Genomic DNA, 60,496 nt, shown 5'->3' on the forward strand with positions numbered 1-60,496 from the left:
AAGTCAGTAGCCTAGCTTGACATGAGGTGCTGAGCACGCGAATGGGTTACAATCACGGGTTCAGTCATTCAGTATTAAGCAGCTAATGACATATAGAGGATGGGCACTATAAGACTGCTAGCTGCCGGAAAACATGCAATAAACTTCCGATGATAGAACATGTAGTGGCCCGCACAGCCTCCAGGTATTGGACTATCTCGTAAATTTAGCGATTTACTAATGGACTTTTTGACAGGACTTTTGGTGCGAAAGCATCAAATGGCCGACAGAGTGAAATCATCATCATCATGAGCCTGGTTGCGCCCACTGCAGGGCAATGGCCTCTCCCATGCTTCTCCAACAACCACGGTCATGTGACAGAGCGAAAGAACAAGCGGAAAACGGCAGCTAGATTCTCACTGGCTGCGACGCCACGTCACTAACGCGCCTCGCGGTAGGAAAGTGGGCGAATGAGAATGTCTGCTGCCACGGTGTCACAGTAGGTGTCGCGTGAGGGGAGAGCCACAGCAAGGCCATGTGACCCGCGCTCTCGCTCTTCGAAGCGTTACCACGGGTTGCTTCTCCGCGCAACCTCTTACTTGCATCCTAACGACGCTTCAGTAATAGTTATAAGGAAGTAAATGTAGATAAGAACAGAATAAATTCGAAAGAAAAAAAGTTTGGTGGTAGTGAGTTTTGAATGCACGACGCACTGTGGTAAACCATTGCCTCCTAGATAGCAGGCCTGTGCTCACTGCTTTATGAGGTCTTGGTACTCGGACCGAAGTTTGCCTTGCCAAGCAGGGCGTACGGAAAGTGGCGACGTCATAATCTCCGCGTCTCAACGCGCTCCCTTGCCAGTGAGGAGTTCATAACTCGATGGACCGCTCATCCGCGTTCAAGTGTATATTAATGTTTTCCCATTCATAACTCGCAAGAAGTGCTTAGGCGTGTTAGGATTGTTTTATATCACTGCAGAAGAGCTGAACTGTAGTAAGACTATCGCTTGAGCTGTAGTAAAATTATCATAGTGCCCATAATTTTTCAGTCATGCTTGCGTATTAGTATTACAGCGGGATTACCTTCATCGTACAACTCCGTTGCCAAGATACAAGACCTATGGAGTGTGCTTGGCACACTGGTGCGAAGACAGACACATACGTTCATACAAAAAATACATAAGAGAAACCTGGTTCTATTGTCTACTGGAGCTGCAAGTTTGGCGGTTGAGCCAGCATAGGAATGACGGGCCCGTTAAGCCATTATTCTAATCTTTATTTCTCTAGCTACAAATCCCTTCGGAAGTTTTGAATAGTGGTTATTTTTTGAGCAAAACATGTTGTTATCGTGCAAAACTTAAACGTAAATTCTGAGGTTTTAACTGCCGCAGAAACAATGTGACTCTGAGGCACATCATAGTGGAGGACTCCAGAATAATATTGACCACCAGGGGATGCTTAATTTACCACGCATGCATGGCAAACGGACATTTTTTTGAATTTTACCCCAGTTGAAAACGTGGCCACACCGGCGTGTATGTTAACCCACAACTTCGTGTTTAACAGCGCAATGGTATAGCGTCTAAGCCATCACGGTGGCTGTTATGAGTGGTACAATTTGTAAGTACTGTTCGAGCGCGCAAGCCTAATTGCGTGCTTGTGTTTACTAAACTATGAATTCTTCACAAGTGCTGAGAACTGAGCGAGCTGGCTTCTAGTGTAAGAGTTCCTCGGAAACTAAAAACACAATGCGTTTTTTAATAATGTCAAAAGCATGCTAGAAGCCGCAACGCTTGAAACGCCGTGTACCACCCATCGTTCGCCTGGTGGCCGAACGATCGCGGCGCCAGAGTTAGTGGAAGAAAATTTCAGCGAATTCTAATGCCGAACAGATTGGTACCGAACGCACTCCGTCAATGACAAAGAACAGTTACGATCGAAAAACTGTGTGAATTAAACGCTGGTCTCCGCGGAATTACCCAACGAAGCAAGAAATGATACCTAAGTATCCTCATCGCAACAAATATTCAAAAGAAACAAACAACAAAAACTTCCATTCGTAACATCACGTTCCGTCACGCGAGCGCTTTGCGGTATATGAAAATTCTTGCGGCTGTGCCCGGTGTTGGCAGTGGGTTGCGTTTCTCCGCTACCTGGGTTGACTGTTGCCAGAAGCTTTCCTCGTCGAAGGCCGCTGTGGGTCTTTAGTTAAGGTGCGCTGAATTGTAGTCTTTCTTCTTGTAAATGCTTATTTCAATGTACTCTACCTGAAGGGCTGTGTTCGGAAAGAAGGAGACGTTTTTATTAAATAATTCGCGCAGTGAACGGCACACATGCACACCACTATTCTTATAACAATGTGTGACCACTGCTTCCACGGTATTCTAGTATGGTTCCTAAATTAAATAGTCAAAATTTCCGTTCGCATTTTGCGTATCAAAGAAAATGTATCTGAAAGATCAAATCGAGCTTGACTTTCCAGCATTAGCCTGTGTAGATAAGGAATGCTTATCAAGTGTAATAAATATATTAACTGGTGCTCACAACAGCAAACACTGTTTCTTCAGAGATCATGCAGTCAGCTGTTGTTGTTTGTGGCATTTTGTGGCATAGATCACTGCAAGACATTTGGTTTGAAACATGGTGCACTCCCATGTTGCTTGTGAAATGTGCAGCTTGTGTTAAAAAGAACTCATGGGAAAATCAACTAAAAGAACGATTTTTTTGTTTTACCGGATAATAAAACTGAGTACTTATTTTGCAATTATGTTTTGTTTTCAGCGTGCTATCGCACAAACTTTTGACACAGTACTATTGTTGTTTTACAGATTTTCGCACTTGTTGGATACGCGGTGTGTGGTAAGTAAAATCCGAGATTACTGAAGCTATATTATTATTGTGAGACAAACGAAGGTGCTCACAGTAGCAGTGTGGTGCACAGCTTTCCCCTCTTCTATAGAATTGCCAAGGTACCAATAATAACAATAAAAAAAGGCAGCGACCGTTTGTCTGTACTGAATATACTCATGCTAATTTACTATAACTATTCAACTAGCATGCTACACTGTGTGAAGAACTGAGCCTCACTTTTACATGTCATGTTTTGGCAAACTTAACTTTTTAGACATTGTGTTTTCACCACGCTGCTTATCTATATTTTGATTGGAGAAGCTAAAGAAGAACAGAATATATTGAATAATGGCATACACAACAATTACGCATTTCATAGTTTCAGATATTCATAAACCATCATTTGTTGAAAAATTAACTCGTTCTTGAGCTCGACGAGATATTGCGTATGGGCTTAAGCACGTACAAAAAATTATACAGAAGTGCCGCAATTCGTCATTCCTCCGAGCTTGTTCCTGCATCGTTCAAAAAGAAAAAGAAACGAAGGTTACCACGACATGGTTCTTGCGAACTTTATGAAGGTCACATATGTTAACATTGTTTGAAGGCGTCTCTACTCCAATGTAACTTGGTTTCGTTCCACATAATAAACCACAGGTTCACTTTGTAGTTGAGCGTAATGAAACCTGTCGTGAGTCGGGCCGCTAGCAAATAGTCCGTGATCATTTTTGTGCGCAGATTCATTTGGTTGCGCTGAACCACGTTATGGCTGTGCCCGAAATTCCGTACTTCGTGCATATCCACTTTCAAGCGATCATTGCTGAAAATAATATTTTTGTTAGGTTGTTGATTTAGGCAAGTTGGAATCGGGGATTTGTCTATGTGCTGCATGTTTTTGTCCCCGTGTGTGCATGATACGCTGAAAGGTACCATATGCTCAATACCATTTGTTCCACGAGGTTGCTTGTTTTTGTTTTATGCGACGCAGCTTCTACACGGGAGACAGACTGTCAGCGACGTCGCCGCAACGAGCAGGGTGCCACGCGGAACCTGACTGGCCTCCTCGTCCCGGAATGCGACGAGCACGGAAACTACAAAGCAATCCAGTGCTTCGGTGAAGCTGTCAGAGGAAGGCCCTTCTGCGCATGCTACGACAACGAGTTCGGACAGATCAAGGGCCCTTCCAGGAGCCTGAGGTCGTGCAACTGCGTTAGAGACCACCACGAGTGGCAGCAGAGATCACGTAAGCAAACACATCGGGGGCGTTGAGTAACTTAGTTACATTACTAAAAGTTGTAATACTATTGCTGCTGTTTTCTATATTGATTACATGATAGCATAGGCGCAAACACTTCTGAAGGTAAGAATTGTGCATTCCGCCACGAAGAAAATTTTGTCACATGCCTGCCGTCTTTTAGAGAAGGCAGTTTTTTTTTTGCGAGAGTACATTATGACTCCAAGTAGGAGCAACACTTATCACAGGAACCTCGTCGGCTATAATCATATCTGTCGTGATGTCATGACAGTGAGCCAGATGCAACAATCAGATTTTTGTGCCTGAAGCAGTATGTTCTTTCAGTACTGTAGAAATCCTTGGCAAGGAGAGCAGCAATTAGAAGTCGAACAAAGCTTCATTTTTTTCCTTTTGAATTAACTGTTCTGCCTAGATGCATACTGATATGCATGTATACTGTATTGCCGAACTGCCGCGCTCTCAAATGAGAGTCGCAGTATTTAAAATAAATAAATAAAAATAACAAAGCTTCCTGTAGTTGCTACTCGAAGGCCTTTCATGTGCTTTTCTACTCTAATAATGAACGAAACCGCGGGACCTATGACACTACGAAGCGTATCTTCATAATTAAGATCCTTATTTTATATATCTACTTATTTCATCTGAACATGAATTTTAAACATTAATAGAGACAGAATTTATTTGAAAGAACGCAGAGAAGTCTGCGTGACCAAGCGCGTTCTAGCCTGCTGCGCTGCATATGGGGTGGGGGAACAAGAACATAAAGGCGTGATGAGGGACGATGATGACATAGAAAGAGGGATGCCCAGAACGGTGAAACCAAGTTCAACATTCTCATGATAAGCAACATGAAATTTTTTCCATGAAGCCACTGCCGGATTCCGTATCTTGTCTGTAGTCACTAGTTCAAGTGAACACTCAGATAAAGACGCTAAGACCAAGCTGGTGTATGGGGCGCCCCTGCGTGAAGAGCACAGGCTCCAAGCAAATGTTTTACAACATGTAAAGAGCCGCGTTAAGCCGCTCCAGTACTGCGAGCACCTGCAGCATACTTTTATGAGCCGGATTTTGGAGGCCAAAGAGAATCACACGCACTGACTCTACCAGGTGCGGCTGCATTTGCTGAATGCTTTCCCTGTCATTATATCCATATATTTGCATGTCCGTTGTGGCGCTTGCCTTATTGGTTTCGTGGCGCCTGCCTTACTTGTATCGTGTCGAAGAGGACCACCATGGCGCGCTTTCATGGCAGAGGGTCTAGATGGAAGCAAATTCCATTCAGCCAGTGGAGGCGAATATTCGCCTCGTGCTCTCACCGACCATGAATTCGCTGTAGGTGTAGTTACTAGTTTCTGGTACTCTATACGTATATACTGTGCCACTAGCGCCAAAGGTAGCCGGAAGTATGAGATAAATTGTACATTTATAGTTAAAATGAGGTGAAAGCAAATCATTAGATGGAAACTCAAGGACAGGACTTCAAGTTTATGTCCTTTAGCATATCATCTAAAGAGCATTGTTGAATTCGCAGGTTCACAAAAGGGACCAGAGCCACGATGCGATGCCACCTCGGGAGAATACAACGCAGTGCAGTGCGACGTCGGTGAGCACTGGTGCGTCGATAGGGACACCGGCAGACAGGAGGGTGAGAGGCAGCCCGGAGGCTGCTCTAGTGACCTGTCCGCCATCTCTTGCGGAGTCGGCGGAACGCACCACGGTCACGGTGACTCTCACGGCAGCTCTTCCCACCATGGCGGCTCGGGCCATCACGACAGCTCTGGGTCTTCTAGTCACGGTACCTCCAGCCACCACGGTGGATCTGGTTCATCTCAGCAGGGAAGCTCGGACCACCACAGCGGCGGCTCGTCTCATTCGGATCATAACTAATGCATTTAAACGGGTTGCGGCCCAACTTCTAGAAACAAAAGAAAGAAAAGCCTCATTGCTGCCACACAGTATTCTGTTTACTAAGAATGGCTGTTATTCGGAATAAACCAAAGAAGCCAGTAGTTGCTGTCTCATTCCTCGCCGGTCAACTACTAAGCATTTATCGTCCATTCGTAAGAATATCGCTATAGTTATGCCTGGTTTATATGAATGAGATGTATTTCTCCATAAAGATTAGTGTTGTGGGTTAGTCAAGATATGCTGCAACTATGTATGTGTCAAAAAACGACTACATTGGTCAACAGCACCAGCCACGCCAGCATGGCACTTTAACTACTACTCACAGGAGGTAAAGAGTCAAGCCCTTGACTCTTTACGTTACTACGTTACTAAATATTTATCGCTTGTAGAAGTTAGCAACAGCTACGAAATTCAAACAACAAAAGCTACCATACTACCTACCTGTTCAACAAAAGCTACCTAAATTCTGGACCTTGTTTAATCCATATTGCACTATCACAAAGAACATGAAATGTATTGAACAGTAAATATTCGGCGTAATGAAAGCAGATGATATTTTTGTGAGACAATAATAGTTTCATGGAAGAAAGTTCTAGCTCTTTGACAGAAAAACTAGTTTTATAAAAATAAACTAAGCACACATCACATAATTGCATAATTCTCCTCTCGTCCTGTGCGGATGTGTCTAGATCTAGAACTAGCTTTCCTCGCGTGATTTCCTATATTTAGGCACACAACATATCCAACCCTTCCTCGTGCTAACAAACTGCTTCTTGACACTTTATGAGGAATGTTGGCTACCGGCTACAAACAAGGCTTTATATTTTCTTCCTGAGTTTCGATAATAATTGCGTAGTTTAATGCTAAATGTCTTCAGCAAGCACTCAATGACAGGTAGCAAGCGTTATGATTTAGTTTATAACAGAAACACAGGACGAGGAAGAAGAAGTACGCTACGCGGCTGGGTTTCTTATGACAGCAGAGGAGGCAGGGAGATGGAAGGTCAGCGGCTGCAGCAGTGCACAAACGTGATGTGGACGAAATAAAATTTGCTATTGCGCTCAGTATGACGTACAACACGGGAGAGCTTTGTGATTTGTCCTCCGCTTCTGTGAAATTCAGTTACCTCGCCTGGCCTCCATGCGGGGATCATTGGCCCCTGCTCTTTCTTGGGATGTGAGGTAGCTGCAGGACAGGGGTGCCACCCCTGGCATTCGGCAAACCTGTTTATTGTGGAATAAAGCCAGGCTACTCTTCGCTCTGAACCTGTCAAAACGTGTATTACTTGTCTCCGCTAAACCAAGATCCCCGCAAGTGGTGACCCAGAACATTTAGGGTTTTTGTTTCGAACACTGCTATGGACGACACTGTTCCTACTCTTGCTGACAGCGAAGACGTCACGATTACGTCCCCTGTCATTACCGCAGAGCTTCGGCTTCCTAGCTTTTGACACAAGAATCCTCGAGTTTGGTTTTTACAAGTAGAGGCCCGTTTTCAACTCCGGTGCATCACCTCAAAGACAGCAAGGTGCCGGCACGTCGTCGCCGAGCTACCCTCCCGCATCACCGATGCCATAGACGACTTGCTAGCGGGTACGGCTCCAGCCACAGCGTACGACGACCTAAAACGCACAGTCCTGCAGCGTCTCGAGCCATGGTAACAGAGTAGGCTTCAACAGCTCCTCTCCAAGGAACTCGGAGACCAACGACCGTCAGAACTCCTGCCCCAGTTGCGTCAGCTGCTGCGTGGCCACTCCGCAAACGAGAGCCAGCTTCCAATTTTGCGCGAGCTGTTCTTGTAGTGCCTCCCACAGTCCGCACGCATGGTGCCCGCGGGTTCCGGCGAGACGAGTCTCGATTGTCTAGCTGCAATCGCTGACCGCGTATGCGACTGCTCATCTGCGGCACATTTACCTATCGCCGCTGCGAGTGTATCAGATCCACGATACCGACTCTCGCGCCTTGAGGAAACAGCCTTACCAGTGCACTGGAGAAGCTGACGACGGTTGGCAATACGGGCGACCAACTACGGCGCAGCCATTAGCCTTCAGAGTCTCTCAGCGCACATACTCGCCGCTGTAGTTGTGTTGGTTCAGAAGCGTTTGGGTGCGAGCTAGTTGGTACGGATCATTCAAATTTAAAACAGCGCCAAAAAAGACGGAGAAGGGAGGACACAGGACGAGCGCTCGTCTTGTGTCCTCCCTTCTCCGTCTTTTTTGGCGCTGTTTTAAACATGAAAGTTGTGCTGGTACCACCGTCGCTTTTGCAAACAAGCAAATCGCTGCATCGATCCCTGTTCGCAGACGGGAAACGCAACGGCCAGTTGCTAACGGTGGCATGAGACATCGGCTCTCGCGCAAGCCACCTATTCTTCGTAGTAGGCCGCATCACGGGCACCCGCATCTTCGTCGAGACCGGAGCTTAGCTGTCTATCGTTGCTGCCACTGCCGCAGATCGTTAACGCAGCAAGTCCACACCCACGGCCATGCGGTGAAGAACAATGCCATCGCGTCGTATGGGCTCCGGTGAATAACGATAGACATCGGACACCGGCGCTTGCACAGAGGGGTATTTCTTATCGCACCGACGTCAGCATTGCGATAACTGGGAGCGGGTTTTCTCAGCCATTTCAACATAGATGTGAGTGTGCGCGGTCGGTGCTTAATGGATAACGTCATATCCCTCGCTGTACTTGGCCTGCAATCCAACTTTACCTCATCTAGCATTCGCACGTTTCAGGCGGTCTCAACCTACGAAAAGGTACTTGCTGAGTATCCGCTACTCGCGAAGCCCCGAAACGATGCGTTGCCCGTGAAACACAAGGCGAGACACCATATCACCACCAGCGGCCCACCTGCCGCGACATGGCCGTGGAGGCTAGCTGGACGGAGGTTGGAAGTCGCCTGTCGTAGGTTCGAACACATGCTTCAGTTCGACGTTATTCGTCCTTCGTCCAGCAATTTGTCTTCTTCTGTCCATCTGGTTCCAAAGCAGGACAGTGGCGACTGGTGGCCTTGCAATGATTACCGAGCTTTGAAAGCCATCAGTACTCCAGATCAATATACCCTGCCCTACATACATGACTTCGACGCTCGTCTCGGAGAAATCAAAACATACAGCAAAATCGATTTGATGAGTGCATACCACCAAAATCCTGTCGAACCCAGCGACATTCCGCAGATAGCAATCAGTAGTCCATTTGGCCTGTTTGAGTTTCTGCGTATGCCTCACAGTTTGAAGAATGCGGCTCGAACTTGCCGCACGAGGTTACGCGTGGACTCCCGTTCATTTTCGTCTGCCTTGACGACATTCTTATTGCAAGTTGCACAGACGAAGCGCACAAAGAGCATCTTCGCCTTCTATTTCAGGGGCCTGATGAACACGGATATGTCCTAAAGCTCCAAAAATGTATTTTTGGTGTTGAAGCCCTGGATTTTCTCGGCCATCGCATTTCACCCTAACGCATCAAGCCTCTGGAATTATTGGTGCGCGCAATCGAGGACTTCCTCCCTCCAAACTCCTTCCGAAAGTTGCTCGAGTTTCTGGGGCTCATAAATTTTCACATGCGCTTCATACCAACCTGTGCACAAGTTCTTCACCCGCTTACCGACCTGCTGCGTCGTAACTCCAAAAAACTGCCTACGTTCCACTGGTCTATGGAGGACGAGCACTATTTCCAGGAAGGCAAAGCCCGGTTGGCTACTACAGTGTTGCTGATTCATCCGTCACCTGGCGCTTCAATTCGGCTTATGGTGGACGCGTCGAACACGGCAGTGGATGCAGTATTACTGCAGCTCGATGGCAGATTGGAGGCCGCTGGGTTACTTCGAAAAGCCCCTCGAACCCAGAAAACTCGCTTCAGCGTCTTCGGAAAGGACATGTTGGCCATCCATTGCGCCGTCAAGCATTTTCGTTTTGTGCTTGAAGGCTATAGCGTCTAACTTCTAATCGACCAAAAGCCGTTAACCTTCCTTTCCAAGAACAACAGTTCCTCGTACTCACAACGTGAGCTTCGGCAACTTTCATTTATCTCCGAATTTTCTGCGGACACCCGCCATATCTCTGGGACCAAAAATCAGGCTGCTGACGCACTGTCAGGGATCGGGCGCTGTCCCTACTGGCCGTCTGGATTTCCAAGCTCTAGCCTCCGCCCAACAAAACTACCCCGAGCTGCACAAAATGCCAAAAAAGGCTTGCTGCTCCAGCTTGCGGAGGTGCCGCTTCTCTACAAAACAACATTCATCACGTGCTACAGATCGCAGGAACCCCCTCGACAGTTCATGCTCCATCAGTTTCGGCGGCCAATATTCGATTCACTGCACGGGTTAAGCCATCCCGGAATCTGAGCGACACAGAGGCTTATCACAGTGCGCTTCGTCTACCAGGGATCAACAAAGATGTTCGAAGCTCGGCAAAGTGCTGCCAAGCCTGTCAAGCCGTGAAAGTGACCCGGCACACGCGTTCAGTGGTGCTGCCGTTTCGACCACCAGAGAACCGTCTCCCTTACGTGCATTCAGAGTTGGCGGGGCCCCTTCCGCCCTGCCAAGGTCTCAGGTACCTTTTCATGTGTGTCGACCGGCACTCAAGGTGGCCTGAGACGACGCCTCTACAAGACATCATGGCCAAAACAATGGCGGAACCGTTTGTTAGTATGTGGGTGTCGTGGTACGATTGCCTGTTGCGCATAACTACTGACCGAGGCCACCAGTTCCAATGCTCGTTTTTTTCTTCCATGGCGAGACTGCTTGGCACGCACCTGCATAACACCACGGCTTACCACCCACAGAGCAGTGCATCGTCGAGCGTGTCCACCGACAACGGGAGGCTTCATTGAGAGCCACTATCGACAGATATCACTGGCTGGAAATGCAACCCCTAGTATTAATGGGGCTGCGAACAACAATCAAGGATGGCCTCGGAGTCAGCGCTGCTGATATGCGCTATGGATCAGCAAATCACATTCCAGAGCAGTTTTTCGGGACCTAAGAAGGCACTCCGCCAGCGGCGGCGCAGTACTTAGAGAGGCTACACTCATGACTCCACCACCTTCCACCTACACCCCTACGTATCGCCCAGGGGAGCCTGTGTTTAGTTTTTCCACAATGGAAAAAACAGCGCACCTCTTTCCCCGGTGTGACTCTATCAAGCCACCGTTGATTCCTTCCTATGAAGGCCCCTTTCGTGTGAGTTCGGGTTCAGAGAAAACCTTGAAGATTGACGTACGCAGCAAAGAACAGTGTCGTGCGACTGCCTGAAACCTGCCTATCTTGAACATTAACGCTTCGTTACTCCCGCCATTCACATCTACACACGGCAAAGTCTTACAGTAACCTTGGAGAGATCTTTTTATTCCTTTTATTAGCACAAGCACATTATTCACTAAAAAAGGGAGTCGCGCATCACTGGCTGCCCCTTTCTTGACCTTTCTAACAATTATCTTGATATGTCTTGGATGAGTTTTCAGCGTATTTGTTGTATTCTTGCAGACATTGATTTGCTGATGTGTCGGGGTCATTTGTGCTCACCATCAGAAAGTAGTGCTCTTCAACTGAAATAAACAAATAAAAGCTTTTTGCTAAATGTTTCTTTTTCCCAAAACTATCAATATTTGCCTAACAAACAGCACTTAAATAAAGCAGTTAGTAACAAACACTCCCTAAAATCCTCAAAACACTTTACGGCAATGACAGGTCGAATAACTAACTCAGTTATTTATATATTTTGTTATCATTAAAAATATTTTTTTTCATATTATATTACTTATTAGGAGTGGCAGAATATGCTGAGTTTTGAATACGAATCGAATATTGCACGTTAACAATTCGTGTCTGTAATCAAAACGAAACCCTTCGATATTTTCGAACTCTTTACAAAAAATATTTCGCAACCACCCATAGTTAAATTAGTTTGTCTCTTTTCAGCACTAAACAAAGCAACAAACCATCGCAAGCTATGAGATGTCAAACAGCGACAACTGTTTATAAAACAATGCACATAGAGCAAGGCTTTGCAATTTTCGTTCATAGCTTCGCGTTAGAAACCCACATGACAACCTTGATTTTCGCTTTTAATCTGCATAGTGTTTCACAGCGGAGCTGTATATAGGGTGTGACAGTTAGCTTTAGCCAGAGTTTAAAAACATGCGATTGCCACGTAGGTCGACAGAACAACGGTAATGCTGTTTGCCGTCACTTGGAGACATACAAACTATTTTTTTTCATTCCGCCTATTTAAATAATTAGCAATAATAATTAATGAAATACTAAAATATTAAAATTAGATTAAAAGTGTCCATGAGAAAATTCTAGAGCGACATGAAAAACTCCCTATGCAGCTTTATGTTACTCAATACGTGCTACATAAAACTGCTTTCCTGAGCTTGAAATATGCCGCAAATGCACGCAAAATTGCCGCGCGACTGGTCGCTCGAGGCAGTTTGCGTGTTTTATCAAAGTGCTGCTTTATCAAAAATACTCCGGAGCAAATTGTATGACAATTGGTGGCTATGATGAGTGTAAAATCACGTTGTGTTTCATGTGTTTTTCATAATTACGTTGATCACAGTGAAGTTGCAAATATAGTGAAATTCCCGTTTGCTCTCATACACAGCCTTCTAAGGGACCCAATGTTTGGCCGCTAGTCCTTCCAAGATTCATTCAGCCAATTAAGTAGAAAGTATGCTCAATTGCAAATTACAAACAAACGTGTTTTGTTTCGTGCACTTCTTTGACTGCACCCCACTCAACGCATATCATCGCTCGCGTCGAGGCTCGGTTAAACGATCACCTGCGTCATATGCACATTGTTACCACCCGTGGGCGTTGTTTGTTGTGGTTACGTCGTATTCGCTAGGCGACCTTATCGGCAGTTTCCACGGAGCTCTTGTATGGGCTGCAAGCGTGTTGAGCGTAGTATACATACATACATACATACATACATACATACATACATACATACATACATACATACATACATACATACATACATACATACAGGCATGTATGCATGCATGCATACTTGCATACATACATACATACATACATACTTGCATACATACATACATACATACTTGCATACATACATACATACATACATACATACATACATGCGTCGATTAAGACAAGCCGCAACACAGCTTCGCTGCTCGTACTTCTTCATAGAATGGAAGGGCTGATGAATTTTCGGGATGTGTTGTCATGTAGCATTTTTACATTTTACGCAAAACCTGTGATGCTGTCAATGCAACGAGAAATTTACGCGTGTTGAAGGTGCGTAATTAATTCAGCAATTGTTCCAACAGAAATGGCCTTTTTTTCTCTCTAACCACTCATTTGCTATTTCTGGGTAGCTGTATTCATATATCATCCAGCTGTTCTCGCATGGCTTATGGGCAACAAAGCTTTAAATTTGTGGAGAGCTTTTTTTTAGTTTTTAATATTTTTACAGACTTGTGCATAAACTTGATATTTTGTTAATGAGAGTTAGTTGTCGGTTGAGTACCATACAGTTTAACTGTGACAACAAACTATCGAGAAATTAATATTCCTACTGTATCAACTATGAGTTTGAATATTCTGTCATTATATTTCTATTCGTATTCAATTCCCAATTAAAAATGTTCATAATCGCCTGTTGTAGTACTTATTTCTGGCGAAACACTGCAAGTTGACACCACTTAGCATTCGCACAAAACATACTTTTCATATGTGACTGAATAAGAGATGCTTTCATGACATCTATTTTACTAAATAGTAAGGGTAATTAGACATTATTCATGCATATATTGAAGTTATTTTATATATTTGAATAAAAGTCTGGATGTTCAATATATTATCACTATTGTTGCGGAGAAGTGGGGCATAGTGGGATTATGAACAAAGACGACGATTTGGCGAAAGAGCATGTGGCTCTTTAAGGCAGCCGCCTTGGGCATCAAGCGTTGCTGCAATATGCAAATACTTGTAAATACACTTTCGCTTAAATATTTCTGCCCCGTGGTATTTTGGTGGATTTGCGCTTAGTTAGTCGGGTGATATGCGGTGGATAGTTTTTCACGCGGAACGGGAACGAAGAAGACATTCGAAACTGCGGTACAAGAAGCTGCGGCCGCAATCAGTCAGCAGCAGTCTCGGCGGGCCGTGATGTAGAATGACGTCATACAGAAGGAAATCCGGAACGGCTGTTCGCAGCTTATCGGCAATGCTCGCGTGATAGCGTAACACGTCGTATAGCCTGACGCAAGAATATTTATTATGTGCCTACTCCAATATGGGAAATTAGCACCGTTTCCAATGTTTCTACATCTTGCGTGGCCTAGAACGGCGTTATAACATGGGATAGATTCCTCCTTTTAAACAAATGAGGAACGTAAGCTGACTGGTAATATTTTATATTTATTATTTACAAATCAGGAATTCATATCGACTACAGTCACTGATAAATTTAAAAACTGGCCTGGTGAAATGCACATGGCAAAATTTGCTGCAAATAACAAAATAAAATCAATAATTGCATTCGACGAATTCTCGCGCAGGCGCATGAAAAATTTTGACAGACTTTTGTTCACAAGTAGTAGATAACTAGCCACGCACAAATAGTTTGAACAGCGCGAAAATGAAAAAAAAAGAATAAAATGGGAAGGAAGACGTTGCTACACATTTTTACTATTCTATTTGAAAGTAAGTTTGCCTGATCTTTAGAGCAAACGAAACCATGCTTTCGAAAAGAACAGCAAGACTTCGCAATTCTTCTGCAAAGGCCGTGCTCTTAAAAGACTGGCTAGCTGCCTCCTCCAAAATTTCTGTTGCTACAATGCAATGACCTGATTTATTCAGTCAATGTTCTGAAGATTTTCTCGTTTCTGTTCTCTGGTTAGTTGGTCTCTCGTTGCTCAAAGGGATCAATGTTTGAGTTGCAAGGACGTCCAACTTCTGTAAAGCTTCATCAACGCCTTTCTGGCCTTTGTTGAACCATAGTGCGGCCATAGAAGTGGCTATGTCTACACTTGAACTGGAAGCATCCTCTGCTTTTAGACACACCAACCAAATCTTGCTCTTGAGAGACAGTCACACTTTGACGTTTGCTCTCTATAAAGCGAAACAACCTTCTGCTTTTCAGCTTCTCTTTTGTAGAAAGCATAGCCTTTGCCCCGGCAACACCTAGAGCTGGAGAACGGGTTCGTGATTACTCAGTCAGATCCACTATTCGCTTGTAGCTATACATGGAAAATCCATCACGTAGGCAATAATTTTTAATGTAAGCCTGAAAAGTAGAACATGAAGGAAAAAAGCAGAAGCAAGTCAAGAGCTAGCATGGTTGGAGTATCAGTAAAGTTCAGGAGTACTTTACTTTGTGATACGCTTAGGATTTTGCCGATAAAAATAAAGTGTTCAAGTGTGGTTTCGCAATGAAAACTTAATAAAGGAAAAAGAAGATGTTCAACCCAAATCACTCCTTCGATCCAATAACTCGCCTGACTAGATTATCCTACTCACAGCTGCCGCCTTTTTTCGATCTCTGTCATAGTGGACGTGAGATTGTTTACGTGGATCTCCTGAGCAGCTCCTTGTGACAACTATATATATCGTAACGATGGCTCATTTCTTTAGTGGTGTGTGATTGCGGTGTAGAATATGTCGACCAACAGCAGCAGTGTCTAAACGCTTCCCGCAAGATGACGCTAAAGGCTGGGCACAGCGTGTCAGCCAAAGTGAACCACCCTGATGGCCCATGTACTTTTGTGTTCGCCTCGAGATCGCGCAGGACAAGCAACCAGTGATCTAGCTGTCTTTTCAGCGTAGATAAGCCTTGTTTCATGCGTCCAAAACAAAAATCTTGTGAAAGCAGAAAATACTGATTGACTGCGCGTTTATTTCTTTTTTACTTTTTGCCATGATTGCTCTGATTATAAACATGCCGCACCATAACAAACAAGGCTATGGTCCCAGAGCATTGACGCTCAAAAATTAAGACGCTGTTACGCCAGTGCTGGCATCGAAATTCAGGCCCGTACTTGGGGTTGGTTGCACACCCGAAACAGACGCGGCCGTTTACGATGAAAATAACTAAACGTAGGATCCCGAATTTGCGCGACCTGGTGACTTATTCGGTGGCAGCGCACTTGCTCAAATGCTTGTTCATTCATACGTGTCGCTGCAATTGCTGCACTGAAGTTTGTAGCAACGTTGGAGGCTTTATATTATGTAGTTTTTAATGATGTGCAAAGGGTCACTCTCAAGCATGTGCAAATACAAATACTGCTGAATTACCGCCAGACGACTTTGTTCTTTGAGTTTTTTATTTACATTTATAAGTTCCGAAGTTCAATTACCATCCTCACTAAATATACAATAGACGAAAAGCAAAAAGTTACACCATTCGCTCTGTGGAGACACCGACAATCTCTTTTGTTAACATCTTCCTGTAGCGCACCGAAATTTGGAAAGTCATAAGGACACTAATTATGAATGTAGAAGTGATGAATCGAATTTATTGAAATTTCAAGACGTGCTAATCAGTAAAAGAAAAACAGAGTCATACTGAACAAAACAGTTAATACGGGATGCATGTGCGAACCACAAATTTTATATACCACGGTGCGCGCGTTAGCCCCTTCTTTAATATAGATATAGAAGTAGTGAACCAAATTTAGGTTGTATGAAGTCATGCTAATCACTACCATAAACAAATATACTAAACACAGCATTTAAACATCATGCGTATGCCAAAACGTGTTTTTCTTACCCGGGCATCCCCTGTAGCACTATTTTGATAGTGTACATGTAGACGTGGTGAACTGAATATGTGTAGCATAAAGTTGCGTTATGAAATAGTTAGCGTGCACAATCGACAAGGACACAGTGAAGGGGTACGCACGAGCACTCGTGTGTCCCCCTTCACTGTGTCCGTGTCAATAGTGTGCGGTAAACATTTCGCTATGAATTCGTACCAGCTCTCCAAACTATCAGTTCTGCTGCATAAAGTTGCGTTAATCAGTAACACAAATGAAGAAAACTATAGCTGAACTCCTTTTACTATAACTGTCGGCGGTATTGTGAATAGAAATTTAGCAATACAGCAATAGATCATATTCCTCCAGTAACATTTAGTTGACACGTGTAGTGGTAACACTGAGACTTTCGTTTCTTCGCCTATATGCCATATACTCCGATATCGTCCCACTTTGCAATGGCACCAGCTTGCCACGGTCACCCATCTGCATGGACGTCGACGGCGATGTCGACGGACGATGACGGCGACAGTATGACGCTGACGCTGTGATGATTAAATGGAGAATGAATGGTATTGATCAAACAACAAAGGCGTGTAACCACAACGACCGGACGACAATCAGATGTAGATTCTTGAATTATGACGATGGAATAACTACGACAATGTGACGATAAGGGCATGACGACAATGAGATGACGACAAAGTGTTGACAACAACCAGGTGAGGAAGTGGGTATGACGCCGATGGCATGACAAAGACAGTGTGACGGCAGCGGTATGATAGCGAATCCTTGACAGCGTATATGTGACGATGACGCAATGACAACGATGGCACGACAACGGCGGCATAATCACGATTAATTTAGGACAATATGATTACGATAGAATGAAGAATAAGGATTTAGGTCAGTGGAACGCCGAAAGTTGTATGACGATGACGGCATGTCGACAATTGGATGACGCTACTGAAGTAATGATGATAGTGAAACGACAGTGTGACGACGCTGCAATGACGACCACGGTATGACGACGACGGCATGAAGAGGATTGGCGGTCGATTTTACATTGAGGACGATGGAACGACTGCGACGGCATCCTGACGAATGGATGAGAACGAATACACGACAACTGTATGACGACAATGGCAAGACAACAGCATTAGGACATTGGGATGACAAGTGTATGATCGAAAAGGTGTGACGATGACTCTATCACGAAACCTGCAGACTACGATGGCGTAACGACGGTAGCATCAAGATAGTCGCATAACAAAACTGGAGCGTCACTCATACCACGACCACGACGTTATGAAAAGAACTAGAGTAATAAGCGGGAATGACGACGATGGCACGACCAAGATGACATGCTAACGATGGTATGAAAAAGGCTGCATGTTATCTTAATGGGACGGCGACGGTATGATCGCGACGGTAATATCACGGCTGAATGACGGCAGCATTGTTACGATAAAATGACGAACAAGGAATTACGTCAGTAGGTCGACGAAAGTTGTATGACCACGACGGCATGATGACCATAGGATGACGCTACTGAAGTGATGACTAGGAGAAACGACAGCGTTCTGACAAAGGCATTACAACGGTATGATGACGTCGGCACGACGAGAGTCGGATGTCGACGTGACAAAGACGGCAATGGAATGACCACAATGGCATCCCGATAAAAATATTACAGCGAATACGTGGCAACTTTTTGGCGGTCATGCAGTGGCGACGATGCCAAGAAAACGGCATGACGACGGTATTTTTATCACAATGGCGGGACGATGAATATTATATATATATATATATATATATATATATATATATATATATATATATATATATATATATATATATATATAGGTACGTGTGTGTGTGTGTGTGTGTGTGTGCATTGGATAACACAGCTAAGGCGGAGTGCGTAGGCTTAATTTGCATTCTTAAGTATTATGTATCAGTGTGCGCAAGTAAGTTCCAATTTTATAGATTACGCATACACGTTACCAACTGAATTTCTTCACTATATCAAGCGGCACTAAACAACGATGCAAACGACTGTACTGAACAAAGCAGCTGAGATGTTATGAACATGCCAACTACATGTTCATAGATACCAGGACGCATGTTTTGGGACCATTTTTAAATTGTTGGCAGCGTTCATCCGCTCCAGCCAGTGCACAGTTTTTTTTTTCACAAAATGGAGGTACTTTTTACTGCAGGAATTTAACCATCAATTCTGTTTTCGCGGGTTATCCTAAAATTCTTCCTAAACAGCGATTCCCGAAAATTGCTTCAACATGTCGAATTCATAGGCGATTCTGTCGCGAATGTGTCTGTCAATAACGCAAGCAGTCGTTGTGCTGCCAAGAGCAGTTTGAACGGTTACTCAATGTCGCTTTCAAGGCACCTGTTGGGTGGTCATGTGCATCGCCACGCTGACATGCTGTATTTTACCACGAAATGTAGAATTGTGTCAAAGTTGTCTCTTTTCTCCAACATCGTCTTACACCTTATATAAAGTTTTGTGCAGCTAACGCTAGCCAGCCTTAAAAAAATAAACTCGAAGCATTTCGCAGGCCAGCCTCGGGCAAAATTGCCAAAAAATTTGCACTAATTATTATATGACCCGTTCGCACGGGGTATTTTCGGCGTAAGTTTTCAGTATAGAGAAATACTATTTGTGGGAAAGTGTTTGAAATTGTATTACGAAACAGTCTGGCAAGCCGTATTTAGATTATTACTTGTTACATCAAAATTATTTTCTGTTATAAAGAGAATCTGCCAAAGAGATAAAATCATGTGTTGGAATTTCTGGAATTCTACCATACCAGTGGTGTCAAATGGGTCACGTCAGAACGAATAACGGTTTTAAGCAAGTCTGTCTAACCATGAGTAATAAGGCTGTTTATAGTGGTTGATGTCAAAACAGCTTTAATTTTGTTTTGAATTTTTGATAAAAAGATGCTCACCATATATGTCCTCCCCCTGGTGCAGTACGATAAGTATAGCTTTCGAAAACACTGACAATTCTTAAAACACAGGAGAAAAACCTGTTTGCCGTCTACGCAGATATGTTGCCCATTTTAATTTTCATAATGAATGAACTAAAATCCGGAGATTCATTTAAATAGTTATTGATTGTATTGTATATTGTCAAACTGTAAATTACCAGTTTGTTTTGTTTTGTAATGAGCCGTGTCATACACATACAGTAACATTTGATATGCTGCGACGTACGGTTAACATCGCGGTACGTTTCAAGGGAATGTTTACTGAAGATTGCATTAACAAAGAATGTTGTATTATCTACGTGCCCAATAAAAAGCAATCGCTAAATACACAACACTAAATAAAGAACATCTACTAGGGCTTTGAAGAGACGTATCTGTACTTACGTTTGTCTTCGTATTTTTCTACGAAAACGAAAAATAATTTTACTTTCTTCAGTGTCACACTTCAACTTCTTTTCTTTTGTAATAATTGCAAAGAACGAAAGTAGAAGCTGCACTTTTGGAATGAATACCAAAATAAGAGTTAAACTTTCATATTCAAGAAGCTTTACCACCGCCATTCTTATGAAGCCCGTTTTTCCATGTACTTGCTCATAAAGGGTGCATGTCTCCGCCCCGTTGTCAGAGTAAACGCCGCACGCAACAGCCGCGTCTGATGAGGGATGAGCTTTGCGTCGATTCTCACTCTCTTAAGTTCGCCATCGTATAAGCGAAAATTAAAAATTGGAGCATGATATCTCGCAGCACAGACACACTAGAATAATTCTGCCAGCTGACACTGTGTGGAAACACCACAGCCTCTAACTTTTCAATACAAGCATACCCACTTACTGCAGTCAACAAAAATTACTCAACTTTCGTTAACTGGGCTGCTGACAGCGACAATTATCATCTGACTTTGTGTCCCCCTGGCCACGTAACTTATTTGCACAGCTGGCCTTCGCGTGCCTCCCAATGCCTAACTGTAAGAAAACCATACAACCTAATTTGGACACTCTGTATATATAGGTGAGCAAAAATAAATAGATTGTTCAATGAACCGACAGCGCTGTGGAACTCGTCAATTCCGTGGACGTACCGAAGATAAGTACGTACTTCACACTAAATATATAACAGGTAGGTACAGCTTTTATTAACAAGGTTGTAATTGTATTTAAAGAGATGTTTTGCGCGCTCATGAGCTACAATACTGTCGCAGTGTTACTCGCGGAAAGCTGTGTATGTGACAAATGTCAGATTTCTTGAGCCAGAAATGAGATGCATGGCAGGCAACGGTGGCTTCAGCAGGCTGTCCTGATTGTGTGGTCGAATGCTCTAGGGTTCCATAAGCCACTTCGGCCGTGCTAGAGTACCGCATGGTATTCCTGCATTGCTACACAAGATATGGCAGCGCGCTGCGCTTTCTGGTTGCATCTATATTTTTTTCGTGCAGTTGGCTCTGAATGGATTCAGAAGTACGTAAGACCTAACTTAAGTAGCAGCTAAGGCTGTCAAACAGCCTGTCGCCAATTTCGCACTACAGCACTTAACGCTGCCTTCGTGGCACCAACGCCCGAGTGTCCAAATATCTTCGATGTATCCGGCCCTGGGAAGCAAGTTCCCGTTCACGGACACATGGTTTGCGGTCAGCACGCTGCGTATGCCAGCACACCGCATCAAACTCAACACAATTTGTGGCAGAGTGTCCTGGCCCGCGAACTTCCCATGCGGGTTATGATCTTCACGATGGTGGCGGGCACCACTCTGCCGGCAGTATGCAAAATATACGTATATAGTCAGTGACCGTATAGTTTATTTGGAGCAAATGAAAATTAGGAACCTAATGTGGTTTGATTCCCACGAGAAAGAAGTAGAAGTAATGGCAGACGTTAACGGTTTTTATGTGCGTATTTTTATTTGTAATATTAGAACATTAATTTTAACGTACAGTGCTCAGCGATTGGAAAGCCTTAGCAACACTCGGAACGCCTGGGTTCCGGTGCTCTTGCTCTCTGATTGCTGGGCACCCCAAGCCCACAAATTTTTATATATGGCGAAAGTCAGAGCCAAGACTACGCATCAGTCTCCCAGTGCTCTCCGCCGGCGTAAAAAGCGCCGCCTGCAATGTTGTCCAAGTACCACCTGTCATAAATGTATCTCAAGGTGCAAGGATACGTTGCATAATAATTAGGTTTCGTTGAAATGCTTGATACATAGTAATATTATGCTTGCTTGATAGATTAATAATAATTATATTAGAGACCCGCAACAAATACATTTTTGGACGAACTATGTTACGCCGAAGTTGTGCAACAAACATTAGCAAATAATATGTACTCACTTTTTTCTTCTTCATTCAAAGACTCTAGACAAAAAAAAAATAAAAACAAACCATAAATTGAAACTCTGAAAATGTTGTATTGAATGCACAATGCATAGCTTTAGATCATCATTCACACCAAATGCCAAAGAATATAGTAATATAGTAATATATAGGACACAATTTTCAGACAACGCCGAAATGTATCGTGGCGTCATTTTGAAAAAAGAACTTGACGAGAGAACAAAAAGAGACAAACGCACAAACGCCGACACGCATATCTACAGGGTGTTTATGTGAAATATATAAAAAAAATTGTGAAACTGCATGCGGCGGACAGCACAATTCTAGTCCACGAGCTGCTCTACTCAAAGGGGTGGACATAACTTGCACAAATAATTGAAATGCCTAATCGGTTTATTAACAAACATTAACGAATTAGGTTTTAGCTAATTATCCTATGGCGTATATTATTTACAAATTCTAGCGGGTTAGAGTGCAAGGCATATCCACTTGAAAATAATTGTTTGAATGACACCATTTACGCGATATGAGACGTCAAACTTGCAGTAAAAATTTACTGTTGTTTCACTTACTTTCTTAACAAAACGTCGTATTATGCATTGACGCACGAAAGTAACTGGAACGCCAATTAATTTCTGTTCAGGAATTATTTCGAAACTAGGGTCATCCTGAGTATTGATCCCAAGGGAATTCGCCTTGTCAACTCCCTGGCTAGAATTTGTAAATTGAAATATCTGGCAGAAGGTAGTTAGTCAAATAGTTAATTAGCGAATTTCGTTAATTACTGAAGTATGTATTTCAATTTTTTTTTGTGCAAGTAATGCCCGTTCCTTCGAGTAGACACGCTCATGGGCTGGAATTGGGCTATCTTCCACTGCGAATACAATTAAAAATCCAGCATGCAATGAAGCCACGGAAAGCACAAAGGTAATTGCTTTATAGTTGCAATTTGAAACGTAAAAGATATTGAAGAAAAGGGGAAAATGAAAGTGAACGAAAAGTCAAGTTGCCGCCGATATGGCCATACCCACATGCTTCGTCTTGCTCGTGTTATGTAGTACCAATATTACTACAGCGATGGCTGTGTAACCGTCCCCTAACTGCGGTATTTATCTATACAGTACAAGATCTCGCCGAGGGTGTGTTAACCAGGGCAGCTCGAAGCCATGGTGGATAGATACAGGATACAATTTTCTATACCTTACCTTTATCAGGGCACTTCACGCACTTTCCGCGCGGTGTCTATCGATGAATGTTTTTCTATAGCTTTCTTTCGATGAATCTTCGTATATAACCATTTTCACGCTTAGCTAGGTAAATGGCTAATGCGTGGTCAAATGGTTAGAACATCGGGCTTCCGTGCTGCGGAAGCAGCGTTCAAAACCAAACGTGAGATCAACCTCAGTACCTTGTTATGTGGCATTGTATGCACAAATACCGCTTTTCACGAATCTTCTTTCAAACCGACATGGATTGCTGTAGACGCAAGATGGAGAGCAACGCGATGCGTTAGCCGGCTGCGCCACAAATTCACTGGGTATGTTCAGCTTTTCAATGGACTTCTTTTGCGCCAAGTATTTAGCAAGTTGTGTCATGATAAATGTATAATAAAGTGTAGAGTATCAAAAAAAGCAGCGGCAGCATCACAAATAAGCTACATGTATTCCTAAAAACTAAGTATTAATCTATATTGAAGTGCTTCTTCCCTTGGGATATGCTACTTGGAAGGTTGTCAACATTTCACGTCCAACAAATAATATAGCTTCCGGTGCCAATATACATTGTAAGGCTTTGTTAAATTCTTATAAGTGCTTCTCTATTGACACGCTTTGTCGATGCCATAATTGAATAACGATAACGTGTGTTGTATAAAACTATATTTCAGGCTATTTTGGCGGTTTTATAAAGATGTGTCAGCTAAAAGCAGGGTGCCCAGTGGGAATGTGGGTTAAGCGCCAACAGGACATGGAAGTGCGAGTATCCGGTGATGCCATGGCGCGACGCATTTCAGACTAACTTCACGTTAGACAGAGCAACCTCTCAGTCAAGCAGGCCCGATGAAACATACACAGAGCAAGATTGTTAAAGTGCGATTGAGGCACTTAGTCAGACCGTTGCTTTAGAGTGATATGAAGTGGTCATCTCGTGCTCCTTAGAGTACGGGTCGATGACTCGATAATAAATAGGTGCGATACCGGTCCGTGAGCAAATGACAAGAAACCCCGCGGCCAAAACGAACAATGTGTTAGAGAAACTTTACAACTACAGCACCAGTCGTGGTTGAGCGTTCTAAAGAGAGCATACCTTGTCGTATAATCACTGACCATGGCGACCCACCTTTTTGCCAGATGCAGATTCAGGAATAAGGTGAAGAAGACCCAAATCAATGCGAAAGAATGGTTAGGTCGCTATGAAAAGCTGCCAAAAGAGTCAAGAAGAGTGCGCGGCCGCTTGCTCCCAAAGTTGGCATTCCTTGCAAGGAGCAGTATAACTATAAACGGGTAGGGTGAGATCACGCCAGAACAAGTGGTGCTGGAGCCAATCATACGCGCGGGATTCGCCGAGTTACTAAGGGGTTCTCTCGTCAGGAGACCGGTGTGCGACTCTCGAACACAGATTTTTGGTCACATAAGTCATGTATCTTCATTGTTGCGCATTAAAAATAATGCTATTGGTATTGTTGTACCGGCTCCTTATGACAGTCATATTACCCGTTATTCACTGATTTATAGCTCCTCTCACTAAATTAGGCTATCTAGTAGAACCATGCCGTTGTTATTACACCCTACGAAATATGCATACTTTTGCCGTCGGCACAAACAGCCTCAATAAAAAGAACACTGCTACGTTTCTTTCAGAAATAAATTTATTAGTTCCAGAATCACACAGCGACTACGAGAAACTGTTGCTTTGACTGGTGTGAAAATATGGAATAGTTTACCGGCTGAAGTAAAGTCTTCAGCAAAATTGTCCTTGTGCCAACCTTTATTTTAATGCCCGTGTCCCGTGCATTGGGGGTGCGTTAATGATCCCCGGGTGGTGGAAAATATTCCGGAGTCCCTCCCTGCGGCGTGCCTCATAATCAAATCGTAGTTTTGGCATGTAAAACCACATAATGTGATTCATTTCAGCTCTGCATTTCGAACTTCTTTGCACGTTCAAAAACTGTATTTATTTTTCGCCTCTATACTGCAGTGACTCAAAACATACATTTGTTATGTCAAGATGTGTTAGGTTTTACGGCTTCAACATTGTGTAGCGTCTGTTGATAAGCACAAGTTCCAGGCGGTTCATGAACGACCGCAAGGAACCGTAATGGTGTTGCTCATCTCTAATTTAAAGGAGCGAATTTACATAGAAAACGCTAGAGCAAACATCAATGCCTGAAGAATAAAGCTTTTTCGACAGGGTAGCGAGATAAGCAGTCATCGTCCCCGAGAAGACACGGCTAATTGAGCCTACCGAGAAACGTATTTCAATACGTTCAATAGGAGTGGAGCTGTGGGTAATCAACGTACGCCGTTCATCACTTCTACGGTGACTACACTCCCTTTAACGCGACAGCGTTAAGGAGCTCGTGTCGCAGGAAAGCCGGTATCGTCGGCGTCCAAATTACAGTGTGCGTCATTCAAACCCTCGTGTCTAGGCGACGCGGCTCCCTTTCCGCTCACAGCGCGATTCCTAGGTGCAGCGTCCGATGCGGGATGCCTCTGACGTGATTGCTGCGCCGTACCGCGTCTGGTGGGAAAGCGTCCCCTGCGATGTGTGCCATGCTGCTGGCGAGGAGTCATGCGTCTGCGTGGTGCTTCCAGGCGAGATAGAGGGCGATCCCATCAAGGTTCCAGCCCCATGATCGCATCCGCCTTCATGGCGCGTCGCGGCCCGGCTGTCCGTGCCGATCGCGACGTTTGGCTTGCGTATGTCCTTTCTCCCTCCGAGACACCGAGACTACGAGACACCGGAGCTGTAAATTAGGGTCCAGGATATGATGGCGTGCACTTGTGAACTCGGATAAATTCCATTGAGCTAATGTGAGGTCACGCGCAAGTGCGGAAAGTTTTTTCGGAGTGTCGGCTCTCGAAAGAGGAATGGCAACGCAGTTGACGCTGTCATGTGCAGATGGGGCTGCTGCGTCTTCTCAATCATCGCCAAGTATGCCACAGTGACTACACAACGAGTGATATATTATACCGTATCCTTGGTCAACTATGCGATGGTGGACTTCTCTGATCTCTGCGACGAGCTGCTCATGTGATCCATGACACAGTGCTGAGAGTGCACTCTGCAGGGATGCCTTGGAATCACACAAGACTGACCATGCATGGGGTGGTTCCTCCTGAATGAAATGAAAAGCCGCACGCAGGGCTACCGGTTCAGCAGCTGTCATTGGTGATACTTGTGACATTAGAACTAGAAGTGACATATTGATATTAGAAGTGAATATTTCTCTTGTAAGTTCACACTAGCATTGCACGCGCCCTATATATGCTATTTGCAATGGTAAAAAGGCTCGCAGAGGCCCATTAAACCAAGTTTTTCAAACAAGTGAGCTGTAAATTATAGTAGTTGTAGACACTCTTTCTTCAAAAAACATATTTTATGTTTGCTACGCCCAAAAAAGAAATACTCCTGCAGTTTCTTTGCTGACAGAACTACATAATGTTTACCTTCAGCAATATTTTAAAATTTCGTATAAATCAGGGGAGAACACAAAATTGCATATAAGGAGAATATGTTTGGTTAATATACGGAATATTTAGGAGCAATTGCCGGCTGGGTTTATTTCTTATGAAGGAGGGATGAAGGCACGGTATCACGTTTTGCAACAGCGTATTTTCTTTGTTTATGTAGGATCAAAGCTAAAGTTTTATGCGAATATTGTAGGCAGAAGTTGACACTGTGTTAGATCTTGAGTATCTACAATGTAAACTATAATCGATGTTATAAATAATTTTACGGCAATCTTCAGTGACAAATCTTTAATCTACGAAAACAGATTGTCATAAACCTACAGTTTTAAATCTAAATACATTGGTAAATGAATATTATAGATAGAAATCAGAATCACAATAATACGTACTGACCATAACTAGGCATTTGACGTGTCCTCTCTAGAGAAATGAGAAAAAAATAATATTAGGTCATGTTACTATTTTCTAAGAACTAATAAGCTTCACTGCTGAAATTGTTGCACTTTCAAAATCATTGATTATTTTGAACTTTGATAAGGCAGCAATGATTTAAGCTATATTTTTTTTTCTCCGAAATAACAACGAGGCTAGTGTATGCACACACCAACATGCAAACGTAAACAAACACACGAGCAGGCGCCCTTGAGGAGGAGGTTAAGGAAAAAGCAAACATTATGGCCTGAACTGTGATTTTATTATTTATCTGCATCACGTTACAGCTGCCGCAAATAAAAAAAAGTAGCAGCTTTTCGCCCCAAGGGAGTGCGATCAACAGATATAAGAGGTTACAAGCGTATGGTAAAAAATGAACAAAACAAATAAAAACAGTTAAAGTTAGCTAAATGTTCAATGATAGTTTGCAGGTAGCACTTATCCGTAAAAAAGCACGTCATAGCATGATATGATTTCATAATGGTAAAGATGCTGAGTTTTGTGTCTAGGCAGACCAGTGACTTCTAGATAACTAGACCAGTGACCAGTGACTGGAGCTGGCAGACCGTGGCTGTTGCACTCCTGGCGACGCCTGCGCCAAATCACCTGTAGGGTGTTGGTAGCACTTGTTGAGCTCTTGACACAATTGCGCACGGTTAGATCGCCTCTGAAATCTGGGAACAATGATTGCACTTGAGGGTTGTCCGCATCGAACAATGCCTGTTGCGAGCGCTCTTTGGTCAAATTTAGTGCGTCAAAGAGGTACCGTTGGTGTGAAACTCAGCTCCTTTCCGATAGCTTGAAATATGTCTTATCTGAAAGACGTGCTCGTTTAATGAAATTTATGAGGGACTGTTCCACGCGAGAACATGAGATGGTGGAGTGAGCAAGAAAGCCGGCATCTGTAACATTCAAACGGCACCTAACTTCCCATTGGCTGCGATACGACGACTCGTGTGCGCCTCCACGGTGCAGAGCGGGCGAAATGGACCACCTGTTGCCGTAATGGCGTGCCAGGTTTTACGTGAGAGGGGGGGGGGGGCGTCGCCGCGACGCCACGTCACCTTCTCTCTTGCAAACGCGTGTTATTCGCGCGTTCCTTGTCCGCGCAAGCTCTCGCCTACATTATAAGTTAGCCTCAGTAATCTCCATAAAGAAATTATAGTATATAATGACAGAATAAATTCCAAAGCAAGAGCGTTGGCGCTGGTGAGTTTCGAACTTACGACCTCACGCTAGGCAGCTTCTAGCGAGTTTATAAGAAGCAAAGCTCGTTTCGAGTAGACACGATCTGGCTACAGGCAAGTTCCAATGGCGAAAGTTGATAGCCCGAAGTCAGGATTTATCACTTCAGATGGAGTGACGTTGCAATGAACTTTGTAGCCCGTCTGCTCATACGAACGAATCAAGCGCATGCTCTTGCGGGGTATAAAGTGGCACACATGTCTTTGTTACCCTGATGACATCGTTGCCTTCCCTCCTGGTTTGACCACGCCCCTCCTCCACCTAAAAAGTGCTCACATGCCTGACAAACGCTGGCCTACGAATAAACCTTAAAAAGTACCACTTGGCAGAGCGGAGACTGACTATATTAGAAGATGTGGTGTCGAAGGATGGAATGCTCCTTGAGCTTGCGAAGTTTCGTGGCGTCACAAAATTTCTTAAGCCCACGAACATGCGCGAACGTCGAACTTTCTTCAGCGTCTAGTGCTATCTCTGATGATTTGTTTAGTAACGCAGTGAATGGGCCTAGCCATTCGACGTTCATGATTGTATTGCGCTTAGTGTTACACTGACACAAAGAAAAACCAAGAACGAACATCAATGAATAACAAATGAACGTACATGGCGCAAACTACGAACTCGTTCAATACCGTTAGAGAACGCGCTTATATACATAGCCAGGGGGGGGGGAAGGAGGAGGAGGGGAAATGTAAGATGCGTCAAGGTGATGACATGTAATAATGCGGTGGGTCGGACCAGCGGCGTTCACTTGCACCCGTTGGCCGTGGCAAGGTCGACCTCAGTTTTTGTGAGCATGATAGACGGAGTGCATATGCACGTTCCTTGGCTTTTGCTATCGCAAGTGCTTCCCATATTTCTCGCTCTGTTTTCGCTTTGCTGTGCCAATGACTTTGGTGCCATGTAGTTGCGGAGAGCATTTATACAGTTTGCAGTGGGCAGCCAAGGTTCTTCACACTGCCAGAAGTTGGTACGTGTATTTGTGCTTCCGTACTCAGTCGCTTAGACAGCGTCCGGCCTGCCTAATATACGCTTTCGGCAAGTAAGTTGGATGCAGTAAGCCAGACAACTAGCGCATTCCATAAATTTATTCACGTCTTCAGTGTGGCAGATTGTAGCACTTATTTTCTCTTTGGATCCTGCATTAACCCTCTTGCACATGCCATTTAGTTTTTTGAGGAGCACAAAACAGTATGCGAAAGTCATGGTGTTCGGCTGTCTTTTTTTTCTCTGTGACAGTTCATGCCTGTAAGCCAACATGACTCCTTTCTTTTTTGGTTTTGTTGTGCGGGAGAGCACCGATTTGCAAGTCAGTCGCCCAAAGAACAGTAGGTATACCCCAAACGAACGGTGGTGCGAATCTGGGATGACATGAGGCCGGAAATCAGGACGAAGAGGAAGAGGCAGAAAACACCGGCAAAAGAAAAAGAACCATAGCGATGCCCGTAAAAGTTACATATCCGCAAATCTCAGGGACTACGTTTGGAAGCGTGGCCCATAGTGGACAGGTGCAGTTCACTTATAGTGCGGTTTTGTGGCCTAGCGCATAAGGAATTCTCAGGTGGTCGCCCATTATACTTTGTATTGTTAGTTCTACAAAACGAAAAATAAAACTGCTTACCATAGGAAAGAAAGTCGATATACTTAACCACCCCGCAGGATAATCCGTCACTTCGAAACAACAGCTGCTGAATGAAAAAATGTTCATAGCCTGTGTCTGAAAGTCAAGGGGATTCAAAATATGTATTCAACATAGAGTAAGAGGCAAGCTAACGAAACAATTATTTATTTCTTTAGTTCAGACATATTTTCGATAAATGTACGGTTGCCTGAGAGATTGGCATGCGTAACACAGAATATGCGAGCCAGTAACGCAAATAAAATTACAACGCAACTACTCTCAATTTCATAACATATACATATCCTATTGTTCTTACATATTTACAAAGATATCCAAATATAACCCGATGTTTATAACAAAGGATACATTGGAATCAGAAAGTAATTTTCGTTATTAGTAATGACCACTTCAGAATTTGTGGCGAATAACGTATGGAAGGAAAAGCTTTTGTATTATGGTCAAGAAAGTGCAGTTTTGCCCGTATTCTGATGCAATGAGGCCATAACTTGCGCAAAGTTATATGTTGTGGTCCTGTGTTGCTACTTTAGTATCGGCTTCCTAGTCTGTACATGTATGTGTGTACGAGGATTGTTCACTGTCTTTCCCTTTTTTCTTCATAGCATGGCAATTGTTTCAATTACTTCAAGGAAGTGCATTATTGCATTCTTTTTGTTCAATCAATTTTCTGTGTATTAGAAACTACAAAAACACCATTACATGCCCGCTTCCGTAGTGTGACAGGTATCAACAGTTACCGGATACAAAATATAGAAGTAGAGAATTTCGCGTGGCCAAAAAAAAATACTGTTCTGGTCACTGTTCCCGGCTGACAGTGATTTAGTGCTTTAAGGTTCTAATGCTGTTGCATTGGTGGAGCTGCTCTTACTCCTATTGGGACCCGTGCACCCAGTCTGGAAGCTGAACCTTTTATCACTGCTCCATTTCCCCGTTTCAACCAGTGCCTGCCTAGGCTTCAGTTCCCAATTCATTACCATTCCAACTCCCATCAGCATGAAGTTTTTTTTCACTCTCTCATTCAGATACAGAACTAATCTTTACACGTCGGTAGTGTGGGAACCAGTGACGAAAAGACAACTAAATACCTGACAGTGTGTATAACCTTACCTTAACTACCAAACTGCAAAACGCTCCTCTCCATGGGCTAATGCATTCTTCCAAAAATACCGACTAATGTACTTGTTTATCTCTCTCCAGTGGCCGCTTTTCACCAGCTAGAAAATGACAAACCATTACACTCGGCGCAGAACGCGCATGCACGGATCGGAAGTTTCCCCAATGTTATCGTCAGTTCTATTTGTTGGCTCGTTGTCACTGAACCTAGTGGCATCTTATTATATGCGGGACGCAAACTGTCCAGTACTCTCAGGAATAAACGCGGGCACCAGCGATTAAGCTGAAACTTTCGTTGAGCGACGTCTAAAAATCGACGTTATCAACCCGCAGATAAAATATTCAACGATCGCTAACTGTGCTCGTCGGTATGTTGGTGCTTTGATTATTAGATTTTTTACGAGCACAAGATAGCCCAATAAGGAGTTACTCTCGGCAGTGACAGTTTTCTAACTTTGTTATTCAACGTCACTACAGCATATGAACTGTTGGAGGTACTTTTGCGCTCATGCAACGGATGCCCTCGCAAAGCCGTGATCCAAGCCCGAACACCGAAGACAACACCAACTTCGAACCCTACTATGGAGCTAGTCTCAGGCCTCAAAACCTGGCCCGTAGTTCACACTTCTACTCATAACAACCAGAAGGGCGAACACCAACTGGAGAACCATGACGACAGACTCGGCATCGTTAGCAGTCATCGTGCTTTGCACACCCCAATGAGCCATAGAATTTCTGTGAATCATCACTTGAAGACCATGAAAGCTGGCTGGAGACATGCAAGAGGACCGCGACGTTCAACAACTGGAGCGCGAAGACAAATTGCGCCATATCTTCCTTTTTTTTGATCACGCTGCTCGGACGTGGTTTGAGAACATAGAGACTACTACAGCGACGTGGGACTACTTCCTGAGAACTTCTTGAAGACCTTCACGATTTCCCTTCGCAAGTAAAGGAGTTCTCTTGGTAACTCGACTACAACTACGAATGAGAGCATCACGATCTTCAAGGAGATGACTCGCCTCGTCCGCCACGCCAGGTCCTAGATGACTAAAAAAATTCAACGCCCTTCATTCTGTGAACAATGATGACTCGCGAAGCTGTGAATGCGGGCCCCTTAATTAATGGCGAACTGCACCTCCGCTACGGGTCGACGTGGTATTGCAGTATCTTCGGGATCGGCATACCTATGGGGAATGCTTAACGCCTGCTTCACCTTCGCCGCGGGTCAGCTCTGCATTGCACTATTTTTGCGACCTGCCCAAGTATGGGGAGTTCTTATCCCTTGTTTCACTTCCGCTGCGGGTCGGCCCGGTATTGCGTTATCTTATGGATCGGCCCACATATGATGTCTGCTTAACTCCTGTTTCACATCCGCCGCGGGTAGGCCCGGTGTTGCACCATATTCGGGATCCGCCGATGCATGGGGAGCATTTTATTGTATGTCTGGAGCCGCTGCTCGTACGCGCCTGTGTTTTAGCGCTGTGATTTCTTGGTTAGTGGCATTCTCGCCCTACTGATGTCATTGCCTAATTAGTGACCTCATGCAGTTTGAGCTGCGCAATTTCCAAGTCAACCTTTACCCCCTTTCCCCTAATTAAACATGCCAGCTGTTGTATGTGCTTTCGCCTGAGTATAAAACACGGGGAACTTCTTTGGTGCCGTTGGGTGTGACCGATTCTTGCCCAACCCGCAAATTTGGTGCACATCTCACAACATTGGCAAGGCGGTACTACTGCGCCTCTTAAGAGTGCCGCGATTGTTGAACAATTCAGCGGTGATTTAGTGGTAAACGCCAGATAAACGGCTTAGCATTAGGTCGAACCTCTGGTGCTCTCGGCTCCATGACATGAATCGCGTTCACCGCATTGGAAGGCGTTGTTAAAAGCCCCACACGGCACATGGCCGGCCTCGTCAATGAGCGAAGTGCGACTGACGATGGTCCGGACTACCGTACGTGCACATATGCGCACACACACACACACATTATCTATCTATCTATCTATCTATCTATATATATATATATATATATATATATATATACATATAAACGAGACGAAAGGGGGTTAACCGAGGGGCCCGATTTTTATTAGTCATATCATAAGAAGCCAACAAACACTGACACCAAGGACAACATAGGTGTAATTACTTGCGCTTAATAAATGAAATAGAGAAACGATAATTAATGGAAATTAAAGTGGATGAAAAAACAACTTGCCGCAGATGGGAACCGAACCCACAACCTTCGCATTTCGCCTGCGATGCTCTACCATTGAGCTACCGCGGCGCCGTTTTCCTATCCACTTTCTTGGGTATTTGTGTGTCCGAGTAGAACCCTGGGAGCGTTAGCCAGCGCCACCATTCAGAGACCTTGGCGGCGGACGTGGAACGTCCTTATTTCCGCAGGCGCCATGAAAACGTGATCTTTTCGGGTGAAGGCAACTGGTCAATAAACTCACATATGCTACCTGAAGGCATCAATGTTGCCGGATTCGAGACCCTCGTTATGTAATAAACGAGAAGAAAGGGGGTTAACCGAGGGGCCCGAGTTTTTATTTGTCAAATCATAAGAAGCCAACAAACACTGACACCAAGGACAACATAGGGGAAATTACTTGTGCTTAATAAATGAAGCAGAGAAACGATAAGTTAGTGGAAATTAAAGTGGATGAAAAAACAACTTGCCGCAGATGGGAACCGAACCCCCCAACCTTCGCGTTTCGTGTGGTTGTGGGTTCGGTCCCCACCTGCGGCAAGTTACCTCTGGTGGTAACGCTATAACTGTTTTTTTTTGTTGCGGTTGCGTTGCCCCGCGGTGCTGTGTGTTCTCTCTACGGCAGCATGCGTGCTCATTACTCCTTGCTCGTGGCTCTCAAGCACGCTGCGCTTGCTCTCCTGCTATCCTGGTTGCTCGCAGAGCTCACACTGCGTTTGCTCCTTCTCTTTCAACGCGCCATTACGTTGCGCCGCGTGCACTCTCTCAGCTCGTGGCGATCGCACTGCACAAGCTGTGTTTGTTGTCGCTGGTGGCGCTGGCGCCACGCACTTTCTGGTTTTGCTGGTGGCATTCCCGCTGACCATGCTATCGCAGTCGTTGCTCGTGGAGCTCGCGCTGCACGTGTTTTCTCTGTGTCTGGTTTCTCGGGTTAAACAGGAGCTCTTCGACTAATTGGGAAATGACAATCTCTATCACGCCTATTTGAAGTACTGAGTATGTGCAGTACAGTTTGTGTTGCTCTTCAGTAAACATCGTTTTTACAGACTTCGGTCGAAAAGTAATTTGGAGTAGTTGTGTTACGCTCTTCAAAAAACGACGTCGCTACGGTTAACTAGGTATGTGTCGCTCTGCAATGAAAATAGAGTAATTCTTAATATTTGCGCGGCATACAGCAAAATAAAACACGTGAAATGCATTTACTTTGCGACAGCACTGGTTTATTGCGCAAGGAGTGCACGAAGAAGCGCGAGAGAGGACCCCCACTCCATACAGGTTTCGGCGTTGGCAAAGGTCGTGCGTCACGACATTTCGTCAATCATAATCGCGCTATCGTCGACATTCGTCATGAAATCGGTTCTGACAATTGATTGTTTTTACATATAAGTTACAAGCTTGCTGCTTCACAGAAAACATGGGACATAAAGTGACCGTTTACTTACTTCAAGTCTGATAAGGTGCAGACTCAAATGACTGAGAAATACAGTTGATATGAGAGGAACTCGGATTATAATTTTGTACGTATGCTCCGTGTGTGACAACTGTGTCCAGCAACTATAGCGTGGTACCAGACCTATTAGTATTCGTGAACTCTACAAAGTGATTTAGTCGTACAAATAACCGGTAAACCGGATAAGTGCCCCTTCTCAAGAAACAACTTGCAAAGTAGGTTTCTTAAGATTGCTTTCATTAAAGTTCTGAATATACATTACTCACCTTCCTTAGTGAACGACATTGAATTCATGGTTGCGGAGCTGGTTGAAAATGTCCATGTATTACGGCCCAAATCGACCCTGGAATATTGAGAACCCGGGGTGATCCACGAGAAAAAAGAGTGGATGTTCTGCTCTCTTACATTTGGCCGTCTAATTTATACGTCTGAGCAAGCGTGACAGTTTTCTCGCTAATGGTTTCACGTTCTTCTTTCTTGCATGCAAGGCCACTTTGATCACTCATTTGGTAATACCACATAGCAGCATTGTCTGTCCAAAACTGCAAAAAATATGGAAATTAAATTTTTACCTTGTCAAAGTATTCTCATAATTTTGTAAAGTACACTTGTGGAAAATATTTTAAGATAATTTGTAGTGCTAGCCCGTGAGCGTTCTGGCTGTATTTATGATACAGTGTCAATGTAGCACCAACAACAAAACCTTTAATTATAAATTCTCTATGACGCCACACTTCGCGTTGGAGAGTAGTTTTGAGCGTTAAAAGATGTGTATTGTTTGTAGAGCCTGACTGGGTAAAAAATGCACTTTTATCTTTGCCATATTATTTCTATATGCTGCGATACATATTTACAAATCTAAACCGTCCTGCCATATTACACTGGTAAAATTTCCAAAGAACCTATCTCACGATGACTGCCGACTGTTACTAATTGAGCTTTGAATCAACATAGCCACACAACGCATTGACACCGAGAATCTAGTCAGGAATGAGGTGTGTACTGCAGCGTACATGCTCTTTCGCGTTTCCTTAACAACAATCGATGCCATCAAGCGGCTCCAAGCCCACTCGTGAACTCCGAAGTGCATGGTGCAACGGCGCTTGCCAACGCAGAGAAACGCGTCATGCGGCAACTAGGCTCCTCTATCTCGTTTGTTTCTGATCACACTGCGCCATCTCGGGGCGCTGACGAGAACTTCGTGCATGTCTTTTGGAGACAGAAAGCATGGCATGCCGGTGCCTGCGAAAGCTGAGAATAGATCCTTTGCTTGTTGCTCATCCAGTGCCACATAATCAGTGACCCAAGCTGGTGAAAAGTTTATTGGAGAGTGGTATGTACGCAGTGCATTTGTGGGAACGCCTGCTAAAGCGTCCGGTTGCTCTCCTTGAGGAACACTTGCGATGCGGCTCGATTCCGCCCATCATCAAAAGAATGTGGGTAATCTTTTGCACCATTGTAGACGGGAGAGCATTTTCCCAGTGGCGCCTACCTATTGACCAATGTTAGCGTCATAGACATCAGTTGAAGAGCGATACACGCCTACTGGCAGATACCCAGTAAACCCGAGGTGGCATCACAACAAGCAAGCCATTGGGCTACCACGGCGGATAGCTCGGAAATTCATAACGCTCGCTACGTTAGCTCAGATAAGTTTTTCTCGGCAATCGCTCAAACGACTTTGGTGCGATTTGTTACATGTCAAATAAAATACATAAATTCTGCCGTTTCAAGTGACAAAACCACAGTGTGATTACTAGGCATGCCCCAGTGGGAGACTCCGTAATATTTGCGACCGCCTTTGGTTTCTTAATGTGCTCCAAATGCACAGCACCTGGGCGCTTTTCCATTTTCCTCACGTCAAAATGCGCCCATCTCGGCCGAGATTTCATCACAAGGCCCCGGGCTTACCAGCGCAACAATTTAGCCATTGTACGCGACTACGGTGGTTTATCGCAAATTGCAAACCTCGTAGAAACAGCAAATTATCTAGTTATTCCTCGCTGTTATTAGAAGTCTTGAAAATTTGAAAGTGTCAAGTGCTCAACTCTGCGACACAGCAGTAAAAGGTGTCGCAGTTCTGTAAACTTCGTCTGATGACACATCTGAAGCGGACAAAATGGATGCACCATGCACGACATTGAAATACCCCGCTAACTAGCGAATAGAATCTTTACAATACCGTTGTAAACGCTGTGAGAAGTTCACGTGGGCTGTAAATTTATCCATGTATCAAATTTGTGCATGTATCAAATTAGGCATGTATCAATTTATGCATGTAACCAATACAGCTTTTATAACTACAATATCGCTTTTGGGGCAGAGTTACAATTTAGTAAACTTCGTGATTTTACACTTTCTTTAAGATATTCCACGTAAGTATAGAAAAAGTTAACTCAAAACGAGGCTGCAATGCGCTGCAAATAAACGTTGCAGTATTAAAATTTATTGAAATGTGTGCTATATTATGTGGTGCGTTCTTAAGATCGCCGTGTTGTTATTGAAAATAATCCGGCAGAACGAACGCCTCTGAACAGCATTCAAGATATGCTACTTGCCCACCAAAGCGCCCATTATAATTTATATCACCCGTTTTAGCTGCCGCTTGTGAACGTATAAGTATTCAATGGTAAAAATCAATAAAATTAACGCTTTTGTGTCCCAACTTCGTATCACAAGACTTTTAAGAGCGCAGTAAAATAACAATTGCTCTGCTTGCGATAATACCATGGTTTATTACTTTATTGACCACCTGAAAGCGCATGCGTGATGAAGCTAAATGTGCCCGTTTAGGCAAGATGCAAAAAACCGCCCAATAACGCGCTGGTGTGAAGGTTTAACCGGCAGCCTGCACCGTGAGACAAACGCCGGTTATGACAGCCGGCAAAAAGTCTGTCAGGCAGAAAGTCGCGTCACTGCGTGCGGTTTTCTGCGAGCCAAACATACCTTTGAGCTCGCCTGTCCATCAGTCTTAAGCTTGCGCACACATTAAATATTGCACAGCTGCTCTGCGTATGCGCACGTTTTCTGCTATCCACCGCGCTAGCTTAGTCGCAATTGCGTTCCGCTGCTGATGCTGGCTTGACGTTGCGAGGAAGACCGCGGCTGTGGCCGCCGGATTTCGATAGGAGCGAAGTGTGAAAACAATCATGTATGGAGAGAGAGAGGAAAGGCAGGGGGGTCAACCAGACGACCGTCCGGTTTGCTACTCTACATTGGGGTAAGGGAAAGGGGGAATAGAAACAGGAAAGCGGGATAGAGGGAACACTGTCTGTGCACGCAGCAAAGTGCGTGGAAATCAGTCAACTCAAAGCAAGTGCTCCGTCGATACGTTAGGCTGCCGTCAGCCTTGGTGGTACATAGCTGGTGATGCACGTTGAAGTCACCAGTGAAGACCAAGTATTCGGTGGGCGTAAGCAATACGTTGCAGTGCATGGTAGTATATTTTTAAGCTAAACCCCAGCCGTTCCGACTTCAGTGCGAATATAATGATGTGGGTGTGCCATGACGCTTACTCAAGAGTTGCTAGTACTGAATTGAGAGCATCCAGCATTTGCATTGCACTTCGCGCTGACGGAGTGTGCAGGTTACTTAAGGGCATCCGAAAGGTATTCATCAGAGACCGGAGCATCATAACCACTTGCCGGTCTTCTTCGGGCAATTTGGCAGGAACCGGAGCTCTTCAGTCTACAGCCGTGCGCAGCTGTGTCACTTGACGTGGCTCCGGCTACGGCTGTGGCATCGGCTGCGGTATCGCTTCCGGCTGTGGCATCGGCTGTGGCATCGGCTGTGGCATCGGCTGCGGTATCGCTTCCGGCTGTGGCATCGGCTGTGGCATCGGCTGTGGCATCGGCTGCGGTATCGCTTCCGGCTGTGGCATCGGCTGCGGTATCGCTTCCGGCTGTGGCATCGGCTGCGGCATCAGCTGTGGTTTCGGTTGTGACTTCCGCTGTTGTTCTGGCTTTGGCTGTTGCTTTAGTAGTGAGGACCAAGTCGTATTGTTCTCCGCCATCGCCTAGTCAGATTTAGATTGAATTGCCCCAGGCCTATGGGGCAGATTAGGAGGTTGTCGGATGGGGCGTACTCTTCACAGAGGCATCAGCGTTCTTTGAAGTCCGGCGGCGTCGGGAGCGTCGCTTTCTAACAGCCGCAACAGCTTCCCGGCGAGACGAATGGTCTCTTGCCATCTGCTTCAAGATCGCCTGGAGCTCGTCGTTAAGAAAGGCAGGTGGTTAAAATTACTCTGGAGTCTCAACTAAAGGCACGCATCATAAAGAGAACGAGGTTCTGGTACGTAAAGCCCCAGAATTTATTTCTTTATGTTTCCTGTTTCCTCAGTCAACGTAGATAAAGGCCTTGAGTCATGTATACCTAGGCTCACAAACACTTTGTCACTCGAGTCTAGCCCTATTTTTTATCTTTGCTTCATGTTGTTTCTTCGTGAAGTACATATAGAGAACGCATGGCATGGGTTGTAAAGGCGGCGTAACGTCATATGTGCGGCTAACAGTGACGCGCAACTTTCTGGATGGCAAAATGAGAGACCGAAAGAAATGAACTGCATTAAACATTATATTACAGAATTTTACGTAATTTTATATTACAAAACCATGGCATGAATACGAATCATGCCGTAGTGGAGGACTTCTTATATATTTTGACGACCTGAGATGCTTTAATGTGCACCCAATGCATTGTACACGGGCGCTTTCGCATTTTACCCCATCTAAATGCTGCAGCTGTAGCCGCAATTTCATGCAGCGACCCTTTGCTTAGCAGCATAAAACCGAAGCCACTAAACCACAACGGCAGGTAAAGGAAATACATGTATGTATTATTTAAGTGCTGGCTCCGTGGCCACTTGGGGCTCTAGATATGTAACAACCCTATAAAGCCGACGAAACGCCCGAAATTTCCGTTTTGTATGCCGTTATATTTTTATAATGGTCAGCACAGATAGGATCTAGGGCTTTTGCTAAATGTTTACTGGCGGTTGTTACAAACTGCAACCCAGGACCATGAAGTTAGTGCGGGCCTAGCGGCCAACAACTTGGCGACCAGGGATGCGCAGACGGCACACAATCAAGACAGTCGACGTAATGACAAATAGGAACTTTTATTTAAATTGCTAGGGAGCTGTGTGGTTTGCAAGCTGCGTGACGGACAACGACACAAACGCTATGAACTGTTGCTGAAGTCAAAAGTTCTTTGGCGGGGGCGTCATTTAGAGCCCCTTCGGAACGCTCTCTCCCAGGACTACGCAGGCGTGAACGCTCGATAACGGAAGTCAGTTGAGCGGATTTTTTAGCCATGACTGGCGCAGCAAATGGAGAGGCACTGACGCGGACACACGCACACACAGACACTGCCGGCGCCTCCCCCACCGAGGAGAAGGAGATGAGCGTGCGCGTACAAAACTTAACCGTCTCACTAGCTGAACCGAGGCAGAACTGGCGGTCACACGCAGATATCACGGGGTTGCGCACGCCGATGTGAAGGAGGCTTCAAGGCGCTCGAAAAGGCTAACGCCATTTGGCCGTTTCGGCGTCCTTGGTATATTTTAGCGGTCGCTTTTACTACTATGCCTTCATAGTAGTAAAATTCAGAGCAATCTATGCTTTCCTAAGTCCAAAACACGTTGCAAACAAGAACAATCGCTAGCAATTTCAACGGTTCAGCTTCTCGAGGTGGCCAAAAAAAAAAAAAGAAACGCGCCAAGCGTCTCAAGGCAGTGGCTTGCCCGCGATGAGTTCATAAGGAAGTTATATGTCGCTTGTCAATGCATGCGTCCCTGACGTAATGGTTTCATTATCGGGCGTCTTTGATAGAGGGCCTGTGTTCGAACCCTGCCATCGGACAATCTTACCAATGTTTATTTAATTGGTTATTACGCAGTACATTCTTGAAAATGACGAGTTTAAAAGTCACGAAGCCGTTTGAAGACAGATGGACGAAGTTTAGACAAATCCATGTAGTACAGTTCCCATAATTTCCTTGCAGGCTCAACCGCGCTCCTTGCAGCTCCCGTAGACACTAGCGCCAGAGTGCTTTCTAGTAATTATTGTATATAACTTTGCTGTGCGGACCTACTGAAACGTCGGAGAGTCTTCAAGGAAACGGAGTGTGTTTGTAAGCAAACAGAACGTAGCCATGATTCCAAGAGGTTAACTTCATGACAACATATACAGCCTCTCTCTTTCCTTGTGCAGCATCCACATTAGATATTTCTTCCCTTTTTTTCTTTCGTTTAACGATGTCAGGCACGGCGTCATGTTTACATTACAATAGTCATTTCTGATTTTTTACAGTTGTTTTTCTCTTTTCTTGCGCAATGGATTAACGGTCTCGCTTTCTTGTTTCTGCAGTTTGGTTAATGCTGTTGCCTGCCACTAACAACACAATTGGTCATAGATAACGGCACTCGGCAAAATAAGCATACACAAATTCGAGAGAAGGACATGATGCATACAATAAGAATCGTGTAATACTATTTATGGTCGCAAAAGTTCATTTCGCGGCGGGAAAGCTTCTTCTACGTTGCAAACTGTGGCCGCACGATGGCACCACTGCCCCTGAACGAACACTCAACAAGCGGCGCAACAGTTCGATGGTGCAATGGTTGACGGTTTGTCGTGACTTTTCGCGCTCTGTCTGGCTTTTACCGAATGCGAATGAGCACTAATGATTCTCAGGCACTTAAACATTCCGAAGGACTATTGTGCACTGCACTGTCGATGCGGCTTCAGAGATCGGCGGAATAAAAGGAGACCAGAAGCGTGCTTTCTCACTCTCCAAACATTCGCGTTTCTGAAAATTTCCATCCAGAAAGCATCACCCGGGGTAATAGTTTTCTCTTTCAGATTTATTTGAGGATTCCGTAATCGAATACAACTGATGCATATCTATGCTATCCCGTTTGCTACCTACAAAATATGAAACAATTGTGCCTCTGTGCTTAAAATAAAGTACCTAAGTCCATGAGTTACCTGATGCCTGATACAGTGATGATGCAGTAACTTGAGCACATTGTAGTATCATTCAGAAAGGCAAAGTACACAAGCGAGTGCCCTGTAAACATTAATATAACAACTTCTGTATAGCTTGTGTCATGCAGCACACCATTTTATAAACAGATGCCTTAACACCGCCAATACGTGGTCACAAGAAATCCCATGAGTGCTCTGCAATACTATATTTTAAACAGCCTTGTTCACATATTCCTTCTTCGCAAGTAAGGAAAAGGCCAGAATGTGACATAGCTGCAAAACTGACCGCGAAACAACGAGTGTTCTTGCAATGGGGCCTGCTCATACTAGGCCTGTATGACACTGGTGCCGGAAAGACACTGAAGTGACAACAATGGGCTGACTATACTAGTCGCCAGATCATGTCAGTGAGATATATTTTGTCGCACAGGACAACAACGTGACCGACGACAGCGAGTCATCATGTTGTGTAACAACATTGCACCAACAGCGCCATTGCAACAGCAACTGCGTACCACATATAGTTAGCCTGGCTCAAAATGAGTGTAAACATGCTCTTGATGTTGAAATTATTCGTTGTCAATTCTTTTTAGTCACCCACATTGATATTAATTCAGTCCTGTTCGGCGGTTGTCAGGCTTAGTAGACCCGTCGAGCTCGTGTACCCCCTATGGGCGTACCTGATTTAAAGCAGTTATCACAAGGCAAACTATTCTTATAGGTCAGTTCTAATCATAGCTATTTGAAATGTGGCATGATGGGCACGCATTAAGTAGTGACACGGCACAATGCCAAAATCGCCATGTTGCGGTGTCTAATTGCCGCTGAATAACACAGCTTGCTCAGAGGGAAGCACGAGAAATGAGCCCTGTTGCAAGCACACATCATTCATATTCACGCGGTATATGGGTGCTTTCATTGTTTTCTAATCGCATAACTACGCCATTTATCGTCAGATGGGTCGCGCTGCATTATTGCTTGACCTATACAAGATGTCACGGTATTGCTACTTTGGCACATTTGTTCACCTCTTGGCATGCGGATAACTAGTGACGCCATGCAAATATCTTGTGAGCCTCACTCAGTAATTAGATATGAGCGCACAGCAGGCGTTGAAGTTGCTGTGAGAAAGCTACGTGTTCTTTAATTGTGCGCTTATTCTGCAGATCGTTAAAGCAATATTTCATCGACCAAACTGCATACGTAATGAAGAGCAAAGAAGCGAGAGCCAGCTACCATAATCAGCAGCGTAACCTCCGGTTTCATTGTCGCCGAATTCAAGAATGCGCCTCGAGGTCGCGGACATTCATATCAGCTCGGCTCAATTAGTATCATGGGATGTTTCGCATATGCGGAAATATGCAGGTTTGCCAATATAAACCCACTATTTCCCGTCAGCCTTGCGCGCCTTATACACTGTGCTTTAGTCAACCTAGCAAATGTGGTCGTGCCTGCCACTGCAAACAAGTGCTCCGCTAGGGTTAACCGGTATTGAAACGCGCAAAAGTTGGGCTGTATTGCTACTTGCCTCGAATATTCATAATGTGTCTTTCATAATATGTAACAATAAACGAAAGGGAGCAGACGTGTAGAAGTCAGCGCCGAAAATTTCTAAACAGCCGCGTCGCCGTGTGGGTAGTGCCATTGCAGTGTGACAACTAATTTGTCAGGGTTTTTGCTGTCTCCTGTTGACATGGCCTGTCGGCACAGCACAACTGTCATGGGAAGTGGGCAGAGGAAAATCCGGGTTTGGCCCTCAAGTGTTATAGGAGATTAACCCTTATAAACCATTCGAACCTCCTAAAGGAAGCCAAAGGTACCGGTGGGTATATGGCCATCCTCTTCTTAGCTGTCGCTTCTATAGCGGCAATCAGCAAATAGTAAATTTGGGCGGAAGCATCGGGTCTTGAAAAGAATTGCGACAAAACTGATCTCACGATGACTATCAACGGTAATGCGTTAGCACTGAATCAACACAATGACATAACGTATTGCCGCCGTCGAAACGAGTTATAAATGAGGCGTGTACCACAGCGGTAGCTCTCTTTTGCACTTCCAAAAGGACACTCAGCGCCATCTGACGAAACTGCCGCGAAGCCTAGGCATGGTCTCCGAAATGCGTGGCGCGCTAGTGCGTGCGCATGTTGAAGAAAATTGGCCGGTGATTACGGTACTATCAAATTCGAAATTTAAGTGCTGCTTTATACGTGTCTTCATTTCGCGATATATTCAGATCGCACCGGTCATTGCACCGACTGGCCGAGCTGCAGCGTGATATATATATATATATATATATATATATATATAACACCTGCATATAGACAATCCATGCCCAATGCCTGCATATACGCAGTATCCCAACTATCAAGCACTAATATTTAAAGTGTGTAGCTGGACACAAAAAAATGTAATTTTCTTCGTCCTCACTTGAGTATACTCAGATTATTTTTGCATTCCAGCTAATTGCATAACTGCTGTTAATTATTTATTCGTCTTCTCAAATATTATAGTTAAATGACGTGTGTCAATGGGAAATTGTAGAGCAGCATGAAAAACTCCCGATACAGCTCGCTGTTGCTCAGTGCGCGCTACATGAAAGTTTGTTTCCGAGCGTGAAAGAAACCAGCGAATACACGAGGGCTTCTTTTTCTGAAATTGCCTGAAAGTTCCCGAGATGATCTGAAAGGGCCTCGAATGGACACTCGTGCGGCAATTTTGCGTGTATTCGCGGACTCCTTTAATGGTCAGAAAAACACTTTTACGTAGCCCGTATTTAGCAATAGAAAGCTGCATCGGGAGTTCTGTGTGTTGCTCTACAATTTAATCTTTAACATTTTTCAACTACTTACAATACTTGAGAAGTTGATGCATTAAATAATGCTGATTATGTAATTAGACGGAATGAAACAATCATCTAAGTATATCGGAGCGGCGGCAAACAGCATTACCTTGGTTCTGTTTAGCTATGTTGCATTAGTATACTTTAAAATCTGGATGCATGATCACTGGCGCACCCTGTAGATCAGCCACACCAGTTGCCGCTTCCCGACAACTGCAGCTTACGCAACCGTAATCTTTTTCCAGAAAACATTTGCGGCGAACACCATGCGCGAAGGTGAGCTTTTTAACGAGATGACGTTCAGGGCGCTGTGTCACATAAAATCTGATGTTGGCGTCGGACCGCTTGGAGAAAAATGTTTGCGAACCACAAAAACGCAGGCCCTCCGCGTTGCGCAGAGGCGTTACTGAACTATTAGAATTTCTCAAAGCAAAATACATAAGAAAAATCACAAAGAAGCACTTAAAAACAACCTACAGGCATGATGGCCTCGGAATTTAACTTGAATAGACCAGAAAACACCAGAGTGTTAAGGGGAAATTGAAACACAAACACCTTTTGCGACCAGCGCGGCCCACTCGGTTCCTTGTAACAAAAGCATTGCGCTCGCCTGCGCGCATCCGCACAAAATGTGCGGTTGCGGGGAACTGTGACAAACAGTCAGATATCTTTGAAATCTAACGCGTTCCACTCTTAAAGGCGAAGCTTATGCGCCCTCCAAATTTTGGTTCTTTTCGTTGCAGAGGTGCTGTTGTACGCTAGGTTCTGGCGCTTTGTGTGCAAATATTCCAAATGCCACCCTAGAGCTAAATATTAAATATGGCACCCTAGACCTAAAGCAAAAAGCCAAATCGTATCGCTGGGTATGCCCTAGCTTCGTTTAACGGCGATAAGTGTGAAAGCAAATTTTTATTTAAGAAATCAACGTAATAAAAAAAGTAAAACAGTAACAGACACTTCTTAGTATGGATTGCGGTTTGACGTCTCGTGCTCTATAGGTAAATCACGTAAAATTATGTGAGTCCCCTTTCACCCGTACAGTGGGTAGGTTGCGTATGGTGAGGACTATGACAGAACAGCGCACCTACGAAGAAGACCTTCGTGAACAGAAGCGGGAATGTTCACGGCGACGGTGGGTGACACGTAATACGGACGAAAATCGTGCCGCTGAGGCCAAGCGTATGCGTACCTTTGGTTAGATCACCCTACCGACTCCACTCCCATCGCAATTGTGGGCGATTTCATCGGCCATAATCCTATCGGCCAGACGAAAAGTGGTTCGTGGCGTTTCTACTGTAAACATCAGGGTGCCTACGACGCGTCACTGGTCTTGTATAGACCTCCCATTAGCCAAGAACATTTCCACTGTCCCCGCAGAGTCACTGGCCTTATACCATAGGGATCGTAAAAAACTAGTCACTTTTGTGGCGAAATAATAAATTCAAAATGCAAACAAAAGAAGGTCGAATATATAGAAGAAAAGCATTGAGTATGCACTTGAGTAAAACAAAAAGAAAACTGAGAAAAAACAAAATTCGTTCCGATATGTCTTTTATTTCCAATGAACGTATTGATTATCAACATATTTATCACCATATGTACAGCTCCGCTGGTCATCGACGTTCACAGAGTGGAATGGCTCTGAATATTTTCTTTCCCCGGCATGGCCAGCGCCGCCGCGGATGCGCAATCGTGTTGCCATCTGGTGGTGTTTCAAGGTGGCTTCCTCCGCTTTCCTCTTCACGCTTTTGCTGCCCCGTCCTCTTCCGTTTTCCTCTTCACGCTCACCTTGCTCTCGCCTTCTTCCATCTGCCGCTGCGCTCCGCGTTCGCTTTTTCATCATTCGCTCTGCTCGTTCGCTCGGTTAAGCCTAGGGAGAAGGAGGCACGCCGACGTTCAACGCTTAAACAGGTGCTGTTTAAGCACCCGTTTAAGCGTTGCGTTTAGAGCTGTGCTCTAAAACGCGTCATGCGGTGACCGGCGTCCTCTATCAGCGCTTTTATCTGACTAGGCAGTGAGTTTTAGTGGCCCTACCGAGAAACACGCGAGTGGACTCCGAGACGAGAAGCGTGGCGCACCGGTGCCTGCGAACTTGCGAATTGATCCCTCCCTTGACACACACTCAGTGACACATACTTTGTGAAACGAGCTGCCTAGACGTTCGTAGAAGAGTGGCACGCACTTACTGTTACAAGCTCAGTGACACAAGTTGGCGGCGAAAATGTTGAATAAAGACCAGCAGAGACCGAGTGACGCATCATACCCAGGTCTCCATGTCGGCGCCAAAAATATGCTTTCCAACAGTGGTGCTTACCCAGTGCCGCATCTACAGTGACCCACGTCAGCGGGAATTAGGTTCTTTGAAGAGTGGCATATATGTACACATTGTCACATACTCAGTATTCTAAGTTAGTCCTATGGTTGGTTTTGAACCCTGTTACCTCAGCACAGTAGCCGGATGGGCTTACGATGCTACCGCTGACATTCCTGTGAGCCAGGTAGGAAGGAACATTCAGATACAAACACAAAAGCAAACAAATATACTTATATACGTAGAGACCAACATACGTAGAAAGATAGCTACATAACCTCCGGACAGCGTCCGAAGTAGCTTAAGAATACTAATGAAATAAAAAACAAGTAATTAAGGCCTGTGGTACCATGCACTTTTTTTACGAGCCACTATGGCCGACATTGAAAGGTACTCGAGAAATCTCTTCACACACCCCGGAACAGTCCTTTTTTTTTAGCGTCCCACCATTTTAGCACAGCTATATTTCTCTACAGACTATCTCGCCATTCTGCCTCTGGACCTCAAAATAATCACAACAATACTACAATAGTAAAAAAGTCAATACAAGTACAGCAGTTATAACTAAGCCTCCAGTATCTGAAACTTTCAAAATTCTTTGCCTACTAAAGCGATGAAGCCGTCTTATAGACACCCGCAAACAAACTTTAAACAAACAGGAGCTAATATCAAGCCTGTGCAGTGTTGCATTTAGCATAAAATAAACACAGGGTATGGGATGGTATTTCGGAATATTAGGCCCCTTCCTGGAACACCGCATCTTTTACTTAGGCACTCACTGCATTTGTGATAATACACTATTTCATAGGCTGATGGTTTCTCAAAGACAGACGTTTGACTGCTGAAAGAACACTAACACATAATGTACTGCAAAAATTTAGTTAGTGTTCGCAACATCTCTGAATCCGGAACACGGCGGCGGCATTACGATGTGGGAAAAGTCGAACACACCCGTGTACATTTATTTAGGCACACATTAATGAACCACAGGTTGTCGAAATAATTGCGGAGTCGCTCCTCAAAATTAAACTGTGGTTCGGGCATGTAAAACGACATGATTGAATTAACATGTCTTTAATGAATCGGAAACGTAACTAGGAAATAAGTAAAAAGCACAAAAAGTTTTAAGTTCACCAATATATCGTAAATATGAGTTGTCATCGTCCTTTAACAAAGCGCAGCTCTTTTGCGCCCGCTCTTGTGGGAAGCGTTGGCGTCGTGCCCGAGCACATCGAAGGAGTGAAGAGCGAAAGCGGAACGTAAGGGGAATGACAAACGGCGATAGCGAATAGAGCGCGAGGAGGAAAGCAGAGAAGGAGAGTGCAGCGGAACCGTGAGGCGGAAAGCGCAGCAGGAAGGTATGGCGAGAGCGCGAGAAGAAAAGCGTAGTCCCGCGTAAGACGGGGTTTGCGGTGGCTATGCCCACGAGATGGCACCAGAGTAGCGCGCGTCATCTGTTCACCGATGACGCCACCGATACCATATATGGAAACAAAGCGTTGCAGGAGAGGAGGCCTGACTGCGGCGGCAGCTGTGCATCACGCCTACGCGCCGCCCGCGCTATGCCTCCCGGGATGTCCCGATTAGCGAGGCAGTGGCGCCACACTTCGTTTCGTTTGTAACGTGCCGCACGATACCTATCGTCCGCGCCAGCCAATATTTTGCGAAATAAAAACACCTATAAAGCTGCATTGAAATTTCAAATAAAGGTTTATCGTAATGCTCACTGAATGTTTCTTGTAGGTTGCTGCCTATAACAATTGTCCTTAGGTAACCAATAGTTTCGATCCGATTACTTGCCCCTCGTAAGTGGCAAACGCTTATGGATATATACGTAAGATGGGAGAAATATATGCCTCGCTAATTCGCAAGTGCTAACAGTGCTGGGCAATTCATGCAAATAAATCATCAAACGATGATGCACTGGGCATCACTGCAGTTTCAAAGGCATAATTGCAATTTGAAAGCTACTTGTTCCAAAAGTATTACCGCATGAAAGGTATTTGTTGGCTTGTCTGCAGTGCAGGGAGGGCAAACAGGGCACTCCGGGCAGGGAGGGCAACCGTCGTCGCCCGTTGCATGACATCGCTTGGTTGTGGAAATAAGGGCCAGTGCAAGAACAGTCAATTTCACCGCACCAGCCATTACATTTCTCTACTTTAGAGCGACAGATGTTCGGCTGCGAGACCTTAAGGCAAGGACTTATAGATTCATGTATGCTCTATACCAATGTTTCTGCGAAAGCTCTATGTGACGTTGACAATACAGTGCATTGGTGTTTTATAGGTGCCATCGCGTATTTCATCAATCATGTACACTCTGAAAAAGAACAAAAGTTCAGTCTTTCAACAAGTGTGTGCTAATGGTTTTTCGCGGGTGATATTATAGGCAGCATACACAAATACATCACCAGGAGGATCTGAAAAAGAAAGAAGCCATCATTCCTCGGATATTAAGTGAATGCACAATGTCCTCCGAACGGCAATGCGTTGAAAGAAGCAGAAACGTATTAGGACATTATACAAAGGATAGCTGGTAGCTTTTTTGCTGCAAATATTCACTAATAAAATCTCGTAGTGATAAGAAAATTGGAAGGAAGAAAACATAACACATCAATCTATGCGCAAACATTTTTGTTTCACTAGCCCTCCCTTCCCAATTCTTCTCAACTGAGATTCGAAAATTTCATAAACAGTGTGAGCTCTCAATATCGGTAAAGTTGAAGAGAGCGCACATGAGGAAACACATTTCCTGCCATCGAATGGTTGCCCTTGCTTTATTGTTCTGGAAAGTGTAGCTCCCCTTTTCCTAGACGCTGTAGCACGAGACAGCCTTTGGTTAGCGGGTAATGGAAAAATCCGTGGCAATGTTGGACTCTGCGATCTATATCATGGATTCTGCAATTCTTTAACTTGACACAATATACGTGACCGGACGCCTCCATTGCATGTGTGTGGCTAAAGTGGACGCAAAGGTGCTTTTCCAGTATATATACACGTACCAGGTGAACCCCGTAAGTTGCGCAAAACGTTAAAAATATGCAAATGTCATGTAGTTAGAGAGAACCAAGGGAACGCTCTTTGCGCATCTCAGTCAAATCCCAGATGAACAAAGGCATGAAGTCTCCTTACACCAAAATATTTTCCAGCTGAACGCTCCACCTTCTGATGCCGAACTTAGCATGTTTTTACTCCGGAATGGCATGTTCTACTTCTGCATTGTTACTGCTTCTACTTCTTTTAGGGCCCGAATTCCCAAACTTCCCCATGTGATTCTGGAACACCTACGGCGACAATAATTGCACAACTTCACGAAGGGCCAACGAAGGGCCATCTCGACCATCCTCGTACATATGACAGCACACGCCGCCGCTTTTAATCGCTCGGCATGTATCAATCTGTGCGCACGCGCGTCATGCCGAGCGACTTCTGTTGTCGCCGAGAGGTCCCATCTCGTCCCAAGGGGTCGACTTTCAACCCTTGGACATAACTTAGCCGTGTTTCTTTTATTCCCATATTCACTTTCTCGGAGACACGATTGGCTAAGGAAGCAGGCGACACTTTCTAAGCAGCAGACGACGAAGCCAGATGTGTATTCGACGAAATTGTCACGCGCATTGAGAAAGCCACATTGCTACTAATGAGGAGCAAACTGTTTCCATTTATCAGAATGGTTAGGTCATTTGCCTCCATTTAATATTCCCGGACGAAAAGTCAAGTTTGAGTAACGTTAGAAAGGCACACCGAGGCTTTCGGCGCCAGCTTGTAAGCGCCGCTTTGACGTGACGCCCCGAAGAAAGCTAGCACAATCGGGCCACTGGAAAAGGTTGGCCACGTATTACAATAAATTGCTCACGGTGCTTTTTATTTGCTGGTTTTCGAGAATCGCGCTGCCGTCGCTAACACCATGTCAGAGTGCCGACATTTCGAGGAAGCGAGGAATCGCTGAATTTCACAGAAATTCGCCCGATTGCCCAACATTGCTGCTACTTCGCCTTAGGACTACAAGTAGAGGCCGCACCAATAGTCTGCAACCGAAAACTTGGGGCGCACCCGATTACTTGAGGCGGACGTCAATACTCATGCTGCTTGTCAATGCTGTAAGGTAAAAGAAGCTTGACCAACCATTGTGCTTAGTCCACCTTCCGTGCGCCAGATATTTACGACTGCTGGAATAGAGCCCGCGTCAGTAATAATGCGCAATGTCACCAGCCCTATTTCATTGACCGTTTGACTAAAGCCCACGCATCTGCGATATCGTGACCCAGCGAAGTGGCAACCATGCGACAACAGGCCTATCAGCTTCAACTGTAGGTGGAGTGGCCAGATCTACCGCCACTAAAATAACCAGATGTATTCTCCGCTCTGGCCGTTTATCAACACCAGTTGCAAGGAGTACACGCCTCAGCTCTTTAAACACGGCGCCTCATTGGCTAACATTCATTCATTCATTCATTCATTGAATGAATGAATGAATGAATGAATGAATGAATGAATGAATGAATGAACATAGGGGGGGAGGGGGGCGCACATCAGTAATAACGCCAGGCTTCTTAAAAAGAAGCCTGGCGCTCGCAACCAAGTCAACGAAGCTGCTAGCCTACACATCATTTGTAAGGCCTGTTCTCGAATACGCTAACACAGTCTGGTTTCCGCATACACAGACTAACATAAGTAAGCTAGAATTAATACAAAGGAAAGCTGTGAGGTTCATCCATAACAAATATAGACGTACAGACTCGCCAACACATCTTTTAACCCAGTCCGGTTTGCGAACGCTATCCACAAGAGCGAAACACGCTCGCTTAAAATTCTTGTTTCAACTACTAAAAAATAACTACAGAATAGATGCCTCCCGATACATTTCATTCTCCGAAACTCGACCTACACGTAACAAGCATGCGCACACATTGACAGAATACACATGCAAAAATGACACATTTAAGTATTCTTTTTTCCCGCTCGCGATAGCAGAATGGAATCAACTTCATCCTGCTATCACCAACATTGAATCATTATCCGAATTTATCTCACAAATAGAAAAAACTGTGTGTGAATAACAGTACCTATTATGCATGCAGGGACACCGGCACAGATTGCTTTATTCGTTAGGAAATTTTAATAAACACTCTAATTTTCGACATCTTATTCGTTTGCCATAATGATTCCCTAACACACGTAGTTTATTAGTTATTTCTGTTTTATTACTTGCCCTTAGTAATATCTGTGCTTTTGTTTATTTATTTATTTATTTATACACATACCTGACAGGCTCCAACTGGAGTATTGCGTGAGGGGGGGTAAGAGAAACAACATGTCGAAAACAGGAGCAAAAAACATAGCTAACAACAAATCAAACAATTGAAAAAAAAGTTGAATCGAAATACGCCGAACAACATCAAGCAAGCGAAGAACAAGAACACTCTGGACGATCAGAAACGCGCATGGCTCATCAAATTCCTGCAAAGAACTGCAAGTGCATGTCAAGTGACATGCTGTCCACAGAATGACAGTCAAGTGACATGGTACAAATGAAACATGTACGCATAACTACGGAATCAATTTTTTTAATGTTTCTCTAAACGTGTCCAGATTATTAATTTCAACAATGTGGCTTGGAAGATCGTTCCAAGCTGCTATTGCCAGAGGTAATGCAGATTTGTTAAATGCATTTGTGTGGCCGAAAACACGTGTGAAACTGTGTGCGTTATATAAGCGGCGAGATGTGCGAAATGGGCGGGAAAGGGGTAATGTAGTTGCGTGTTGACTGTGAGTGATTTTGTGCAGTAAGCAAAGCAGAGCTATCGTCCTTCTAGATTCAAGAGATGGGAGTGATAGTGATTTCTTTATAGCAGTCACGCTAGAATGCCTACTGTAATCTTTCGCGATGAAACGCGCGGCACGGTTTTGAACAGATTCGAGAGAATTTATTAAATATTCCTGATGTGGCGACCAGATGGCGGAAGCGAATTAATAAACCATCTTGCTCTTTTACATCTTTTTTTTATTATTTACTGTTACGTTTAATCTTATCATGGTTTACTTGTATAGTACTATGTATAACTTGCACTGCTTATGTCTTTTTCTTACTTTTTGTATAATCTATACTTTGATTTCCTTGCATTGTACAGCTGAAATATTGTACTGCCCAACTGCCACGCTCTCGAAGGAGAGCAGCAGTATTGAAAATAAATAAAAATAACGCTGTAAATATTAGAAAAAGCAACAACAATACATAGAGCAATAATAAAAACAGCAATGAAAACATAAAGCATAATACGAAATAGTCTGATGTTATGAAGTTAATAAAATTGCTGTTGCTTTGTCTTGCTCATGTAACAGCTGTTGAACATCATTGATCTCGCTCAGCGCTGCTTTAGCTGTCCCATAGGGAAATTTTCAAGGACGTCTATCGACGGAAAAATAAACGATGCAGCTCGCGGAATATGCCAAGGACATCGAGGCGTTTACATCAAATGCCTTGACGCATTCCCCATGTCAATTGTTGGAATATGTGAGTTGCCATGCAACCAATAATAGCACACGGTATGCGATCACCTGAGCCCTCCCAGCAAGCTATGCGCGTCAATTTGCAGACTATTTGTTGTGCGACATCATCTCTCACCACGACGCTCCCAAACAACACCTCACAGAGACTCCAGCACTTTCAAACAAATGTGATCACCGACATGCTTGCTTTATGTGTGACTCGGCCCGAGATGAACAAAGCTTACCATCAATTGACTAACGGGCTAACACGACGGCTCAATCGCATGCTCAGAAACATGGTGTCGATGTATGTTCCAATCAACCATTGTCATTGGTACGTGGGCCTACCATTGTTTAGGCTCGCTCACAGTTTGCCGGGCCAGGATGTTGCAGTGACTGTCCGTCACTTTGTTATCCCCTCCGTGGAGGTCATTGGCCCTTGCTCAAACCGGAGCGCAAGTTCGAAAGAGGCACCACTACTACCACTAGACAAACCTGTTGATACTGCTGAATAAAGCCAGTCGACTCTCCTTTCTTGACCTGTCAGAACTTGAGTAACTTGCCTCCGTTAAACCACGCTCTCAACAAGTGATGACCCTGGACATTTACTTTTTTTTTCGAACACTAGCTGTGGACGACCCTCCTTATACTCTTCTTGACAAGGACGATGCAACAATTACGTCTTCTGTCATCGCTGCAGTGCTCCAGCTTCCCGTCTTCTGGCCCAAGAATACTCGAGGTTGGTTTATGGAGCTGGAGGCCACTTTTCAACTCTGGGAAATCCCATCACAGACAGCTAGGTACCTGCACGTCGTCGCCGCGCTACTCTCGGACATCGCCGATGCCATAGCCGTCTTGCTATCGGGTAGGCCTCCAGCCACAGCATTCGACGACCTTAAACGCATGGTCCTGCAGTGCATTGAGTCATGACAAGACAGTAGCCTCCCAATGTTCCTCTCCAAGGAACTTTACGACCAACCGCCGTAGCATCTCTTGCACCGGATGCGTGGTTTGCTGGGTGGCCACTGTGCTAACGAGAGCCAGCTTCCAATTTTTCGCGAACTGTTCTTGCGGCTGCTGGCCTCAGCCCGCACACGTGGTGCGGGGGAATTCTGCCGAGACGACTCTCGAATGACTGCCTGCACTCGATGACCACATCGCGACTGCTCGTCTCCGGCACAGCTACCTATCGCCGCTGCGAGAGTCTCACACCCAGGTGACCGAATTTAGCGCCTTGAGGAAACAGTCAGCCTCCTTACCAGTGCACTGGAGAAGCTGACGACGGGTGGCAACATCGACGACCAACTTTGGCACAACAATTCATATGCACAGCCCCGCAGCGCGCCTACACACTCGCCGCGGCAATTGTGATGGTACCACCATCGCTTTTGCGAACAAGCTAGTCGCTGCACCCAGCCCTGTTCATGAACGGAAAACGCAAAGCCCTGTTAGTAATGAAGGCATGCGGTATCAGCCATCGAGCAAGCCGTTCATTCTTCTTAGTCGACCGCATCACCGGCACCCGCCTCCTCGCCGACATCGGAGCCTAGCTGCCTATTATTGAAGCTATGACCACAGATCGCTGACGCAGTGAACAACACTGCCATCGCGTCTTCTGGGCTACGGTCATCAACGCACGACATCGGACTCCGGCGCTTGCACAAGTTTGTGCTTGGGACCACCACCAGTAGCTATGCCATACTGAGAGCGGACTTCCTCAGCCATTTCAACATAGCTATGAGTGTTCGCGATCGGCGCCTAAAGGATAACATAACATCCCTCGACATACTTGTCCTGCCGTCTAACCTCACCTCATCTGGCATTCGTACGTTTCGGCCGGCTCAGCGTACAAGATACATGCGGAGTACCCGCTACTCACGAAGCCGCGAAACGATGCGCTGCCTGTGAAACACAAGCTTACGCATCATATCAACACCACCGGCCTACCTGTTGCCACGTGGCCACAAAGGCTTGCTTGACAAAGGTTGGAAGTCGCCCCCTTGAGTTCGAACACATGCTTCAGCTCGGCGTTATTCGTGCTTTCTCCAGCCATTGGTCTTGTCCTCTACATCTGGTTCCAATGCAAACCAATGGTGGCTAGCATTATTGTGGTCATTACCGAGGTTTGAATGCCATCATTCCTGCCGATCAATATGATCTTCGCTACATGCATGACTTTGGCAGGAAACAGAATATACAAAATGATCGGTTTGATGAGCGCGTACCGCCAAATGGCCATCTGGGCCGTCTTGATACATATGACCGCGCGCCACCACTTTTAATGGCTCGACATGTACCTATTTGTGCGCCATCGCGTCATGCCGAGCGACTTCTGTTGTCGCCAAGAGAAGTCTCATCTGCTTCCAAAAGGGTAAACCTTCAACTCTTCGACACAACATAGGCGTGTTTTTTTTTTAATTCACATATTCAGTTTCTCGGAGACACCAATATAGGGTAAGGAATTAAGCGACACTTTCTAAACAGCAGGCTACGGAAGCCATATGCGTATTCGACGAAATAGTGGCATACATTGAGAAAGCCGCACTGCTACTAATGAGGAGCAAACTGTTTCCAATTATCAGGATGGTTAGGTTAATTGCCTCCATTTCATATTCCTGGACAAAAGGTCAAGTTTGACTGACGTTAGAAAAGCTCATCGAGGCTTTCGGCGCCAGCTGGTACGCGTCGCTTTGACGTCACGCTCCGAAGAAAGCTAGCAGAATTGAGCCACTGGAGTAGGTCGGCCACGTATTAGAATAAAATAATCAGGATGCTTTTTATTTGCTGATTTTCAAGAATCGCGCTGCCGTCGCTAACACTATGTCAGAGTGCTGACATTTTGGGGCAGCGAGGAATTGCTAATTTGCACAGAAATTCGCCTGATTGCCCAACATTGCTGCTACTTCGCCTTAGGAGTACCTGTAGAGGCCGCACCAATAGTCTGCAACCTAAAACTTGGTGCGCACCCGTTTACGTGAGGCGAACGTTAATATTCATACTGTCTGTCAGTGCTGTAAGGAAGAAGAAACTCGACCAACCATTGCGCTCAATCTCCCAATCTCGCTCTTTCACTCAATCTCTGAATTGTAAGTGCTCAAGTATTGTAACCACGTCTACCCGTTCACATTTACGTTGACCATCACTTACTCGCAATGGCGGGTACTCAGTTTCAGACTAAAGCCTAGTGACACACACAAGTACGCGCTAGCACCGATAGTGATATAGCCTCACATTTCAGCACAGACTGAGATACCCACCTACCGAAAGCTAGCCTTGACCATAATCCTAATTATTTATCTTGGCTTACACTCACACGTTAGTTCGCACAAGCTCACGCGCGAGTGCGCCAACTCTTTCTCATGTACGCATATTTATTCAGAACGGGGTTTGTGACACAGCCACACGCCTAATGTGCCCTCTGTTTTCATGTAAAAAAGGCTTAGATTTTTGTTTCCATCAGTTTGCCAACCCATGTCCGACCAATGCCTCAAGCCACTGCATACAGCGCACAAATCTAGTGAAACTGGCCTCAGAGTCATTGCGCACCCTTCTATCGCCGCCAGCCGGCCAACTAACCAAGCTTCGCCAGTTTCGTCAACGTCTGTGCTATACCTGACAAAGTTATTCCGCGTCATGAGCTCACCAGCTCACCCTAGTACGCTAAACCTCCTGCTTACGAAAGGTAGACGAAAACTTCCTTGCGAAGATTTCTCACCTTGAATTTCGCCTGGTCAATAGATGCGCCACGCTCCTGCCTGTTGCTTACCTCTGATAGTACTTTGGAGGCCACGATAATGGTAACTTTATTGAGAGCACCTTGACTCCTTCCCAATGGCGAGCTAATCACACACACTATACAATAACAATTGTTAACTGGAAACCAATGCGCAAGAGAAAAAAAGCGCACATTTCGTCATATGCATGGCGAAAAGGTGAGGGCGAACGTTACGTTTTGGTTCCAAGGTGAAGGACCAGCTGGCTAAACAGTCAGTCCCAGAAATCTTACGCCACGAGCTACATACTAGCAGTTATATAATAAAGTTCATTCAGTGATTGGAAGCCAACATTCAGCAGTGCCTAGAGTGTACGCCTGTTGCAAAGTAAACACGTACCTTTAGACCGGCATGTGAACACGCTCTGTTGGCCATGATTGCAAAGAGTGTCTCGCATTTCTATATTTATCACCTACCGCACTTTTTCGGATGCTGTGTTTCTAAAAATTGCAATCGCTCCTATTAGAGCAGTAGTTGAAGCCGCAGTTCTACAAGATGATGTGCTCCTTCTCATACTTGGTAAGACTGCGTTTCGGCAGCGCACGAACGTCACATCTCCGAGCCACTGAAGCATACGCAGGTGCATTGTTATGGTACGCATGTTGCCATCAGGGCCAGTTTAACCTAGCCCTTGAAGTTGCTTCTCCGGAATTTTTACCCACACGTGGCTGTATTTTGAACAATATTTACAAGAGTATTTTCGCCAGTCACTACCAAAGCCAGCACGAAAGCCTTATCTGGCGATGATTTAAAATCATGCAGGCTCTGTGCAACGCCACACGCTTTTGTGGCCAACATGAGGCTCGGGCGCATCCGTCCGGACATTTTACCAGCCGAAATCGACAGCCAGCACTCTCTTTGCCAGCGCTCTGTCAGTGAACGCAGCTCAGCTCAACACAGCTCTGTGATCACTCATTTTTGGGGATAACATCAACCATTTTTACATAAAGCAGTAGCAGAGGCCCGACCACTAGTGGACTCTAACCAGCGTATCCATAATACAGCGTAGCAGCCCCCAGATTATGCCAGCCATACTGAAGTTGTCCAAGGGTCGCGTAAAACGCCCGACAATGACCCCCATAGATATCATACATTCCCTCTTAAAAGCACAATATGTGCGAGATGAGAGGTGAATTTTTCCCACCAAAAGATTGTCTCCTACTTTGAATCTTTGTGCTACGCCCCTTCGCGATTACCGTGGACGATCTTTATTGCTTAAACTGTTTCGTGTTAGACATCTCGTATTAATTGACGACAAACAGTATACGTTTCCTCTCTTTAGAAATGCGTGCTTGTAGTTTGTGAAGTGCCTCCACAGTTACAGATTTTCAACGCAAATGACCATAAAGTACCGACTGTCGGCAATGACACATCGCCAGCCTAATCAAAGCCTACACTTCGTCCTCCAGCGCACCCTATGTATTACAGTGCCATCGACAACGTTGTGCAAGTGAAAAATGTGTGACATTTCTTGCGAATACTATGCTTAGCGTGCCTCACGTACTTTCTAATCTGTGTCTGTCTGCCTATATCAAGGTCAACGTCTTCAACTGCTTTTCCACAATCTTTGCTCTCTCGCTGATCCAAGGTGTAATGGATAGGTAATTTTCTTCCTGTACTGAAGGAATCAGGGTGTGCAGGAGTAGAACCCGTGTCTTAGTCATTTGGGAATCTTTTTTGAATTCATATTTGCGGAAGCGTCACGCGCGGGCTTCACTATATGATGTAACGGTCTCTCACGGTATCGCGAGAGAGTAAACGGGCTGCATAAAGATTCACCTGGGTGCTTTCTAGCAGACGCAAATTTTCTTCCGCACAGTTGCAAGCCGGCTAGGTGCGAAAGAGTTCATGATAGGCCAATGCATTTTTCATTCTACCTGGCACCAGTCTCTGCCGCAAAAACAATGTCGTCTGCTTGATGGTCAACTCGAATCTACTACCGAAAAGCGCGAGGCACTCATAGTACTTAGTCGCCTCTCGCCGATTCAGAGCACGAACTCTTATTGCACACCTACGAGGCGCAGCTACTCGCCGTCTCTTCGACGTCATCAGCCCCGTTCTCATCTCGTTCGCCGTTCTTTCTCCTCATCTACAACAATTCGATACACAGCGGAAAGCTAAGCGGTGAAGCTAACTGCGATGACGCTGCAACTACAACGGGGCCTACAAACTCTTCTATTTCTGGATGCAATTTGAAGCCTACTGAACGTTTAAATACATGATATACGTGCGACATATCTGTCGACCTTTGGGCTGCTAAATACAAGATCGCTGTTTCGATTCACTGCCAAGGGGGTGGAAGTTTGACGGGGTCGAAATTTGAAAACACCTGTGTACAACGAACGCATCATGTGGCCATTACAGAGCCCCAGGTGGTCAACATTCTTCTTCACGCACTAACTACGGCTTCCCCATAATTATATTGTGCTTTGGGTTCTGAAAGTAGCGAACTTAAATGCCTTTTGCTGCCCATAACACTACAATACACCTATTTATCACATAAACCTTATGGCATTTACCTTTGTCTAATCACTTGCAATTTGCAGCTGAAGTTCTGGCTTGTCCCTCTTGATTGTGTTTTATGCAATGTGTAAGAATAACTTTTTCTGACAACCATACCGTTGAACCTCCGTCTGAACTAACGACATATCTGTATTTTGTACAGTATTCCAAATGTTTTAATGAAGTAACCATGCAATGCTTTACGATGTATGTGTACATATACTGCAAGCGCACCTTTACATCCATTATAGTGTCAGTTTTACATAATTACAGCATTATAAGTCTGCGTGGTGTCCTCCAAAATATATAGTGTAACGAAACAATGAGGGTAGGAAAAAATGATAGATACCGCGAGCGGCACTAACACCACCCCTCTCGCCATTTCCCATCACCCAAAGCCTGTCGCGTGTGAAGGCGTATAGGAAAAGGAGAGTGACATGTTTCACGACGATTATGCTGGGGCGCACAATGCGTTGGCGGGCTAGTTCGTGCGAATGTTGTTTTGCGCGAAACAAAGTATTTATGCTAGGGCGACCACACGAGAGCGGGAAATCTCGTAACTAATACGTGATCCCTAGAAGCTGGCCGAGATTTGGAGGTCACGTAAAATTACAGAAGTTTTCAAACCCGCGCAGACAGAAATAACAAAGGAGGTCTAGCAGATTAAAAATGTTGAGAAATATAGCTGTGCGACGTCTTGATCCTTCCTTGTTTCTTTAACAGTAGAATCTTTACTTAGCGATTATTTTCTGCAATTTA

The 60,496-nt window shown here is 44.8% G+C and overlaps 2 protein-coding genes across 3 annotated transcripts in view; one reads left to right on the forward strand and one right to left on the reverse strand.

Annotated features, from left to right (window-relative positions):
• LOC142587845 (U20-hexatoxin-Hi1a-like) overlaps positions 1-6,092 on the forward strand; it is a 7,430-nt gene extending 1,338 nt beyond the window's left edge. For both annotated transcript variants that reach the window (XM_075699137.1, XM_075699138.1), the window contains exons 3-5: positions 2,807-2,837; positions 3,817-4,071; positions 5,615-6,092. In XM_075699137.1, coding sequence (XP_075555252.1) covers positions 2,807-2,837; positions 3,817-4,071; positions 5,615-5,970 — 642 coding nt within the window. In that variant the 3' untranslated portion in view covers positions 5,971-6,092. The remainder of the gene's footprint in view (positions 1-2,806; positions 2,838-3,816; positions 4,072-5,614) is intronic.
• Positions 6,093-11,371: 5,279 nt separating this feature from the next.
• LOC142587076 (uncharacterized) lies at positions 11,372-49,206 on the reverse strand. The gene is made up of 7 exons (XM_075697965.1): positions 48,964-49,206; positions 35,105-35,181; positions 30,043-30,138; positions 27,141-27,167; positions 22,054-22,077; positions 20,118-20,135; positions 11,372-11,538 (listed from the first exon to the last, which is right to left on the reverse strand). Exons 1-7 carry the CDS (start codon positions 49,053-49,055, stop codon positions 11,417-11,419), a joined length of 456 nt encoding a protein of 151 aa, XP_075554080.1. The 5' UTR covers positions 49,056-49,206; the 3' UTR covers positions 11,372-11,416.
• Positions 49,207-60,496: the final 11,290 nt, after the last annotated feature.

The sequence above is a fragment of the Dermacentor variabilis genome, chromosome 7, assembly GCF_050947875.1.
Source record: "Dermacentor variabilis isolate Ectoservices chromosome 7, ASM5094787v1, whole genome shotgun sequence".
NCBI classification, from domain to species: domain Eukaryota; kingdom Metazoa; phylum Arthropoda; class Arachnida; order Ixodida; family Ixodidae; genus Dermacentor; species Dermacentor variabilis.

What these genes read in the sequence shown, in the direction of transcription:
- LOC142587076 (XM_075697965.1), bottom strand. Translation starts at nt 49,055, where the DNA reads ATGCAACGGGCGACGACGGTTGCCCTCCCTGCCCGGAGTGCCCTGTTT. An exon ending in CAACAAATACCTTTCATGCG is followed by an intron (nt 35,182 to 48,963) that starts GTAATACTTTTG and finishes TCAATATTCCAG; the next exon opens with GGTCGATTTGGGCCGTAATA. An exon ending in ACGTCAAATGCCTAGTTATG is followed by an intron (nt 22,078 to 27,140) that starts GTCAGTACGTAT and finishes TTTTTTGTCTAG; the next exon opens with AGTCTTTGAATGAAGAAGAA.